Genomic DNA, 72,089 nt, shown 5'->3' with positions numbered 1-72,089 from the left:
TCACACATCCACGTGGGGTCTGGAGTACTCCTCTAGCTACATTGTGTGTCTAGCCTTTTGATGTCCCCACACATCTTCAGACAATCCAGTGCCACATAGTGACTTACTTGACTGACACGGTAGTGCAGTATCACCGCTGAACAGTGGTGGGCAGTTGTGTCAGCTATCTGTGCATGTGAAATGTCATACAGGCCACTGAGGGTCAGACGTCTGTCAGTGGTCACACCTTGCAGACCTATGAGAACTTGTGAGTGATGCAAGGATCTCAATATCTGTCTTGACTCCAAGGCACATGATGATCTGTCTCAATTGTAACACAACGCTACAGGTGCAATGCTAATCACAACATCCAATCCCCCATGGGCTGCCATGTGCAGACTGGACCGTCTCTGTACCATCGCTCATCCAATGCACACATCCGTTATGATGGACTTGGTACAATTGTAGTGGTGCTGGCAGAGCAGAATTCAATATGGATGCATGAGTGTGGCTCATTTACCCAGTTGTCATGAGAACATTACAACTCCCAAAGTGCACTCTGGCCTGTATAGTCCATATGCCACAGTGTGCCTATCAAAACTTGGTGACTGCTGCTTGGACATGGAATTGGCTAATGGAGGCATGGGACACACAATGGTACAGCACTGTTTCACTCACATCATACTCCCAGACTCATATTGCATATGATGAACTTACTAGGTCTATGCTGCTCGTGCTCCTCCAGCTGAGCATGGAGGGTTGGCCACGCTGCTCGCAGGACCCTCCTGTACAGTGGTGAGAGGCGAGGACGATGTACATGGTGCTGGGTGGACAGGCCAGCCAGCTCCGTAGCCTTGTGACGGGCCCACCGCTTCAGGTCCTCCCAGCGCTTGCGGCACGTCCTAGCCCTCCTGGTGAACACTCCCACTGCACTGCAGCGCTCGGCGATGTTGGCCCATACCCTGCCCCGGGCTGCAGTGCTCAGCTGTTGCTCAGGGTCCCCATATAGCTGAGGGAATTTCTCCAGCACCCCCTCCACCAAGATGTCCAATTCCCTGTCTGAGAAAGGGGGGGCTCTCTCCTCATATTCCTCAGCCATTATGGGGAAATTGGTAAGATGAGAGCAGCAGGATGCCTGTGGATCTGATCAGTGAAAGGGGATGACTCTGAATGACCACAAAATGGCTGCCAAGTACTTCCTGTAAAGTATTTCCTGTCTCCCACTTGATGTATCACCTTGCCTGTATGCAATGATGTGGTCTAGTTTATTTTCGTAATTTACGGCCCGATTTCGTAGTTTCCGGTTCCGGAGCGTCGTTTACGCGCACGCGCACTACGCTACGCAACCGGAAACTACAGTTTTGCGCCGTAACTTGCGAAAATGACCCGGAACACATTATTTCATACAGGAAATGTTATACAGGTAGTGGGAGACAGGAAACACATCACAGGAAGTATTTTGCTGCCATTTTTATTCATCCTGGGCCATCCACAATCAGTAAACAAATCCACTGCCATCCTGTTGTTCTGATGTAGGAAAAAGTGAAAGGACAATGCAGGTGTTATGCATGATTATGTGGCCTTCCAGCACACATACGCCACCAAACGGTGGGAGCATGAAAAGTACAAAATTACACTGTCATTTTCGTAGCCATGCTGCGTCCCAACCCTGCACCTGCTTGTAGGAGACGTGAGAATTGATGCTGCATGTTGGGCATCGGCTCGCCGCTTGCCTTGCTGGAGCTGCGTTGCGCTTGCGACCCAACTCCAGTGGTGCTTCACCTTTATGACAGCATAGGCTTCACACTTCTGTCTATACTTGGTCCACAGCGCACAGCTTTGTACATGCGGCACAGCCATGATGGCGCAAGGGATGTCTGCTGTGAGGCACAATTACTTGGCCATCCCTGCTGATATGCAGAGATGCAACTCTTATTGTAAATCTGACCCATGGTGCATGATTCTAACATGACATCATCACTCACATTCTGGGCCCATCATTTGTGGGGGAGTCAATTCTCTAGTGGTCTTAGGCCTGAGTATGCAACCTTTTGTGATTTGGTGACCCATCCTTATGAGGTCCAGGTATGTCTCTCAGGACATGTATTATTTGTCATCAGCGTGAATAGTTTGTTTAAGGGATGTCCACTACGCTGATCGCTGACAATGGGCATGTGACCTGAGGCACAATCCACCTTTTGACTTCTGTCAGCAGCTGTGATTTGCATGCAGTTAGTGTGGTTTGGAAAGTCGTCTCAGGGTGGGATTTATGGACACTGTTGTGTCTGTCCACATTTCATCATTGACAACAGACAGCAAACCACATGTTGTCCGTGGTACTACAGGTTGCTCATGCAAAATGTGTGGCAACTAGCAGATCACGGACTTGCATGCCCTGACGTCGGTCATGTGCAATAGCCCGGGCTCCCACATTCAGAGCTAGTCGAGGGTGGAGAGGCATGTGTAAGCCATGCATTAGAGCAATGTTGTGCAAAACACAACAGGCTAGTATAATCTTGCACACAACTACTGGGGAGTACAGAAGCACACCCCCTGTACGGTCGAGACATCTGAATCGCGACTTCAACAGACCAAAAGTGCGCTCGATGATGGCTCGAGTACGTATGTGTGCCCTATTGTACCTACGCTGAGGTACAGTGTTAGCACGCCTGTAAGGGGTGAGGAGATGTGGAGAGAGTGCATACCCAGCGTCACCTGAGGAGGGAAGAATGGGAAGTTGTTAACATTTCACTCTTTGACTTTGACAGGACATGATCTATACATTCATACATGCAGTGTCTGTTGGGCCATGTTTCTTATTGTACAATCGTTACTATTGTGGGGCATTCATATATTTACTTGACGCATATCACCCATTTTCAGTGCTTGGTACTTACCCAGTAGCCACATGTTACCAAATTCTCCAGCATCCATACGCCGAGCAAGAGGTGACATGCGGAATATGAAGCTGTCATGTGTACTGCCTGGGAACGCTGCATGCACATTGATGAACCTTCCACTGGCATCACAGACTGCTTGAACATTGATGGAATACCATCTGTGTCTGTTGCAGAAGATGTGTGCAATGTGGCGGGGTGGCTGAAGGGCCACATGGGTGCAATCTATTGCACCCAGCACACGTGGAAATTGTGCAAGGAGATAAAAATCTCTTGCTGCCTTTTGTCTCATGTCCAGTGTATATGGCATTTTGATGTAGTTGGGGGCTCTCTCAGTGATGCATCTCAGTACCTGATGCAGGCACCGCGACTGGCTCGCCTGGGAAATGCCCACATGGTCACTAGTGACCCTTTGGAAGGAGCCAGTAGCAAAGAAGTGGAGGGCAGAAAGGATCTTGAGGTATGCTGGTATAGCATGTGAGCAGCAGGTCACAGAGTCAAGTTCATGCTCCCACTCACATACCATTTCCAGGATTACTTCAGGTGGGAAACGGTACCTGGCCCTTACATCCTGGCTGGACATTCCAAATAGGTTGATCCTCTGCCTGTAGATCCTCTGTGCTCTCCTCCTCCTCCTCCTCAAGTAGTTTTGCCGCATGGCAAGGGGTAGTGCTACAAACACGTTCAGTGACATCCTGAAAAGGGTTTTTTGTGTCTGCTCAGCATTCATACATGCTGCAGGGCTGGGATTGGCTGCTGTGTGTCAGCTGATCCATGTTGGGGGATGGGCGGACCTTAGCCAGGTGTTTCCTCTTGACTAACATGGCAAACGGTCCGAAATCGCAATTTACGGCCCGTAATCGCAATTTACGGCCCGTAATCGTACTTTGCGGCCCGTAATCGCATTTTACGGCCCGTAATCGCATTTTACGCAAGTGTGCGGTAAAGTCCGCCTATATGCCGTAATATCCGGCCCGGTGGCGGAAATTACGGCCCGGCGGCGGACGTAAAGTTAGTAGTCGTAAGTCTCTTCTGTGAATCCCGAAAAGTAGTAAGTTCATTCTGTGAATCCCGTAAGTAGTAAGTGCATTCTGTGAATCCCGAAAGTAGTAAGTGCATTCTGTGAATACCAGATAGTAGTAAGTGCATTCTGTGAATACCAAATGTCTTAAGTTCATTCTGTGAATCGGGCCCATAAGCATCAACATCCTCACTTTCAGATTGCTTCCTCATAAAGAATTTGTGTCTAAGGACAATCAAATTGGGTTGCTTATCAAACCTAAGTTTTAGTTTTGTAATTGTAGTTTGATATTCATCAATAACTTTGTTATCTCCAGGAGGATCCGGTAAGTGTTTGTACATGTACATGTATTTATATAGCGCAAATCACCCACATCGCAGGCATCTAAGCGCTTGCTTAGGGAACCCGTCCTGGTATTCCCCTGTGAGATAACCCCAGCAGGGTATTCACAAGGTGAAAGCCAGGCATCCCGCCGCGAGGGGCCGTTGTGGAGATTAAGCAAGCTATTGCCCAGAGTCGCAGAGTGTGAACCCGTGAGTCGAGTAGGCACCGGAGCAAGAATTATCGAGTCCGTGGAATTATTGAGCCCAAGCCCTATCGAGGCGGGGAATTGAACCCTGGTCCAGGGCCGATCTCAGCTTCCGGGTCTGCCGCCTCTAACCCCTGAGCCACACTTCGAAGATAGATCTACCTTCGAAACCAAGAGATCGCAATAAAATACATTTCTTTCTTTCAGGACGATACCTCGAAGCTCCAATGGCACCTAAATATGTCTCGAAGGCGTCAAACCAAATATCCCTCTTCACTGGAGGATCTCCTGGAGTGTCCAGAAAAGAAGGAGGAGCATTGATAGACTGTAAAGAAGACATCATAAAATAAAAAAAAAGAAAACCCCCAGAGTCACTGGATTCAAGCTAGCCTGGCAGATGAGGGGGTGATGCCCCGATACCGGTCCCAGGATGCTTGTTCCTGGTCCAGGAAGGTCCTTGCTTCGCAGTTCGAGCTGGACTGTTCCCATGAGGAGCACGGTCAAGACTGATTTACATATGACTGGGTCTGATATGGGGAGGCACAGTGAGCAAAAGAACAATGGATTCCATCCATATTTCTTGACTGGGGGTAAATGTTTGATTTGTTCCGAATTGTGTCCATCATTTGTGTGTCTTTTGCTTTCTAATCCAAGAGCCTGACTCCTCCTGCCATTCAGTCTTTAGCTTCTAGCACCACTCTTCCGCCTATTGTCTATTCCATTCTATGCCTTGCTGGATTAATGGGTATTTCCCTACAACCAACACTTTGGGATGATATATTTCCTTTCTTCAGCAAAACCCTGCTCCCTTTTTGCCTTTACTGAACTTCAGTTTATTTTGTATTAATTCTTTATTTATTTTCTGCAGTTTTATATAGTATGAACTTCGCCAAGTGCATTACAGTACTTAACATGAGCACCAGATTACATTACAATAAGGTCAGATTTACTTTTTTGTGTGTTTTTAGGCACAGATGATTAAGTAATTTTCACAGAATCATAAGATGCTGAGCTTATTCCAGGACATGATCATGGTTTTCCAGTTCCAAGTCGGCACCTATTGGCTGGTAAGCCACATCTCCTCCCCTGCTTTATCTTGGATTTGCTTGGGAGGGGGCAAGGAGACACATCTACTGTCATTTGGTATTACTGAATGTAGTTAGCCAGGGTGGTGTGTATGAAACCAAAAAGCCATTCAGCCACCCATCCACTGGTATATGCCCAATGGTTATAGTTTTGCTTAGAGAGTTCAATAAAGCAAAAAAACAGAAACACCATGTAATATTATTTTGTGTTGAAGATTTGAGTTTATCACTGTTACATAGCCCAAATGTTTGGAATAGAAGGTGGAAGAGGATGTTCTCCACTTACCTGCACCACCCTGCTAGCAGAGAGTGAGGCTAGTATACATTTAATCTTCTTACTTCCTCGATCTTCTTACTTGCTTGATGATGAGGACATAGCTGTGCTTGTTTGCAATGGCCTGAAGTATTCTGTTAATGAGGAGAAGCGATATTCATGACAGGGTTTACTTTAGTTAGAAATAAACAATAAGTAATATATAGCAAAAGAACTAGACCTAGACTAAAAAGAATGCACAGTAAATGGTGTTCTAAACATATATTGCATGATATTACCATGAAGTGGTGTGGATCCTGAAATTCAACTGCAGAATATTGTGGGATGCAAATATCATAGACAAAATATCCAGGGACAAAATATCGAAAGGTAAGTATGTATAGATTTTCTATACTTAAGTCCCCATCTATGTACCTTGACAATAGGTACATAGATGTGGAGTTAAGAATTGTACTCTCTACTTCCTCATATCCGCTTAACTTTCAAAATGTTGCCTCTTCATGTTTTGTCCATGATATTAGTGTGCGCAATATTTCTGTAGTCGATATTCCAGGGTACAATCCCACATAATCTGTGTTTGCTTGAGCATTGTCATTTGTTAGTGACCACTGATTTTGTATATATTCCTCCCATTGCCTGTGTATTTACTTTTCATGTGCACAGGTTTCCCTGCATCAGTGCATCTTTTTCCCTGCCTCGATGTGTATTTCTGCTGTTCCATTGTCAGGGTCTCTCTGTGCCAACCAAGAAAGTAGGTGTTACTCAACCCCAGTGTTGGACTTGGCCCTTTTTGGCTAAAGTTCCCTAAACTTTTTGCTTCCCCCTAGACCTTTTTTCTGAGATGGTGTTGCTAACTTAGATGCTTTGCTCACTTTGCCACTGCTGATCAGTGTCAAAGTGCAAGAGCTCCCTGTATAAAGTATAATGGTAAATTGATATTCATGATTGGTATATTTGCCTTACTAGTAAAGTCCCTAGAAAAGTCCACTATGTGTGCAAGGGCTGGTAATGCAAATGCTACTAGTGGGCCTGGAGCACTAATTGTGCCACCCACACAAGTAGCCTTAAAGAGAGAAACTCAGGTCTGCCGCTGCAGGGCCTGCGTGCAGTGTGTTAAACGCCATGTTGTTCTGACAAGTGCACCCACTTGCCAGACCTTACCCTTCTCTTTCCATGCACATCAGATGCCCCTATAGTAGGTCCAAGGTACCCCCTGAGCAGGGTGCAGTGCATGTGAAAGGTAGGACATATACTAAGGTGTGTACCATGTCCTGACAGTGAAATAATCTCCATTTCGTTTTTCACTGTTGAAAGGTCATCTTGCCCATAGGATAGAATGGGAGGGCTGTGTAATATGTTTTCCAGCCTATCTTCCCAAAGGCTTAAGATGGAGAGGTGAAGTTTAGTATGCCTCAACTCACAATGTAATAACACATTTTTTTATAAGGGGGGTTTTGCATTGTGTGTTTAGAAGCCACTCTTTTAGAAGTGGCTGGGTTGCATCAGGAGTGTAGGGGGAAGGAGTAGCCCCTAGAGGTGAAACGGCCTCGGCTGCAGCAATAAAACAATGGCTCCATCCCCTGTTGAGTGATTAAGGATCCCGACCCCCACTAGCAAAGAAAGAAGGTGTCACTGGCAGGGAGACACCCAGAACTGGTTTGGACAGGGGTCAGTGCCCCCCTGAACACAAAGACTTCAAAGACAATTAGGGGTATAACTATGAGAGCTGAAACCCCTGGACTTGGGAATTGGATTGATCAAGACTGAAAAGGATTGAAAAATACTTTGTGGTCAAGAGGAACCTCTGCCAAGGAAGAAACAGCTGAAGAGACTGAAGGAAGGGACTGACTCTTGCTGTGTGTTCTGGGCTGGCCTGCAGTTTGTTGTTTTAACCAAGGAAGAGGCTACAGGGACTTTGATGTGTGCTGTGTCTCCCTGCTTGAAACGACTTTGCTGTGTCCTGAAGTAACCGAGGCTCAAGGGAGTCTGAGCGGCGCTGTGTGCGCGTGCTTCGTGCAGCATGAGACCTTCGTGAGGATTGCCCTGTGACCGTGCACACCCGAGGCTCAAGGGAGTCTCAGCGATACTGTGTGCGTGTGCCAGGTGGCAGCCTGAGATCCTTGTTATCGTCATCGGCCCAGAATCAACCCAATCGCATCGGAGGCCTAAGTCACGAGAGGAGGAGAGGAGAGCAAGGTCGCACCCACCAGGTAACGTGTGTCGGCTGCTAGGGCGCGGTGCAGGCTTGGAGAGAGACACTCTTGGGTCTCTCCCCTTCTGGTAGTTCGTGCCTCTGTCCCAGCTTGTGTCGCGGCCCGTACATGCCAAGGAGTGGCAGTACCAGGGCCGGAGCATGGAACTGCACTGTGGTTTACACCAGATCTGTGTTGGGGCATATTGTGCCAGAAACTGACCGCGAGTCAGTAAGAGGGGTCGAGAGACTGTCTAAAGCACTGTGATCGGTGCAGGAGTGTATTACACATTGTATTATTTCTGCAGAACTAGCTGATTGTGGCATTACACATTGCATTATTTCTGCAGAACGAACTACCTGATTGTTGCATTACGCATTGCATTATTTCTGCATATCAAACTGACTGATTGTTGTATTACGCATTGCATTATTTTTCAGACTGAACTACCTGATTGTTGCATTACGCATTGCATTATTTCTGCATAATGAACTGCCTGATGGTAGTATTATGCATTGCATTAGTTGCATCACAAACTGCATTATTTTTACATTGCTAAGTGCCTGATTCTAGCATTACGAACTGCATAGCCTTGCATTAGGACTGTCTAGGATCACCTAGACTTGCTCATGAATACCACCAGAACTTACAAGAGCTGGCTGACATAATAACTGTCCAGGAGGTATATTACAAATACGCTTATGTTGGATTTTTATTGTGTGGTCTCATCGTATATCTTTTTATATACGTTTCTACTTGTTTTTATATGAAACTCATGTGGAGTCATTTTGTGGTGTCACCATTAGGTCACTTGGAGCGTGGTTGCAAATACTTTACACATTTGCCTTGAAGATAAGCATGGCTGCTCGTGCCAAGCTACCAAGGAGGTGAGCAGGGGTTATCTGAGAAGGTGTCCTTCCTTTCCCTGACGTGGAAGCGAGGGAACCTACTTGGCCTAAGGTACCTACCTCAGCCAGCCAGGAAATCCTGATTCTAACACCCAGTATGAGTGGATTGCCTGCTTCATTGGTTAAGTCAACTGATTTAAGAAATGGTGTTACTTGTTGGGGGTGGGAGGGTAACCCTTCTCAAGCAGCAACCACAATTCTTCTCAGGGTGAATTCACTAGCAAATCTTAAATTAACCTGTGCTCAACCCTTGGGTAGTTTGGCACAAAACAGTTAGGATTAACTCAGTGGCAATGTGTAAAGCATTTGTGCAACACTTCAAAAAGTAACACAGTAAAACACACCACAAAAGGATCCCAATCCAATTTAGAAAAATAAAGTAATTTTTAATAAATAAAATAAGTCAAAAATGACATAAATCTCTGTTAGTAGAACCGGAGAAATGCAGGTTTAAATATTTCCCTGAAAATAGCACCAAAAAAGAACAAAGCATCAACTGTGGATATCAGGTCATGGCGGACCGAGACAAAGTCACAAGATCAAGCTGACCGTGGTGGAGTATGGCTTTCTCCAGGGACCCAGTTAGGTCCGCTGAGCAAGAGCACCTTAAATCCTGGTTTATGGAAAGTTGCGAGAGTCCATGCAGAGATTACTTTGTGCAGCCTTGGAGATGCACCAGTTCTGAGGTGATGCTGAGCTGTGATGTGAGTTCCTGCATTGTCATCAATGATCCCATCAATGAGGGCTTGCAATGCAAAGTCTGGCCTCAAGGATGCATCGCGTAGCCACCGCAATGAGTCACTTCTGGGGAGCTGTGAGGCAGCGGTGCAAGAACCTGCTTTGTTATTAAGGCTGCCGTCCACGAAAAATGCAAGGGTCTGTATCAGAAAAGCTTTACAGGCTGCAGTTCCATTACAGACGGGGGGGGGTCTTTGCATCAGAAGAACCCTCCAAACAGAGGAGATGTGTTGGTTCCGAAGGTGCTGCGTTGAACAGCAAAGGCATTGTGCCAGTTCTGCTGGAGATGTGCAGAGCCACAAAGTAGATGCCTTGGTTCTGCTGGACCCACAGATGGGCTGGCAAACCATCTTCATGCCCACTTCCAAGGGTCCTGGAATTGAGTGGCACCACGTAGCAGGGTACGACTCACAGATGACCAAGTGCGGGTGCTGGGTTCAGGGTTATTGAAGCCTTCTGTCCCTGACATTCTAGTCAAGAGCCAGTCAACTAGTTATTGGAGTCACTTTGAGGTCCTGGATTCAACAGATGTAGGTCCAGTCCCTCTCACCCAAACAAGAGGTCAGCCAGCAGCAGGTCATTACACCTGGGCAACAGTTCCTTTAGAGCAGTTGAGTATCCTCCGGTTCAGAAGTGTACTGAAGATATGGTGTCTGTGGTGCTCTCCCTCTAGAAGGTGAGAGACAATTCTAGAGGTTTCCCTTTTAAGTCCCCAGGCATCCTGCCTTCCCTGTCCTGGCTCCAGAGTAAATACAGGGGGTATGCAGCCCATTGTGTAGAGGCAGGACACAGCCTATTCAAGTGTAAGAAGGTCTATGCTCAGCTCCGCCCTCCCATCCTCCCAGTGAGGGCCCATCCAGGCCCACCTAAGCTCTCTATTGTGTGTGGCTGTCTAGGAGGAATACAAAAATCCCAACTGTCAGCTGCACCCAGTCATGTGAGCCAGGGACAGGCTACAGGCACTAAATGGCTAAGGCAGGAAAATGCCAACATTGTAAAAGTGGCATTTTCAAAATTGGAATTTAAAATCCGACTTTACCATGAGAGAGGATTTACCATTACGATTCCAAAGACAGCAAACATCAACTGGTTCCCTGTTCCCCTTTGGAAATTACAGCTTATCAAATGTATAAGGTAATTCCAATGTTATCCTATGGGAGAAGTTTTCCTTCCTATAGTGAAAAATGAATTTAAGAGTTTTTCACTACCAGGACATCCCGTACTTTTAATGCTCTGCACCCTGACCTCTGGTATCTCCAGGGCCTACCCTAGGGGTGTCATATGTATTAAAAAGGAACGTTAGGGCCTGAAAAAAGGTTGATTTATTTCAGGCTGGCACATCAGTTTAAATCTACATGAACAGGCTGCAATGTCAGTCCTGATACGTGTATAATGCAGCTACTTAAGTGGTGGCACAATCAGAGCTGTAGACACACCAGTAGCATTCAATTTACAAGCCCTGTATACATGTAGTACCACTATAGTAGTGGCTTATAAGTAAATTAAATATGCCATATGGGGATAATTCAATGTTACCATGTTGTAAGTTATGAGCCCAAGCACTTTAACACTCATCAGCAGTGATGAAGTATGCAGAGTCTTAAGTCCAGCAAAAATGAGATTAAAAAAATGGAAGAGGAAGGCAAAACGTTTGGGGGAAGACCACCCTAAGTCTGACACGTCTAACACTTTAGCCAGGTGTGCATCTCTCTGTCCGAGTGCTAGAATCTTCCAAACGCAAAGAGATTGTCTGCTGTTATAGTGTTGGTTCATTTCTGGTCCTAATCTTATTGTGTTTCATGTCCCAAGCTAAAAGTATTGTCTTCCCAGTAGCTGTGCATCCTATGACCCAAATGAAGTATATCCTTTTCCTGCTGGCTTGATATGCATTTACTACCCACGCGGATATAGTCTCCGCTCTATCAGTTTGTCTCCATGTACCAGTGTCCTTCTTTTTCCTTGTCCCAGTGTAATGTTTTTCATTTCTCAGTCTAATTACTTCCTTTTCACTATGTGAGTGTACCTCCTGCCCAGTATAGTGTATTCTGTGATCCATTATAAGTGTAAAGTATCCCGCTATGCGCCTTTTATTATTATTATTATTATTTAAAATGTTATATAGCGAGCAGTTACCCTGGGACATCCCAGCTCTTATCAGGACATCAACAGATAGAACGGTCAATCAAGTGCAATCAAGCAGGGAACAGATGTGTTTTCAGACATTTGCGAAAGCGCAAAGTGCAGGTCTCAGCGCAGAGTTTTAAAGGTAGGGAGTTCCACACCCTCGCTGTGTTCACCGAGAATCTTCTCCCACCCGCGCGGGCCCTCTTTATTCTGGGGACTAGGAGGAGGTGTTTCTGGTCAGAACTCAGCGTTCTGTTCGCTTTGTATGGCACTGCTAGATTTCTCAGAATAGGGGGTCCTGTCCCCTGGAGAATTTTGTGGGCTGTACAGAGTGCCCTAAATTTTACTCTTTCCCGCACTGGAAGCCAGTGCAATGCATTTAGGGCAGGTCTAGCTGACTGGGTTCCAGGGGTACCCATGAGCAGTCAGGCTGCCGCATTTTGAACCTGCTGAAGTTTGTTAAAAGTGGATTCAGGGGCACCCAAAAAGATGGCATTGCTGTAGTCGAGTCGTGATGTTATCAGCCCCTGAATCAACAGCTTCCTAGATGGAAAAGGAAGAAGAGGGAAGATTTTGCGGGCTGAGCGTAACAGGGCGAAACAAACTCCTGCAGTTTTTTTAGCTTGGGTCCTGAACGAGAGATCTTGTTCCAACCAGACCCCCAAGCTCTTAATCTCCTCTTTCGTACTGGGGAGGTCGCCCATAAAACTAGGCCAGCTGGTCAATGGGAGTGAGGGAACTTTATTCCCTAGCAACATTATCTCTGTCTTAGAGCCATTCAGCTTAATAGCTGATTCATCCATCCAGGTATGGACTGCCGACAGGCATGAGTGCAGCAAATCGGGGTTCTCTACCAGTTGTGATAAGGCAACCACTAGCTGCGTATCATCAGCATAGCTGATGATCTTGATGTTATAAGGGGCCACCACATCCTCCAGTGGGGCCATGTATACATTGAACAATGTAGGGCTAAGAGAGGAGCCCTGTGGCACCCCCCGTTGGAGGGGGATAGATGGAGTCCGATTGCTGCCTTCCCAAACCTGATATGAGCGGCCGTCGAGAAATGACCTAAGCCACTTCAGAGCGGCCCCTGCCACACCCACCTCTGACAGTCGCTGAATCAGCACCTGATGGTTAACGGTGTCAAACGCCGCACAAAGGTCCAGGAGGATCACTGCCACTGATCCTCCTGAGTCCATAATGCGTCTGGATTCTTCTACGACTGCCAGGAGGGCAGTGTCAGTGCTCTGGCCTGGACGGAATCCGGTCTGCGAGTCTCGGAGCAGTCCATTCGACTCCAAAAGCCTGACAGTTGATAATTCGCTAGCCTTTCAGCAATTTTGCCGAGACCTGGCAGGAGGGATATAGGCCTAAAATTTGCCAATTCCGCTGTGTCCAAGTTTGGCTTTTTTAAAAGGGCCTTAACCACTGCTGTTTTCCAGCTTGGTGGCACCAAGCCCTGGGAGAAAGAAGCATTCATAAGATCAGTGATAGGAGTCACAATGGAGGCTGCTACCTGCTTTAAAAATTTCATAGGGACCGGATCCATAGGGGAGCCACTTTTCATAGATCCAAGGGCTTTCAGTACTTCGGCCTCTGAAACTGGGCCGAAAGTATCTAGACAAGTAGATAACTCTTTAGGCTGAGTTATGGAGTTCTTTTCCTGAGTCTGCTGAGGTCGTATAGTCTGAGGCAGGGAACTAAGTATCTTTACTATTTTCGTGTGGAAGAAGTCTGCCAGCTCCTTACACTTCTGTTTATCATGTGTGGCCACAGGTTCGGGAACTTTGAGGAGTTCTTGCACCACTTTGAAAGTTTCCCTGGATGAGCTTGAAGCAGATCTTATACGCTCCTCAATAAATTGGGCTTTTGCCAGCCGGAGGGCAGCTTTATAACCCCTCATAGCTACACGATATTCCTCTCGTCTATTTGTCTCCAATTTCTTTCTCCATACCCTCTCCAACTTTTTACATCCTTTCTTGAGCACGCGAAGCTCGGCAGTGTACCAGGGAGCGGATCCGACTCTTTTCTCCCTCTTTTGTACTCTCTTTTTAGGAATGAGGGCATCAAGGGAGGCGGTCAACCATTGGTTAAGATTCGCATCTACTTTAATCGGGTCTAACTCGGGAGAAGGACGCGAGTCTACCAATTTGAAGATCCAGTCATTGATCGATAATCTGGACCAGGCTCTGTCCACCAGGAAAACCTGATGGGCAGATGTAGGGGGTAACTCGACTTGCCATTCAGCCGAAACCAAAAAATGGTCGGACCACGGGAAAGGATGTGCTGGTCTGGCCAAGAGACGGGAGATATTAGCGAATATTGGGTCAAGTAAGTGGCCCTTATCATGCGTGGCTCCTGCATTAATTAAAGGCAGCTCACATACTTTCAGGTCACCCTGAAGGTCTCGGGCTGTTAAATCTGCGATATCGTTAAAATGGAGATTCAGGTCTCCCAACACTATAAAATTTGTTGTAGACGATGCCAACGTCGTCACAGTTTCCATTACGGCCCGGAGGCCGATAAATCAGTAAACCTGACAGTGCCACTGTGGGAGATATCTGCAGGGAGAAATGGCAGCTCTCACAGTCAGCGACTAAGCCTTTCTGGGCCCTACATACGTAAGTCTCTCTATATAGAATGGCAATGCCACCCCCTCGCCCCTCAGGTCTGTCCAGATGAAACAGAAGGAAGCCTGGCGGGAGGGCTTGCACGATGTCAGCATCGGAACTGGCAGTTATCCAAGTTTCCGATAAGAACAGGATATCTAAGACCTGATCTTGTATGAGGAGATTAATTTCAACTGAGTGCTTTGGGAGAGATCTGCAATTTAGCAGACCCAACAGCAAGGTATTCTTACCTTTCTGTGGAAGAGCCGACTGGCACATCTTGCTGAATGGTGGTAAAAGCAATCCATTGTCTACCGAGTTGCGGTCCGCAAGATGTAGGTAGCGCAATGCAATGAGCTCGTCCCGGGAATACGTCAGTCTGGGTGCCAAATTATTGAGCATAGTACCAGGCCCCAGGCCCGTCTGAGCCCGGACGAGCACAGATGGGCAGGACTCTGGCTGGACTCCGGCGTGAGTCCGGCGGTCCCGCTGCACGTCTCCGCTGCGAGTCGTCATTGGGAAGTTTAAATAGGGGCGTGTTATCCCGCGTAAAGACTAGGGCGCTGACCGAAATGGCGCCGCGGTAAATCCCTGCCTCCCCCAAGATGGTAGCGAGGATGTGTTGCACTACTAAGTGACCCGCCCAAAATAGTGGTGAATTCCCAAAATTAGAGTGCGGGTGAGCGCCATATGTAGGAAAAATAACAATGCAATTTTAAAAGATTCAACAGCAATATTTTAAAAAAGCGCGTCTAACGCTGTCTAATTGCACCGAAAGCGAGTCTATCAAAGCTCCGTGCTGCGTTGCAAATAATACCTTTGTCCAGGCGTGTTATCCCGCGTAAAGACTAGGGCACTGACCGAAATGGCGCTGCGGTAAATCCCTGCCTCCCCCAAGATGGTAGCGAAGGTGTGTTGCACTACTAAGTGACCCGCCCAAAATAGCGGTGAGTTTATTAGCATCTTGTTGATTTCTTTACCAGCATTTGTGTATTCATCATCTCCATATACTTGCTTGTTCCATGTACATGTCTTCACATGCCAGATGTTAAAGCCTCCCCCTTGAACAGGGTACTTTCCTAGTTTTAGACTTGCCAAGGCCTTTGGCCCCGATGTATTTGTCTTTTAGTCTTTGTATTCCGTATGCAAGTGTCAGTATGCTCTCTGTCTCAGTGTCAGTGTATCCAAGTGAACATTTTATTTCTTGACCAGATGTTTCCACCTGCCTAGTCTAGCTTAGCATGTTTTCTGCCCCAACATTCAAGCCTCTTTGAATTTCCCATCTGCAATATCTTTGTCTCCATCTTCCAGATGCTGATATGCCTATATATGTTAAGGAGTAGTGGTACAGAAATAGACATGTTCGGTTGAGCATCTTCATGTTCCAGTATGCATATTCCATTTTGTAGTTTGCCGGTTGATATGGAAGCTTGGGTTTGGGCATATCACTGCACTGAAGTAGAACTTGCGCACATAAAAATCACTACTGGGAATGGGTGAACTGGGGATCAACATTGATTATGTTTAAATTTTAATGTAACTTTGTGTGTTATAATATACTAGGTTGAGCTCAAAAGGAATGTCTCATGGTCCACAACGTCATACCTGACTGACATGGGGCAGGATTTTACTTAACTTACAATTTCTAGACGCTGCAGCAGTTTAAGACATTTATGGATTTAAGACAATTTGTTTTAATCTGTTAAACTCCCAGGCAACCTTCTTGTACAATTCTAAAAATTAATTTAGTTTTTTATCAAATTTGCAAAATAATGTTAACTTTTTAAAGGCTCCTAAACTGTAACATTATGGTGGTTACCCCCAGCTAAACAGCATTCATTCAAATTCACACTCAATCGTTGCCTCTAATGATAATATTTCAGCACCACCTCAGCTCTTATTCAGTGGTGGGACTGAATTGTATTCCAAAGATGCATCCTGCTTTCCCAGACTCTTCTTTGATGAAAGTAAACTTGACTGAGCTTGATTGGTTGGACCTTTAAATTTGTCAGTGTGTAGTGGACTTGCTTGGTAGTGAGCAATGGCAAACCGCCCATCCTTAGTGATAGAAACTGGTGCTGCCCTACAGCTCATGTTTTTTAATTTTATTTTGAAATGTCATATTACTGTGAATCAATTTCCAGTGGGCATCAGAGAGATGCACATGAGGAAGCATTACCACATGCTGTTAAACAAAAATGAGTGTGTGGCATACAGAGTCAGCTTGCAGTGTCATTTTATCAACATCAACAGAAAAGAAGGGCATAGGATACAAACAATCTTTCTAAATCTAATCTTTGAGTTCAAGGTATTTGCTTGGAGAAGGTTATAAGAGAGAAAAACAAAGACAAAACACATTGGATACCAAAACTAAATCAATTGCTAAGGTAGGTCTCTAGTAAGTACGACTTAAGGGTGATTTAAAGGTGTTGGTTGAGTGATCTCATGGACACTGGTAAGGAGTTCTATATCTTACTAGAATGCCCAGAGCAAAAATAGGCAGTGAACACATTTTATTAAAAGCAGATATTTGGTAAATACACCTTGCTTCAATGTGGAACCATCTTAGGAAGGAAATGAGTGGTTTGATATGGTCGTATATGCAAAATTAACAACAGCATGAAGTTCACCTTGAGAGGTGCTGATCTTTTGTTTTAAAGTCCAATGAGGATAGCACTCATAAGAAGGGAGTAAAGGACAATGGATTGCATGCCACCTTTAGTACTAGGAAAGGTTTGCAATTATGGAGAGGTATGAGTAAAAAAAAGTTCCCCTTTGGCTGGATTATTGATGTGGGCTCCAAGTCTGGGTTTCATGTCTATTATGATACCTAAAAATTTGGTGAATTCATCGATATGAGACTCTAAGCCCGTCGACTGGATCAAATATATCTAATGGTTGTTCTGCAAAGTCAGGTTTTGACAAGAGCAGTGAAGTATGATAACTCCTGAGTTATTTTGTTTCTGGCTACAGTGACCCAGGTAATTGCCAAATAGTTGAAGAATTCATAACCCTTTCAGTTTAAAGTTTAGTTTAGTCAAATGAACCATGTAATCTCTATGAAAAAGTGCAATTTTCGGGAAGAGAAATTCCAATTGAAAAGTTTATGGTGGTCTAATTTTCAGTTGTTATTGAATGGTGAGGAAGAAAAGCGAACTCAAATCTATCTGTACATTTCTCTGATTTATTGTCTTTCCTGTCAGGTTAACATCTGGTCAGGATAACATCTGATTGTAATATGTGTGGCTCAGTCTAATTAATATCTACATTGGTAAAGTTCCCACTAACCACCTGCTAGTTTATTGAGTTTATAACAATATTAATAATATTAATAAAGTGAAAATAAAACATCAGGTGTTTGAGAACATTTGCTGAGCCTTACACACTATGCCCCAGTGAAGGATATGGACTTCTCCACTGCAGTTAGTGAAAGTGAGATGTGGAGACTCTTTCATATTTCTGTTATGGCGAGGAACACCGCCCCACTGCTGGAACCAGCAGATGCATGTAAAATAAAATGATAATAAAGCAATTGATAAAAATGCTTTATTATCATTTTAATTTACTCTGAAGCCACAGCCGAGCCTCGAGGGTGGTGCCATCAGCAACAGGAGGAGTGGTGGGTGTAGGGCACTGTAAGTGCGCATGTTGGTTTGGTCGGCCATCTTAGGATGGCCAAAGCGACATGCGCACTTGGATATCTCCAAGCAGTTGCTTGGAGACATTGGCTGGGCCCAGAAGCACAGGTTCCCAGTCCCTGCTGGAGCTTGGAATGAGCCCACTCTGACCAATCCAGACGCTTCTCTAATGCTGAGTAATACCTGCATGTGAATAGTGTCTGGATTGGTGCAGAGGAGTATGGGATCCTGTGTGAGCATCGTCAGAGCTGAAGAGGTGGTGAGGCGGCGGGCGTTATGCTGCAGGTGAGTTTTGTTTTCATTTTTTGTGTGGCCTGCGCTGTCCCACCATTTTCTTCTCCTAGCGCCCACCACTTCTTCATTTCTTTCCTTTTCTATTTATGTTCCATTGACCTTGCTGAGTGCAGCAATCCCGCAAATAGATGTCTATCTATTTTGCCAGAGGCAGTGACCTACATAGTGACTCTTGACCTCTATGTACTCCCATGATGTTGCCCTTTTGTATACCCTTAATGAAGTCAGCATACTTTGCTGGTGCTTGCAAAGACAATTCAAAATTGCAGACACACTGTCCTCTTTCCTTGTAGGAACACAGCACTGTATTTGCCCAGTGCTGTGTATATTGTTGTGTTAATTAGATGTCCACTAGTCTCTAAGGTAACAAAACCAAATTTATATCAAACATACAATGAACCCCTTTTTGTCTGGAAGCTTATAATTGTCCATTTCCCCTACACTGTCTGTTTCAACGCTTTGTTCACAGTTCACAGTGAACCCCAACGCAGGAAACAACGACATCACCCCATCGCAAGACCTCTGCAACTCCCTCGCCTCATACTTCCACAACAAGATCACAGACATACACAGCAGTTTCAACAACCAACCAACGCACACCACGACCGACCAGCCACCCCCCCCACCACCACCCTCCACGCCTGGACCCCGATCAGCACAGAAGACACCATCCGCACGATGAACTCCATCCACTCCGGATCACCAACCGACCCCTGCCCTCACCACATCTTCAACAAGGCCGACGCTGTCATCGCACCCCACCTGCGAGACATCATCAACACATCCTTCGACACCGCCATCTTCCCCGAGAGCTGGAAACACGCCGAAATCAGCGCTCTACTCAAGAAACCAACAGCGGACCCCACCGACCTCAAGAATTACCGCCCCATCTCGCTTCTCCCGTTTCCAGCCAAAGTCATCGAGAAGACCGTCAACAAGCAGATGGCCGCCTTCCTCGAGACGAACGGATCCCTCGACCCCTCACAGTCCGGCTTCCGAGCCAAACACAGCACCGAGACCGCCCTCATCGCCGCCACCGATGACATCCGAGCCCTGATGGACAATGGAGAAACAGCGGCCCTCATCCTCCTAGACCTCTCCACGGCATTCGACACGGTCTGCCACCGCACCCTAATACGGCGCCTCAGCAACATCGAAATCCAGGACAAGGCGCTGGAATGGATCATCTCCTTCCTCGACGGATGAACACAGCGAGTCCGCCTACCACCGTACAAGTCAGAGGCCTCCGAAGTCATCTGCGGCGTCCCCCAAGGATCATCCCTGAGCCCCACCCTCTTCAACGTCTACATGAGCCCCCTCGCGGCCATCGTACGCAAACACCACCTCAGCATCATCTCCTACGCCGACGACACCCAGCTGATCCTCTCCCTGACCAACAAACCCGCCGCCGCCAGAGCCAACCTACACGAAGGGATGAAAGAGGTAGCCGAGTGGATGACGACCAGCCGCCTGAAACTAAACTCGGACAAGACGGAGGTCCTCATCCTGGGCTCCTCTCCCTCCGCCTGGGACGACTCCTGGTGGCCTCCCGCCCTGGGCACCGCACCCAAACCGACAGACCATGCACGAAACCTGGGCTTCATCCTGGACTCCTCCCTCTCCATGACCAGGCAAGTCAGCAGCGTCTCCTCGGCGTGCTTCAACATCCTACGCATGCTACGGAAGATCTTCTGGTGGATCCCCACAGAGACCAGGAAGACCGTCACCCAGGCCCTCGTCACCAGCCGACTGGACTACGGCAACGCCCTCTACGCCGGGACCACCGCCAAGCTCCAGAAGAGACTCCAGCGGATCCAAAACGCCTCAGCCAGACTCATCCTCGACATCCCACGATCCAGCCACATCTCCGGACATCTCAGAGACCTTCACTGGCTCCCCATCAACAAGAGAATCACCTTCCGCCTCCTCACCCACGCACACAAAGCCCTACACGACCAAGGCCCGAGCTACCTCAACAGCCGAGTCAACTTCTACGCTCCCAAACGCCACCTCCGATCAGCCAACCACGCCCTCGCCGCCGTCCCCCGCATCCGAAGAGCGACTACAGGAGGAAGGTCCTTCTCCTACCTGGCCGCCAAGACCTGGAACTCCCTCCCGTCCGACCTGCGCCTGACCCAAGACCACCTCTCCTTCAGGAAGAAGCTGAAGACCTGGCTGTTCGAGCAGTGCGGCACCCCCCCCCCCCCAGCGCCTTGAGACCCTACGGGTATGTAGCGCGCTCTATAAGTGTCACTGATTGATTGATTGATTGACCTTTGGTATCTGTAAGCTTGCTTACCTGTAGTGTCAGGGTTTCCAGTTGCGCCTACCTGAAGATTAGACTATTGAACTACTTTTCCCATGAGCCTATGACTACAGCTCCCATGATCCTACTGGTTGGCCGGATATAGTTCGGCTTGACCGTAGGGAAGGCGTACCTGATTTTGAATGCTGGAGCGAGAGCGGCTGCTCTCGCCTTTCGTCCTGTTCCCGTGTCTTGCCGTGCTGCAGGAAGACTCACGCCGGAGAGAGGTGTCTATTTCTGATATTGTACGCTGCGCCGTTTGTTGCTCGGAGCGGGTAGCTCTGGTAACGGCAGCGGTTCCTGTTTACTTTACTTTATTCCCTTCGTGTGCTTTGGAACAGCACCTTATTCGGAGCGCATTCGGGATTCGAGTGACTCTGTGTTTTCCTTTGTGTAATTGTTTTAACAACGTTCGGTTGTGGAATCAGTGGCGGAATGCAGGGAGAATAATCTCCGCATTGCCGTCACGAAGAATGGGCATATATCCTTATCTTTGGAATACAAATACCAAAGCGGAGAGCGGTGGTAAGGATCCACGCTCTACCGTGTTTGGGATGCATAAAGTGATGCACTGGTGAATTACTCTTTCCTCTTACTGTTACAGATGAGGTAATCTGTTATTGGTTAGTGGGAAGGAAAGAACTATTCTTAGAGACCTTCGAACATTTTGCTTGTTTCTTTTCATTGATCCTGGAAGTCAAACTGTTACATAAGTTTCACGAGGAACCAAGGTGTATATTGGTTACTGCCATTACTCTAAGTTAGGGGGTATGTATCTAGAATACGTAATGCATACGATTATACAGCCTTTCTGTTGAATGTGGTTGGTAATGTATGTTATTGTACTCTTTAGGAATAGAAGGTGTCTTGTGAGAGACCACTGCAGGGAAGAAGAGAAAACAAAAGCGGCACAGGTGATCTCACGTTCCCTTAGCGAGAATATAAAGACAGTAGGATTTATATGTTGTATTAATCTGCTGTGTATTCTGTTTTTCAGCTTCCCTTTCCCTGCAGCCCCCTTCCTTTCCCTTCCCGGGTTTTTCCCCTTTGGGGTTTTTTCCCTCGCCGTATCACTTGAACACCCTGTGATTTTACATTCGGGGTGTTCGGGAGGTCCGGAGGTGGAGCATTGTTACTGTGGGCGAATCCTGCAGAGTGGAGTCCTGACATGTAGTACATTGAGTTGGTGCCTTCTAATACAGTATGGACAACTGTGGAAGTTTTGAGCTTAGCGATTATTCAAGCTTTGCAAACATTAGGGGAGAGGAGTTGGCCTAACGGCTAGGGCGATCAACCTCGAATCTGGGGTACTGGGTTGGAGTCTCGGCAATGATGCTGAACATTCTCTGATTCTGGGCAAATCACTTAATCTCCCTGTACCTAACAAAAAATTAATGTGTCCTCATGTAATGCAAATGGTGCTATGTAAAGCGCTCTGATACCCGATTCGGGTCAAGTTTGCTTTATATAAAACTCTAAAATTAAAAAAATAATAATAATAATAATTAGCTGATCTCAATTGTTTTATAATGTATTTGCCCATGACTCTTGGTTTCATACCTTTATTGTGCTAACATCTGATTTAACTTCTAGTTAGTACTCACATGAGAGTACTATTCTCATTTCAAGATTAACCGTCCATTGTATATTATTTGTTTTAAATGAATGAATTGGGTTTTGTATTATATTTTACGCATTCCGTTCATTTGATTGCTGATAGTACAGTAAATATATTTAAGATATATGAGATAATATTAAAGTGTTATCAAATGACTTTGTCTGGACATTCATACTTCATAACAAAATGTTATAAATTTGTTGTGCTGTACCTAAACCTGCCACAGGCATGTTCCTCCTGAAATATAAGCAGGCTAATGTGGGACCCATACTTTATTGCAGAATGAGTTTTTGGAGTTGCAATAGCTTTAGGGAGACTGGGCCTTTTCTCTGGAGTTGAACTCCGTATCCCCAGGAATTATGGACTCGGAGAAATTCAATCTCTAGTTATAAGAAAATGGAAGGAGGACTTTTTACCCCAAAGTGCAACTTAACCATAGCTGCAGTTAAAAGATGATATCCAGAGGGATCTCCAGCGAAGTGGAGTGGCAATGTGCAATAGGCTCTGGAGAAATTTGGGGTAGGAGATCATGGCTGAAGGCTGTGACTTCCACCCCAGACCACTACTCATGCACGTGATGATAGGCCGTGCACAGAGGGTTCTTTTGAAAAGTGAGATGGGCCTAGGAAGTGGCAACAGGACACTCCCACTAAAGGCTTTGGGCGGATATTGCCTGGGCCCACCGCAAGGCCAAAAGCTACTGTATGTGTACAACATGGCTGTATGTGCAAGCTCTGCAGCTTGGTTGCATTCATGGCCTCAAGCCAGATCCTGCTGCAAAAGCTGAAAGCCATACCATAGTCTGTGTCCAAGGCTACTGCCCAGTGGCCAAGGTTGATTGGTGCTGCGGATACAAAACATTGGGAGTGGGCTCTAGGGGTACATGGACTGGATGCAGCTTGTATCCATTTGTTGAACGCCACGTCTAGCATTGAACGTTTCTGCTCAAGATCAAAAGTTGATGCTGTGAGCTCTGCGATCCGTGCCTTCTTTTCCTGAGTAAGGACCATACAGGCTGTGGTAGTGTGACAGGTTAAACCCGCACAACTCAAACTTTTTTTAAAAAAAATGTACCCCTAAATTAAGTTTTGAGCTTGACTACTTACACTGTACCAATTTATCTCTGTATAAATCTTATGCTGAGTCTCTGGAGTACAAGCATGAACAGCCTTACTTAGACTTTTCCCTTACTCACGGTGCAAGGAGGTCAATCACGATGTTGCGTCTGGGCATACTACCCGTGTTAACTTTTACCTCAACTTGGAGACCAGACAGTTCTCCGCTATGCTCTCTCTGTCAGGGGGGTAACCAGAACCTCGAGCATCTCTTATTTACATGCCCTAATGCCAAAGTTGTAAATGCACGGTTAACATGCCTTGACCCTATCTATAGGACATGTAGGATTGTTACTGCAAAAGATCTGCTACTAGTATGCAAACGGCCACCGAATGAATTTGTTTGCTATAAAATATATACATTTTTAAAAGTTTCATTGAAAATGTATTGAATTGTAAAATAAATTGTGTGTATTTTTATAAAATTTGTGGTCCTCAATTGAGTACCAAAACAAATAAAAACTCTTTTGACTTTGACTCGTTAAAACTGCATCCAAAGGTATTGTGCATTGGGTCGGACAAGAAGAACGAGTACCAGAAGTAAACATTGGCCATGCTACCTAAAGTATGTTAGTTGTGCACTCTGAGCAAGTGATATGGACACATGGTGTTGCCTACGTCCACAGTCTGCGTACAAGACTGCTGAAAACAGCAGATTCCGCAACCTAGAGAAGTATGAACATGGGGTACATTAAATGTGTGTCGTTTATAGCCAGGGACCATGGCTAGTGTCCAAGGCCTGGATCCAAGGCTTCTGCACATAACTAAAGGTGAAATAAAATGTGCATGTGCAGTTCTACACAATTCGCAAAATTTACAATTATGCATGGCGTATTCCATTCGAAAAGACATGAAAGGGAACGCTTCTCTTCATTCTAGAACTTTTCTAGAGACACTCTCCGATGAAAATTTTTAGCAGCATGAAAGTGTAAAGGGGAGAATTCATTAAGTAAAATGTACTATCGCACCAATTCCTGATACTTAACAACCAACAGATAGTTAAAGAAGTTTAGTTAAGGTTTATTACAAAGCCAAAAATAATTGAACATAAACACATCTCAGCGCAAGAGTATAGAAATACAAAGGGCCCGATTCACAGAACTAACTTAAGACAAAATCCTAAACTTACTACTTTTGGTATTCACAGATGTTAGGATTTTGCCTTAAGTTTGTCTTAAGACAGACTTAAGACAGACTTAAGACAAAATCCTAACTTAAGTCTGTCTTAAGTCTGTCTTAAGACAAACTTAAGACAAACCCCTAACTTCTGTGAATACCAAAAGTAGTAAGTTTAGGATTTTGTCTTAAGATAGTTCTGTGAATCGGGCCCAATGGAATTAGCATAAAACCAAATCTACGTATCCAATTCAAATGATGCAGCATGAGTAAAACAATTAATTCACAGAGGAAGATACAGATGAGTAGGAAGCAAGAGTCCAAATTTTCCTGCATTGAGGGTTGATGAATGAAAAACATCAAATCTATCCTAATACTAGCGCTAAAATGACATCTCTACGCTATTGGGTAAGTAATTTAAGTCAAGATTAATAATAAGGTGTCAGATGTGGAGTCTTCCTAAGAAGTCTCTCCACTGTCACAATGCGCCAGGTCGCATGAAACCACCAACACAAAAGAAAGAGCTTGCTCTGAGATGTCTCTCCAAAGGCAAGAAAGATGTGAGGCCCTTTCCCTACTTCCAACAATCAGTTATCCATAGGTCGAATTCTCATAGTGTACCTTGCACACGCCATCCACTCTGGGTACAGTCCTGAGCGTACTTTTCCAGTGTTCTCCATGTACCTCCTTGGCTCCCATGTCTTCTCCGGTGTGAACCCGATGTCTTTCTTTTATCGACCCAAGTCACACGATTGTAACTTCTCTCCTTGCCTAGCTGCTAAAACAAAGACATTATCCTGCCCAAAAGTATGCTTTTCCACCTGTAATACAACCGTGAGAGTGAACAGCTTACACAGTGCACATGAAATTCAGAACATAATTCTAAAGCTTGAGTTGTTAGGGGCTTGCATTTCAGGCCTACGACTTTAGCTAACATAAGAATGCATCATTTAAGCATCACTGATTCCCATAATCATTATTACATTAAATGTATGGAAATATCACCATTAATAAAAATTTAGATCATGAATAGTGTCAGATTTCACAACACATGTTCTTCGTGTTAATATTTTCTGCTAGTTACATTTCCTACATTCATTCTCCATGGCACTTTTCAATAACCTAAAATATGTCACATAATTATGTTAATACAATTCTAGCACGTCACTTTTACACAAACAGGAGTATGGGCCCAATTCACACAATGAACTTAAGACTCAATCCTAAACTTACTACTATTTTGGTATTCACAGAAGGCACTTACTCATTTCGGTATTCACAGAAGTTAGTAGTCCTAACTTTAGGACTCCTAAATGCCTTCTGTGAATACCGAAAGTCTTAAAATTAGGATTTTTCTCAATTTAGTAGTAGTAAAGTTAGGACTCCTAACTTTAGGACTCCTAAACTGAGAAAAATCCTAATTTTAAGGCTTTCGGGATTCACAGAAGGCATTTAGTAGTCCTAAAGTTAGGAGTCCTAACTTTTCTACTACTAAATTGAGAAAAATCCTAATTTTAAGACTTTCGGTATTCACAGAAGGCATTTAGGAGTCCTAAAGTTAGGACTACTAACTTCTGTGAATACCGAAATGAGTAAGTGCATTCTGTGAATACCAAAATGAGAAAGTGCATTCTGTGAATACCAAAATAGTAGTAAGTTTAGGATTGAGTCTTAAGTTCATTCTGTGAATCGGGTCCTATATGCGGGTGCGCTCTACACTGCTTATGATGCACCCCTACAACAAAGAGCATACAAATACGAAATCTCTGCTTCATCAGATGTAATGTAGAATTTACAGTAACCTTTCAGAAGTACACCTAGAATGATATGGAGTGGTGAAGTTTCTAGAAGTACGCATGTAAGCATTTATGAATTCTAAATATTCTACATCCAAAAGAGGGAGAAAACCTATGGGGTCAAATTTATGAATGTGTTTAAGAATCAGTCTCAAATTATTGAATGAGTTAGGTGGTGTGAAGGAACACAAAAGAGAAGCACTCTAAGAGAGTCTGTTTGATCTGGATGGGTTAACTTATAAGCCTAAAATGGGTTTCAAGAGACCAATGAGTGAGTAAGTAATGCACAGGAAAGTGAGGAACAGAGGAAAAGGACATTTAACGCTGAGCCAATCAGGGAATATATCAGTACTCTGCCTCAACAATAGAACTAATCCAGGATCAGTAAGCTTTTTTCTTCAATCAATGGTAAGGCTTCCAGAAACACCCCTTCCCATTTCTGTCTCCTTGTTTAATCTTTAACCAAACATCATATTTCACAGTCTCCTTAACTAATAGAACTTTTCCATTTGGGCTTTCACACAACATAGACAAGAATAAGGTAACAGGTAACCTGGGTTCTTATTCTTGGGTGACTCTACTTTTTTTGTTGCATATTTGTATTGAGATGTACACGTCAGTATATAAATAATACAGTAAAAAGAGAATTAAAACACGTTATTGCGCTTCATTGGAAGAAGGCTTCACCCCGCCCTACAAGGTATGGCTTACTCGTCATGGCGATGGAGCTTCTCGCTCACAGACTTGCCCACACCGATGCAAAATTTGAGCACACTTGGCAGCCCCTGGTCGTACACCTCTCGAAACTGGAACATGCCCGATCAGTTCCTCCCCGCTTGAGGGCCCTCCAACTATTTGCCAACCCTATACTTTCAAGGAACATGTGATGATGAAGCGAGATAGAGGGAGGGGGGAGCCCACACTTTCCCATGCAGCATCTGAATATGGTCCCATGCCAGGGGGATCTATTTAGTCTCAACTAGGGCACCCCTACACCACAGAGACAAGGCATAATCCTCCCTTCCCTTCTTTCCCTTCTATTCTGTCCTTTTCTTATCTCTATCTCTCCTAGTCAGTGGATGTTGGGACTTTACCCATCCTTATTGTTGTTTCTCTATAGGCCAACAGAATTGAGGAGACTTACCTCTGACCTTTACATGCTGGCAGTACTTGGCACTCCTATAAGCTGTTTGCCCTTGGTAAACTGCCAAAGGCAGCAAGGGGGCCTAATTGGACAGCATTTAATGAGGTGCTATGTTTAACTCAACTGATGTTGTGTGTTGTAACTCAAAGCTTTGAAATGTGCACCAGTTCTTATAGCCTCAATGCTGTGAACTAATGATATATACTCTATATCTTGCTTGCCAAGCTCTGCCTTTATTGATTATGGCCTTGTGTTTGTTAATGTTCCTTCTTTTGTTGGTGCAAAAATTCAATAAAAGAGATTTGAACAAAAAGAGAATTAAACAATGAATCAAATTATGGCCACACAGTAAATTACCATGAAACGTTAACTTCTCAGATTTCTTTATTTGCATTTTGTGAAAAACAAAAAACAAAAGACAACAGAGTTCCTTCGTTTACAGTCATACAGAGGCATATGTAAGCTATCTTCATCTCAGTATATCCCACATCGTCATCACCACGGGTTTTAGGAGTTCGTGTAGCCCATCCATGTACCGTTCCCCACTGTAGTGTGCCATGATTCTTTCCCCTCTGGGATGTTCGGGGACATTCGGGTCGACTGGCACCTCTAACGGGAGTGGAAGGACCCCTAGAAGGCCTGCTATTCATCACCCAGCCCTCCATCCAGCCCATAGTAAACCCTCCATTTCCCCCATACCTTACGGAACTTTCTCAGGCAGCCCCTCACCTATATGTGACCCTCTCTGCCGCCATGTACATATCTATTCTCGTGTTCCAGTCTCTAAGCTGGGATGGGGCTGTCGCTCCCCATGTTCGAGCTACATCTCGTTTTGCCACCACTAGAGCCAACTGGGTGAAAATGAGTTGCGGGAATACCCAGTAGTATGAACCTAGGGTCCACCCAGCACCATTTCCCAATAGTTCTGGAGAATTGGGCAGTCCCAGATGGTATCGTAGAAATCTCCCTGCATTTGTCCGCACCTCAGGCAATTCAGGTCACTGCTGCGGACCATGCAGTGGAGTCAGACCCTGTCGTAGTAGACCCTATGTAGGACCTTGTATTGAATGAGACGAAGACTGGATTTAATGGCCACCTCCCTGTGATGCATTAACACCCCCTCTCAGTCTATATTTTCAAGTGTACCCAGGTTATGTTCCCATGCCTCTCTCAGGCTCCCCAGCCTGTCTGGTGCATTATTATTCAAGGTTCGGTATGTCAGCGAGACCGCCTTAACAAGTACTTGCTCTTGTAGGAGGCGTCCCTCCATTGGTGCATATTCTGGCAGTGCGAGAGATAAGTAACCCTCTACCTGCCAGGCATGTCAAAGTTGTGCATATTTGAGAAATTGGGAGGCATGCAGCCCAAATCCCGCTTGCAGCGTCCAGAAACTCTTGAGTTTACCCTTGGCTAGAACATCCCCTATAGCCAAAATTCCAATGACATCCCACCCCTCGAAGCCCTTTAGCTTGTGTAGTTCCTTTAACCAGGGGCAGTGCCAAAGAGGTATTTGTTTTGTAGGTTTGCGTACCCACCCTAGCGCTTTCGTTGCCCTATCCCAGACCTCTAGCATAACCTGTGTGGCCAGAAGAAGTCTGCCTTTGCTCCTTCCCCCGTAGAGATAGTACAGGTATGTGCGGTTCCCCGTAGTGTCCCTTTCAAGTCTGTAGGTGGGATGGTCTGCCTCTATATTAGGCAATGAGATCCCCCATTGTACTGGTTGCATTGTAGTGTGGTCAGTGCAATCCTTGGCTGCTTTCCGAGCCACAGGAGAGAACACAGTTCAGCCTCTATCACCCGAAAGGTTTGCCGGGAGAGGGGGAAGTACTCGTTCTGGAGGACGTAAAGAAAACTGGTCAGGGTAATAATTTTAAACATGGCCGCCCTACCTAGGATTGTGAGGGGGAGGGATTTCCATCTCTGTGCATCTGTTGTGAAATTAGTTATGACCTGGTGAATGTTATTTTGGTAGGAAAGCCTCTTGTCTGTGGTGAGGTAGATCCCCAAGTACGTAAACCCAGTATGCGCTATCTGCAGGGATACGGCCAAACGGCCATGGCTCTTGGGCTGTACATGACCGATTTGTGCCAGTTTATTGCGCACTTAGAGCATGTCCCATAGTGGTCCATGACTGCAAACAAAGCTGGGATCGTAACAGTCGGTTGAGTAATATAGAACAGGATGTCATCCGCATAGAGTGAAATCTTTTCTTCCGCAGCATCCGTTGGGGTGATGCGGAATCCTCGAATCTCCGAGCTATGCCTGACCACACAGGCCATAACCTCTATTGTTAGGGCGAAGAGTAGTGGGGAGAGTGGGCATCCCTGTCGGGTGCCCCTTCTGATGTAGAAATCATCGGAGATCCGACCATTCACTTTCACCCTCGCCCGGGGATCCCGGTATAAGAGCCCTATCCATTGCCGGAACTTAGGGCCGAAACTAAATTTAACCAAGGTGCCCTAGAGGAAGGGCCTGTGTACAGCGTCAAATGCCTTTTCCGCGTCTAGGGATAATAGCAAGTGGGGATTGTCTCAATCTTGCACCGCCATGATCCAGTTGTGGGTTCTTCATAGGTTCAGCCGGGTTGCCCGTCTGGGCAGGAATCCCGTTTGATCTTGGTGTACTAGATTAGTAATTACCTGACGGAGTCTCAATGCCAGGATAGTCGCTAGTATTTTCACCTCCATATTAAGGAGGGATATAGGGCAATAGGAGGCCAGTCCAGAGGGGGCTTCCCCTACTTGTGGATAGGCACAATCGTGGCCATTCGCAGGTCCAGGGGTCGGATCCCCTCTTGGGAGGCATCTAGGAAGAGCTGTAGGAGGTGTATACCTATGAGATCGACACTTTTCTTGTAGAATTCTGCAGGGAGGCCGTTGGCGTTCTTCCCTGGGCGCAGTGCAGGTATAGCCGATTTCATTTTGTCTACTGTTATATCCACAGGCGTCCTTAAGTCTCGGGCTTCATAGAAGCACTGATAGTAAGACGTGAACACCTGCACAATCTGCGCATCTTATGTCTGTGTGATGCCTTGGGAATCTATCACTTTCTCTACCCAACGAGCTTCCATCTCCTTATGGCTAAGCCAGGCCAGGAGCTTTCCCGACATGTCGCCCACGTCGTAAAGACTATGCAAGGTCACTTGGGCCTGCGCCTTAGCCTCCTGCATAACAAGTGCCCTGTATTGGTGCTGCACGTCTATTAGCTGCCTCAACACCTGCGGATCCTTATGTGCTAGATGCAGTCGCTCTAGGGTAGGAATTTGGGCTTCCAGTGTGGCGAGTTCTTCCTGGCCCTTCCTGTTTTCCCAGGCTATCCGGTTTTGGGCCCTCTCACGTAGCACTGTTTTATAGGCTTCCCAGATCATAACCCCTGAATGTACCGAGCCCACATTTTCAGCAAAGTAGACCTTGGTATCTGCACGGAGTCCCTGGAGCACCTCCTTATTCTGTAGGTCCCAGGCCAATAGTCTCCATCCCCCCGACCGGCGCGGGTCCTCTCTCTCACCTGAACATATAGAGGAGAGTGGTCACACAGACCCCGGGCCATGTATTCTGCCTTATAAATGTCCTGGATGGTTCCCTGGGTGAGTAGCACGTAATCCAATCATGAATGGACCCTATGTGCCCCCAAATATTGTGAGTACTGTCTATCGTCTGCGTGCAAGTGTCACCACACATCCACCAGGCCCAGAGTGGTTGCCAGGTGGGCTAGTTGCGTAACTGGGGGGGGGCGTTGTGAGCTTGAGTTCCCGAGCGGTCCAGTGGGGCATGCATTACGACCCCAATGATGTGTGTTGATCCCAGCGTCTCTAGGAGTATATCTGTCACCCGTGTAGGGTCCTGGTCTGCAACCTCGGTGGTGCATATACTGAAAGGATAGTGACATTCCTCCTCCCCATGTCCCCATCACCCCTGCATAGGTTCCCTGGGGATCTAACCATATCAGTGTGACCCGGAAAGGGGATGATCTTTTTCTCAGAATGGCGACTGCTCTAGAGCCTCAGGTGTATCCTGCATGCGCTAGGACCATATTGGCCCCCCTTGCAAGGAACCCACATTTTGTGCCCTATAGTTGGTTCTCCTGCAGGAGCACCACGTCTGGGTGAGAGCGTTTTATAAATGCCGACACCAGTCCTCTCTCAATTTTGTCCCCCAAGATGTTGATGTACCACGTAAGCAAAGTAAAGGGGTTAGCCTCCAGACCCATCATGATCGATTATTGTGTAAGGGTGGGCCACCTGTAGGTGGGTAATGAAATAATACTCGGTCCAGGCGATGTGGACAAATGTGTATGCCTTCGAACCTCTGTGACTGTACCTCAGCAAAAACATTATGAACTGTTGGAACCAAAGAAACTACGTGTAACCACTGACACCCAACCCCCCAACCCACCTCCCTCCTCCCCACTGTCAAGGGCTTTCAAGAGGCCAAGTCAGTGGTCAATCCCGGCCTCTCATCTGCGATGGAAGAGAGTCAGTTGAGTTCTCTGCAGGACTCACTGTCTATAAAACCTGGGGGGGGGAGTATCCAATCAGCAAACTCTGTCATGTTATACAAAAAACCATGGCCAGTCTCAAAGGCTCATGTTCAGGAATGCAAGTCAGGGGGATCCCCCTGCGATGCCAAAGTTCCTGTCCCTGCATCTTGCTCCAGAGCCACAATAGCAGCGGCCAAGGGATGCAGAGAGGGTTCATCCTCCCAGTCGTCTTCGGACGTACTGTCTCTAGTGTCCGACTCTGTGCCAGGTTCAGGCTGGTCAGGGAGGCAGAGAGTGTGTGAGCCTACTGACAGGCGAGAGTCCAGTGAACGACCACTCCAACAACGGAGCCTGCTGCCAGTCCTTGGTGCATAGGTTGGCACCTCCTTCAGTCGGCTTCTCCGGTTACCCCTTGGACGTAACATTCCTTGGTGGCCTGAGGGTCGCAGTGCGCTACCGGCGGGTGGTTGGCTGTGGCGTGGTGGGAGTTTCAGGTGCTGCAAGATAGGCCTTTCCTCAACCCACTGCCAGGCTTCCTCTGGTGTTTGGAAGAAGTGGGTCTTCCCCAGGTAGAACACTTTAAATTTTGCTGGATATAGAAGCATATATTGAATTGTACCTTCTCGATGTTTTGCTTTCACCGAATCAAAGGGCCGCCGTTGCTTCTGGACCTCTCTGCTATAATCCAGGAAGATCATTATACGTGTGTTCTCGTGTCTTATGTCTCCCAGCCTCCTAGCTTTTTGAAGGATCCTATCCCTGTCCCGGAAATTCAGAAAATGTGCTATGACTGGGTGCGACTGCGCCCCCGGGGGCGGCTGCACCATCAAGGCCCTATGCGCCCTTTCTATGACGAAGCATGTAGAGAACAGATCTGTAAAGGAAGGTGCTGTGGAGCCAAGCATGAAGAAATTCCATTGTGATTGTCCCTTCAATGCCTTCTTTAAAGCCCACAAAGTAGAGGTTGTTGCGTCGTGCCCTGTTTTCCGCATCGTCGACACGCCACTGTAGATATTTGGTCGAGGACCGGAGGTCAGTCATGTCCTTGCGGAGGTCCTGTAGAGCATCTTTGGCCTCCCCCAACCTGGTCTCTGATTGTCTGACTCTGGCCGCCAGATTTCGTAGGTCCTGTTGCAAGAGAGCCACCTCCCTGCCCACCTCTCCTATCTCCCCCTCCAACGCCATCCGAGAGGACTGGATCACCTCAAGGAGGGCGTCCGTGTCAGTAGGGGCAGTCGGCCGTTCCTCCGGGGGGGGGGTGATAACCTTCGTATATCGGTCCATTTTCCCCTGTTGTGGTGGGTTAGGGTCTTTGTCTTTGGCCATATTCGCAGCTCTTCGGGGGGGACTCGAGAAGCAGCACGTCGATTCCAGGGTCTAGCGCCTTGACGGCGGCGAGGAGGGGGGAGGAAGTGGGGGAGGCCCGGTTCCCCACCACCCTCCTGCAGGACAGTCCGCCCAGGCAACCCCAGGCCACAGGGTTCCTCGCCTACTCAACTGGAGATGTTCAGCCCCACCGGGATCCTTGTGCCCCTTCTCCAAATCAGCCGACTGGGAGGCCATCTAGCTGGTACAGGTAAAAGGCGTTCCACAGGACTCTCCCCGCGTGCCCCCAGGGGACCAAGTCCTTCAGATCCATCAAGGGCCTTAGTGGTAGGGCGGTTGAAAAGGTTGTTCGTCCCCACTTCAGGTCTCCTGGGCTCCTTGACAACACTGCGGGGTGTGAGATGATTGTCCCTGTCCTCCCGGAGGCACCGGGGGCCTAGGTCTTAGCAAGCATATATGGTGGAGAAAGGAGGGAAGACAACCCTCAGAGCCAGTCAGCTTCTATTCCCCCTTGGCCTCTGTCCCAATTCACAGAGGGAGAGGGGGAGGCAAAGGCGATGGCACAGTTCTAGGGATTCAGAGGGGTTAACCCCGGTAGGTCACAGTCCCGCAGGGGGCCGCCACCAGCCAGCGCTCTGTGTCCTCCCTGTAAACACCATGTCCCCCAGGCCTCGCCACCGGGCCGTGCAGAGTCTCACAGCCGCCCGGCTCACCTAGGGTCACTGTATGGTGTAGCGCTGCCCCGGTCTCCGCCGCAGGTCACAGGCCCCCAGCAACAGGACGTGCCTTCCTCGCTGCGCCGGGCAACAGCATGCCTTCCGTACATGCGCAGCTCGGGTCCGGGATGCACAGCAGGCATCAGGGAACAGCCCCTACAGTGCTACCCTGCCGGGGCTCCGGGGGGGGTACACACACCTGCGGAGGATGAAAGTCCTCCTGAGCGGGTCTCCAGGACTTCGCACAGTTGAAGAGAAGCTCTGGAACGGTTCAAAGCAGCGCAGCGACATTTTGTCAGCACGGGTGGGGCGTGTCTCCCGGACCTAAGTCCGCTGCTCCCGGGCAAGAAACTGCTCCGTGGACTTCCTCAAGGGCGGTTAAGGTGGCAACTGAATCTGAGGTAGCAAAAAAGGTTTTCTTCGAGCCAGTGGACTGCCGGAATTATCGTCGGATGGTGCTTTCCACCATAGCTCGGCGAAATCGCATCTTACTCAGCCATGCTGCTAGCCACGCCCCCAACTTCTCAGATTTCTAAACAGAAAAATCATAATACAGATATTCAAAGGTACAATATCGGAGATACTTATAAAACCTGGAAAGTAAGAAATAGGAATGGTAGACAGGGAGGAGATGATGTAGATAGTATACAATATGTAGTAAACCATATATTATAGACAGTTTGAAAATAGTAGAGATAATATAATACAAATCCACAAATATAACGTTTAAAGTGGAGATGGGTGTCTCTACTTTTAAGGAATAATCTCGAGGCTGTATCCACAGTAGTTCTCAATGAACAAATGTGCATGTGACATATGGAATTTAATACCTTGAATACAACACAACACAACCACTAATTCTATAAAATGATAAGGACCAGATCTTACATTTTGCTCACTGTCTGACTACAGTTGACTGTAGTATTCGCTTTGTTCTCCCCAAAGAAGGAATCTTGAAGGCTCCTACAAAGGATTTGTAATTGCTACAAGCTTTATCTGTACCAGAAGATGTGTCTATCTGTTATAATATTGGCTGTCTATTGTGCAGTAGATTAAAACAGAGAATTGTTAAAGCCCAAGAAAACAGTAATTGCTCTACTCTTCCATCACTTCTAACCTTTGACTTAATGGGACCTTCTTCCTTGACCTATATTGCTGGACAATTCAAGTACAGTAAATCAATTGCAGTAAACCTGCTTTTTAGTAAACAGAAGACTGCACCTGTAGAGGTGACTCTAATTTCAAGCACTGTAAAAGATGCATGAAGTATATACTTTGCAAAATGTGAAAATGATTTTGGTTTGTTTTCTGCAATTACAAACAAAAAACACAATCTGTACCTCGTGCAAGCCAATTGTTAGTCGAGTCCGTGCTAAGATGCTTAGGGGCATATTACCAAGCAATAGCGATAATTATCGCTATTGCTTGGTTAGAGACAAACATTTACCGCAGCGCTGCGGCGATTTTTACCGCAAATAAACCTTGGTATTATCAAGGTTTAACGCAAATGCGGTAAAAATCGCCGCAAAGCATGAATATCGCTGAAAAGTCAGCGATATTCATGCATTAGCGAGCTAATGCTCTTAGCCATGTTATCCACCTCCCATTGGATAACATGGCTAAGAACTGCTCAGGGGTAGGTGTTAGCTTTTGGAGATATTCGTGCTTAGCGCGAATATCTCCAAAAGTTGGTAATAGGAGATAGCGATGTTAGCGACTGTTTTCAGTCGCTAACATCTTGGCACGCCCACTTTGCATCTCATTAGTGATAAATATCACTGACATGCAAAGTGGGGCCCAAGATGGTCGCTATCTCCTACTAGCTGTTGCTAACTGGTGTTAGCGGCAGCTAGGTAATAGGGAGATAATTTTATCTCCGCTTTCTTGGCTTTTAAAGCCAAAAAAGCGGAGATAAACCCCCTTGATAATATGCCCCTTAGTTACTTTGGTTGGTGAAATTGTGTGCCTGCGAGGTTGTGATTTAGTTTTCTTTTTCGTTTTTAAACTCAGAAGACTTAGGCCCTGGGTATAAGTCAGGTGGAGCTGAATCACTGTATGGAATTCTTCCCTACCTGATTCTGAGTGAGTTTACCCGCACCTGTTTTACCCAGGTATTGGAACACTAAACCCGGTTTTACCAGGTGGTAATTCTTTCACAAAAATCACATCCAAGCCTCTTTCCCCATCTTGTTTTTTGTGGCTGGAGGAATAATCAATTCTCCTGTGGTTAATTTGTCAAATAAAAAATAAGTGTGGGGCCGGGGATCTCGTCAGAAGGGTGTTTGCACCAGCCCTTTTTTTCTGTTAGAGAGGCCTTCAACAGAATCAACTACTAACCATGAAAGTGGGGAGAGGATGTAGCATAATGGCCACACCTTCGGACTTCAGGGCTGGGGAACCAGGTTTGAGTCTCGGTGTCGCCTCACCATCCTGCGATTCTGGGCAACATGAAAAGCGCTGGAATTGATGATTAAGTGCCAGTGCTGAGCACTGGAAACCACCGTCTCAAATTAAGCACTGTAATTCTCTACTCAGACAGAACTTCCCTTCCTTCTACTTCTGCCCACACCCACCTTCCCCCTCTACATATAGGCTGCCGCATACATTTACCACAGAGGAGACCAGTGGCGAATGTATGCACTAAACCACAATCAATTGGAAATTCCATGGGTATTACGATCGGCAAATCTAGTTTCACTTGGTTATTCCCCATTCCATGGAGTTTTACTTAAAATTGCATTGATGCTGTGCTACGCCACAATAGTGCATATTTCTCTATTTCTTATGTGATCTAAACCCACCCAAACTAATAACAGAAATGAACCATCAACGTTATGGTTACTGTGGAGTGCAAAGGTGCAAGGCCTTTGACCTTCTCACTTCGCAATTCTCTTTAAACTGTGTCAGCTTTGTGAACTGTAAATCCAGCTAAATTTAACAACAATTTGAAAAATGTGTCCTGCTGATTTGTTGATTTACTGAATCCCAAATGGAAATGATGGCCTTTTTTAAAGAAAGTTAAACTTGCATGTGACTCCTACCCCTCCCAATTCAAAATGCATGTATGAAGCAAGGGTGCTAGACGACAGACAAACCTGTTAGAGAATCTGTTACATCGACAGGTGATGTAGCAGAGCCCCTCCCTGACACCCACCATAGTATTTGAGGATGTATTGAAATTGATTATGTACCATAATTGTGTATATCAGGTGAACATGAATTATCATCATGATATTAAACATTACAGCAACAACAAATTAAAACGGAAAGTTAGATGCACCCAAAAACATAGTTTATCTCTGACCCCTAACTTATTATTGTAGTTCAGTTCACTAACTGTATAATAGCTCAGAGCTTGAAGTATTCATTTATCATAATATTTTCTTACTTTTTTTAATGCCTGTCTGCACATGTTTGCCAGAAGGCCTCAAACTGCAGTCTCGATTGTCAGTGTTTGACTAACAACTGGTCATTCTAATGTTTTTCACCCAAATTGCTAGGGTCTTTTACACCGTTTCAATTTACAAAGGTCTATGGAGAAAGTGTGGGCCTTGATACAGCGTTTTCTGGGCCCACTTGCTTACAATTGGTCATCCAACCTTTCTATCTGTCTGAGAGGTGATGGGAGTCAGCAGTAATCATCAATTAAAATCGAACAACAGTGCAACTCATTTGGCTACACAATGAGGACCAGGAATCGGTGGCTTTAGCCTAAAAGGTTTAATACAAATTCAAAATAAGGTTCAAATACACAACTCTTAAATCCATGCTATAGAAATACAGAATAGCCACATGCAAACCAAGCATGTGAAAGTAATTAGGCAGACTATTATAAAACAGACAAGCAATTTAGTCACATCAATACAAAAGATGAATAACACTTGATGCCCAGAGAAAAGTCACAAGTTCTGTTGTCTATGGACGAATGGATCTAAATTTCCTGAATCAAGTCAAATCTAAGAGGATGGTTGTATAACCTAAAGAATCTCAAGAATCAAAGAATTTCCATTAAGGAAATCAGTACAAGGAATGATTAGGTAGGGAAGTGTTAGCATCTCAGAAACTCGGTCAAGAGGCTTCAATAGGTCAGGGAGTAACTTGGGGCCAAACTTAGGAAGAAATCACAGTAGGCATAAAGGGCTAAACCTTTCAAGGTTCTGGGGAAATGCTCTAAACAGTCAGGGGAAAGCATCAGGATGTGCAAAGAGGGGTTTGGAAGACTCCAAGAGAGAATCTTAAGTGGTCGAGAAAGTATTGTTAAAGCATCAAAAAGGGCATCTGAGCATCTCTAATGGAGTGAACTCCAAATTATAACAATCAAAAGTCCACTTGGTAACACTACCTTGGTACTCATCATCAGGGGTGCATTGTTCTTGTCCATTTCTCATGTTACAGACTGCAACATTGCAGGCTATCCCTCACTGGACATGGATATGACATCTCCTTCTCACACATACATCAGTTTGCTACAATTGCTCAATAGGCCTTTCAGTTGACACTCTGGTTCTCCGTGCTCCTTCATCTTCTCAGGCTCTTTCTCTATCTCTAGTACAATAATGTATCTATTCTACTACTAAAAATGCATGTGAATACCTGCAAGAAATGTCACGTTTGAAGAAAATGAAAAACAGCTTTTATGCAGGCTTACTTAAGACAAGTTAAAGTATTAACTCAATGGTGCACATTTAATATGTGTGTGCACTTTTAAACACCAACGAATGTCCGTTTCTAGTGCATTAGGCATGTAACATTCAGTAAGTCATCAAAATAAGCACGTCAGTATGGCTAAGAGCTACATATTAATAAAATATATGAAACTTTATATAATTCTTTTATTGTTTTAAGTGAAATCAAATTCTACATAGGTGAGGACGATTCATATCCAGTTATCTAAGCAGTAAGTGTTATTTAAAATATCAAAGGCATTCACTATGAATTCATTTTCATAGTGAGTACATCATCTACTAAATAAGGATGGTTTCATTATCACAATCCGCTATGGTAAAACACATTATATGAGTAAATTCTCAATCTTAAAATGAATGCACTCCTTAATAATGATGTCAAGTGCAACACTTACAATAGTTTGTTAAACCATACAAGAAACATGCTAAGTGCGCTTTCATACTGTGTATCTGTTAAGTATTTGTGACGTATAAAGGGTGGGCAACCTTTGCAATGCACCAGCCCTTTTCCATTCAGTTCTTCATTTGTTGCATCAGAAATAAGAAAATTCTTCAATTAGGTTACAGGGAAACTGTTAGAAATGGGAGTCTCTAGTTGGCACAGGTAGGTACCTTTGTCCAAGTAGGGACCCTTACTTCTAGTCGGGGTAAGGGGGATACACACTCTAGAAAACTCCTGCTCACTCCATGGGGAGATTGGCACGAGCAGACAGACTTATCCCAAAGGCAATGTGTAAAGTATTTGTAGTCAAAACACACAGTTATACAGTGATAACACCACAAATGGACACCACACCAGTTTAGAAAACTAAAGTATCTATATCTAAACTCAACAAGACCAAAATGACAATACTCCAACCCACAGGTAATAAGAATATGACTTTAGAACAGTTATTGCAAAAACAAAGGCTGTAGAAAACAAATAGCTCCACCTGGGACTATTGCGATGTCATGACAGCAATAAATACAAAGTACAGCGCCGACCGTGAGGTGCGCTGCTTCGGGCACGGAGTCACATGGACCCCCCAAACAATCAGTACCTTGGAAGCAAAGTCTATGATGATGCAGGTGTTGTGGAGGTGAGGCGTCGGTGCCGAGGTCAAGGCTGGTTCCATGGCTGCCACAGGAGGCCAGGTGTTGTTTCAGCGAGGAGGCAACGTGTCGTATCCAGGACAGGGGAAGTCGGTTGCGTCGGCAGTGAGGCATCGGTTTCAGTAATTACACAAAGTTTGCAAGTTCATGGAGTCACCCTCAGTAGTTATTGGCGCCACGATAACCGGATGCAGACACTGGCGATGATGGAGTCGGTGCGAGCGCTGATGTTGGGAAATGGTGATAACTGCAGGAGTTGGCAGGCGTCGAAGCTGCGGTGCAGGCCAGGCGGTGCGTCGTTCACTTCACGAGCGGTGCACCGGGCCTCGGTGCAGGTTGCGGCATCGCTGACGGCATTGGAGGCAGGTTTTCTTACTTTTCTTAGGTTTCTTCCAGCTCCCAACAGCAGGAACAACCTCCAGAAGCCCAAAACTGGAATAGGCACCTCCTAGCGGGTCAGAACTCTCGGCAATAGAGTTCAGAGGAGCTGTGGTGAAGTTTTTGTGTTGTTGAGACTTCAGAACAGGAGGCCAGCACACTCAGGCCCTTGTAGATTCTTCTTCAAGCAGGTTCATAGCAAAGTTACAGTCTTTGTCTTTTCCTTGGCAGAAACAGCAACTGCAGGCCAACCTCACACAGCAAAGGGACAGTACTCCTCCTCACAGCTCTCCAGCTATTCTCCGTGGCCTAGGTTCCTCTTGAGTCCAGAAGTGATCTAAAATGATGGGGTTAAGGTCTACCACGTATATCTCATTTTGTATTTGTTCTCTTTGTGCAAGGAAGTCTGTGCCCAGTCCAAACCAGTTCTGTCCACACTTCTGCAGTATGACCACAGGGGGTGGGGACAGCATTGCGCAAGGGAGTCAGGCCCTATTCAGGTGCAAGGAAATCTCCCACTACTCTAAATCCAGCCAAGCCCCATTCAGCTCAGCTCTGAATCATCCAGGAAGGGCCAGGCACACCTCAACCCCCCCCCCCAGTGGCTGTCTATAGTGAATGCACATCCCCAGCCCCTGTCACTACAAAACCAGACAGTCAATACACAAACAGGCAAAGGCACACAGAATGGTTAAACAAGAAAATGCCTAGTTTCTAAAGGTGGCATTTCCAAACACACAATTTAAAAAACACCTTCACTAAAAGATGTATTATTAAATTCCGAGTTCAGAGAGCCTAAACTTTATTTCTCTATCTTGTCCGAATGAGAAGTTATTATTGTAAGATGTTACAAAGCATTTCCCATTCTATCCTTTGGGGCAGATAGCCTTTCAATAGTGAAAAACGAAATTGGCAGTATTTCACTATCAGGACATGCCACACACACCAGTACATGTCCTACCTTTCATACACTGCACCCTGCCCAGGGGGTGTCTTGGACCTATCATACGGGTGCCTTACAGGTAAGAAAAGGGAAAGTTAGGGCCTTTCAAGAGGGTGCACATGCCAAGTCGGCATGGAACTTAACAAACTGCGTGCAGACACTGCAGTGGCAGGGCTGAGATACCTTTTCAGGGCTATTCATGTGGGTGGCACAATCAGTGCTGCAGGCCCACTAGTAGCATTTGATTTACAGGTCCTGGCACACTTTAGTGCACTTTACTAAGGACTTACCAGTGCATCAAATATGCTAATCAGAGAGAACCAATTATAATGACAATTTACACAGGGAGCCCTTGCACGTTGACACTGATCAGCAGTGGCAAAGTACCCAAAACATCTAAGCCAGCAAAAACGAAATCCAGCACACCATCGAAAATACAGGAGGTAGAGGCAAGAAGGGGAAACCACGCCAAAGATGCCAAGTCTAACACTTCCAATGTAGCTTCAAACCCCCAACCCTCCCATTGTCTGTGTTAATTCTTCCCCTCCCATCTCCTGTTGTCTGTGTTGTTTCTTACCCTTCCCAACCCATATTTTGTGTTGCTTCTTCTGCTGTTAACCTCTGCATTGTCTGTTTCTTCTTCCCCTCCCACTCCAGTTGTCTGTGTTGCTTCATCCCCTCACACCCCCTAGTCCATGCTGCCTCTTTGCAACACAAATCGACCACCTTTCAGTTGCTAGTGTTGCTTCTTCCCTCCCACCCCCTCCTTTCAGGTGTCTGTGTTGCCCCCCAACTTGCCAAAAGAAAAATGTGCTATGACACGCCCAGAGCTGTGTTCTTCATAGGGTTTTTTTTACCCGTCCTGTTGCCAGTTCCCATCCCACGCTCCCTGCTGGTTTTTTGCAATTCCCATTCCCTAGCCACGCGTTTTTCTAACTTTTACCCATGCTGCACAGCAGCCGCGCTGCACTACAACATGGCTAAAAGACGTTGGCACAGCCTTTAGGTCTCACATAGGTGATACCTATTGGCTTTGCCAGTGCTTGTTTTATTTCTTTAGTGAGTTAAACGTGCCATACTGTGACTTGTACATAAAGATTCTGAACAACTGTAAGTCCAACTCGGCCTTCCATGCTTAGGTGGTTAATAAATGTAGTACCAATGTTTTAGGTATTTGTAAAACCTGCTATTCACAGTGCTTAGAAGAGGCGAGCAAAGGTGCGAAACACTATGCATGTATAAAACAGGCTATTTATTTATTATGGAGTAGGAGATCTGCAACAAAGCCAAAGCTGGTACACGTACAGCATATTTTTGAAATATTCTTGCTAAGCAGATACTTAAGAGGTAAGAGAATTGCAAAACCAAGCTGTGATATTTAGTAATTTGATCGGAGTATTACAAGTTTATCCAGAGGCATTCAGTGAATTGTAGCTATCTCTAAAAATAGAAGAATGAGCATCTGTGCCTTAGAGGGTGGGAGATCTTGAAAGCAGCATCACCCTTCTTACCCCATTTAATTCGCCTGGCGACTAATTTCTCCGCTTAACTGACCATGAGAAAACTTCCATGGAGGTCTTCTATTTTTCATGGCTTATTTTAAATATGTATTCGGTAACTATAGAGTGCTGGATACACAGGCAGTCTTTTAATGCTATGATCTATACAGAATGAACTTAAGCAAGGTCATGCATGTAAAACAAAATGGCGGGACCACCCTGATTTTGAGCCGCTTTAAGGTACACAGGGGTTCCTTTACACTCAAATTCAGAAAACAGGTTCAAAAAAATCCAAAGTAACACGGAGAAACATGGGGGCACATGCATCAAAGGAAATTGCATTCGCAAATGGTGCGAATCGCAAAATTCGGTCGTTTGCAAATGCAATTCCCATTTTTGGGAAGCATTAACATTTTTGTAATTTTCGCAATTTAAGAAATCACAAAATTGCGATTTCTTAAATTGCAATTGCATTTAAGGACTCTCAAATTGAGATTCCTTAAATGCAATGCATCAAACTCTAAAAATTTGCAAATTCGCAAATAAGGGGAGAAAATTACCATGAAGTTGACCTTCATGGTAATTTGCGAAAACTTTGAAAAATGCACTAAAGTGCATTTTTCAAAGTTCCATTTTACACACTCGCATGCCCTTGGGGCATGTGAGTGTGCAAAATGTACTTCTAAGCAGATTTCAGGGGTCAACCGGGTGTCCTTTGGACACCCCTGCACCCTTAAAATTGCTTTCTTAATTTGCGAATTTCTAATGGTGAATTGCAAATTAAGAATGTCTTTCCATTCATTCCTATGGGCCTCTAGGCCCATAGGAATGGATGGGGAGGTATTCCTTAATTGCGATTCCCAATTAGAGAACCGCAATTAAGGAATTTTAAGAAATCGCTATTTTTATAGCGATTTCTTGATGCATTACAGTTTGCAATTCCTTAATTGTGATTCCTTATTTTTTGCAATTAAGGAATCGCAAAATGCAATATTGATGCATGTGCCCGCAAATGCTCATAGTTTCAATTCGTGCAAGTCGCCTCCCTCGCTTGTATTTTGGCATTACAGGCTCCAAGTAAATCGTCAATTATTGCAGGTCTGCGCCGGGAATTAAAATGTACTGAATCCGTGTCTAACATCTCACACAGCCCGCGGGGATAAAACATTTATCGGCCGTTCCTCGGAGAACCAGCGGTTCGAGCCTTCCCTTGCCCATGCTGACATTTAGAGAAATCCTGGTTTAAACTTCATTCAGACCCCGGCGCTGAAAAGGCCGGTCCCAGGATGCCTCGGCTGGCAGCCTGCCTTCCCCCACCCACACTCACTCCACGCTCCTTTCTCTCCCACTACTTCCAGTGAAAGAGGCCTTTTATTGAGCCGCGGTAGCTGGCACGGTGCCCCCTTCATGGGCCGGGGCTTACCGTCATCCTGGATGTAACAAATTAGTACATTCTCAGAATAATAATCAGCAGAGACAAGAAAACACCATTGTGTTTTTTTATTTAGAAATGAGGTAACTACATCTTGGCGTGTGACTTTTTTTTTCCAGCAGGCAAAGCAAGGTCTTTGTTAAGGGAAGGTTGGTAATCCAACATTTGTGACATATCTTTTGAAAAGGCAGGAAAACGGTTTTGAGCAATGGTAAGAAGACGTTTTAAAGGAATAGATTTGTGAACTAGAAATAAGCAATAGCTGTTTAATGATAAATGAAAGATTTAGCCCCCTTCTAAAGACGAGTGTTGCCCTCTCATATCGAGAAACGTGTCACCAGTTTCCTAATTTGTGGCACCTTCCCTTCAATTGCAATTAACATCCTTAAACAGAACTTTCACATAAATTGTCAAAATCGTGCCAAGGCCAAATGTTGCCACAGAACTAAAATGATGTTAAAGTGTTTTCATATTTATGAAAATGCATGTTCAAGTGTGTGGATTGTTTTATAAATGCTGATACTTTACCTCACTCTCTTTCTCACACCCACATGCACACAACACTCACACATACATGTTTATTTGTGCGCACACATACACACATTCAGATTTACGGGGCGGGTTAAGTTTATCCCTATTTGGAATTGAATACATTTTTTTTAACATTTTGACATTACAGAATTATGGAGTGTTGTGCCAAATGATGCCTCTTGCAAAACAATTCTGCAAACTAATGCTTGGGAGGACTTATGCAAAGGTGGGGCAGTCACTGAATGCAACCCCTCTCCTGAAAGGTTGGGGGTAGAGTGCAAAAGTACCATGCTAATAATACATTTACAGTAAATCTGTTCATACCTGGAGAAGGGTGCTGCCTCCAAACACGTGGGAGTAGACCAATGCTTGCACTGCTGTTCTAAGGTTGGTTTCCATTTGGAAGGGTGTTTTATTTTCAGGGGGAAGAGTTGATATCATGCTGTCATGGTTTTCTTGCTAGTGTGTTGTTTGAAAGAGATGCTGATGTTGAAGGCAAGCCTGAGTGATTTTGAATTGGCTTTTGGCTTACCTAAGTTCATTTTGAATAGCCCCTTTCCAGTCTGTGATTGTTTGTTGCTACTACTGAATAGGAGAAATGAAGGCTGTCAAGTTGAGCTTTAAATGGGTACTTGTCATTCTGTTCTGGCTTAGTTTGTCAGGATTAATTTGGTGCCCTGATGGACTATGCGCCAACGTTTTGCGTTCCTTAGATAGTGTTGTAAGGGGTATGGATCCGATGAGTTTACAAAAGATTTGAATCTGATGGAGGAGGAGATAGAAACTAGGGGTTTAGGTGACAAGGAGTTTCTCAGGTCTTTATATTACCAACTGGGCATGCTTGTTGTAAGAGTTGAACCAATAGAAGACTGTTTCTGAGAAAACTATGTTTGTTTCCATAGTGTGGATCAGTATTTGGTAGCCAGCAATGTAACAAATACAGGAAGTCTGAGCAGGCTCAGGAGGCAGGGATCATATGTAGTTTTTAATTTTTTTAAATAGTGTTTGTTCATTTTTCACTTTAACACTCGCGGCCTGTTAGGCAGTGGAATGTGTACTTTGCATGCCATGACAGCGTAATCCAATATTACGATTTCTACATTTGTCACATATATATATAGCTGTTGGCTATCCCTTAACAGTCTACTGCAACACTATAAAACATTGCAAACATTGTGAACTTAAGTTGTAACTCTTACAATCATCGTGTGCCATTTGACATTGTTGCACAGACCTATGGGCCAAATTACGTTGATGTATTCAGTGTGTTGTAGTTTACCGGGTTGTGGGCATTGGGTTCGGAATGGATCAATGATGTTTGTGTGCAGGGGAAATTAGTCGACAGTGTGAGTGTTTAGATGTCTGAGTATAGCAAGGCTGCACTTTTTGTACTGGTTACGGGGAAGGAAGTTGAAGGGCAGTGTGAGGAAAGGTGTAAGGTGTCGGGTTGGATCCACTATGTCTGGGACCGTATGGAAGGGGATGGCGGCTGTCGTTGAGAGTTGGATTGGCCTTGTGAGGGTCCAGTGCTGTCTTTGGCGTGGTGTAGTTTTGATTCTATGTATGTTAGATATTTTTGTCAGTCTGGAGAATTAGTATTTATGGAGCTCTTTTGTGTGTTGTATTGTGTCAACTCATGTTCAGCTATCAGTGCCCTACTGAGATATGCAATCCATACGTGCGTATGTGGGGGCCAGTTCGATTTCCATGACATGGCTGACCTGCGTTTGGCTAGACCGAGGTCCTAACACTTATTGATAGTTTTCCGTTGTGCATTGCGCTTAGTTAAGTCCAATAGAAAATGGGGCCCGTGTGCTGTGACTAAGGTGTCTGTAGCCTGTTAGAGGGTAGCTGCCACCTTGTTCCAGTATACAGTTATCTGAGGGCATTCCCAAACCATATGAATAAAAGTGGCTTCAGGGTTGAGGCAACGGTGGAGGATGTCTGGAGAGTTCTCGTACATTCGTGCTAGCTTGTGTGGGGTTAGACATGGATGGTGAAGACAATTTAATTGTGTATATTTGATTCTAGCATTTGTAGATATTTATTTTAGGATAGCCAATGCTTTGTGCCCATTGTCTTATCAATTAGTGTGATTGACAGTGCTGTGTCCCAGTGTTCTCTGAGTGGCGCCATTAGGGTTGTATTGTTTGGTCTCAGGGAGTTGTATAGCATGGTGATTGCCATCTTGCCTGTTAATAGAGTTTGAAATGGACTGGAACATTTGGGTTCATCTTGCTTATTGCCACATGTCTTAAATAACTGATGCGTGAGCGACGCATATAGTAATAATGAACCTGGGGGAATTCCATAATCATCTACAAGTTTTGCAAACATCTACAAGTGTTGCCAGCTGAGGACCAGTCCGCCACTTCCGGGCATCCTGTCCTTGTTTTGGAACTGGAGAGTACCCCAAGAGGAACATCTGGATTATAAAGGGGGGTTGAATGCCTGGTCCGTGGGTACTGGGTCCAGAAGTTGTGCGCCGTGGACATTAATATATTTCCTGGGTTCCTCTGTATCACTGTGTCCGAACCATTCAGCAACTCCAGGATTGTCGTTTGACATTGGTGGGATGAATAGTATCCCAGTTCAGTGATATAACGGCTTGCTAGCCATCTCATTGGCCATTGTAGCTGTGCGACTGTGTAGTAATGCTCGTAGTTAGGGGGGCCAAATCGCCTTCTGTAATTGGGACATAGAGTTTTGTGAGGGTTACATGAGCTCTAGACATGCTCCATATTAGGGATGTTAGGAGTGAGTTCAGGTCCCGAAACAGTTTACTTGGTAGTAGAAATGGGAGAGCTGCAAATAAATGCAGCAGCCTCAGGAGCATTAGCATTTTGGATATGGCTATACGCCCCATTGGGGAAAGTGGAAGTTCATTCAAGAATGCCATGGAGGAGCGAGCATTAGTGATCGCTCTGCGCAGATTGGTATCTGTTATGTCCGCTTGTGAGTGATATATTTGAACTCCTAGGTATTTGAATGAATCATTTGTCCAGGTAAGGGGGCCTGTGGTAGAGCCGCTCTTTGTTCTGAGGACTGGGGGGGTCATTGGAAATAGGAGAGATGTTTCCCAATTCACTTTGAGGCCAGAGATGTGCCCGTAGAGGTCCAGCAGTTCCATGAAGTCTCTTAACACTGTCCATTGGCCTCTGAAGTATATCAGGCATCGCCAGCGTAGAGTGAGATGATATGCCCTTGATTGTGTACCTTAATTCCCCAGTCCACTACGTGGCTAAGCAGTGATTGATTGATTGATAAAAATTTATATTGCGCAAAACAATAACCCGAAGGCTAGGTGCTCCATCACCAGGGCAAAAATAATCGGTGGTAGGGGGCACCCCTGCCTGGTGCCACATTCGATATTGAATTAATTTGAGATAAGGCAGCCTATATTGACCCGCACCTGTGGTGCGCTGTATAATAATTTGATCCATTAAAAAAATCTAAAGGCCTATGCCATATCTTGTCAATGCTGCATTGAATGCCTCTTCTATATCTACAGAGGTGATCCATATTGATTCCCCCGTTATGCGTGTCCACTCTAGTAGCTGAAAAAGTCATCTCAAGTTGAGGCTAGGGCTCCTGCTGGGATAAAACCATTTTGGTTCAAATGCACCAGTGTCTGTGTGACCTCCATTAGCCTTTTGGCTAATATCCTGCCCAGTATTTTGTAATCTGTGTTCAAAAGAGGAAGGGGACGGTATGATCCCATTCGCGGTGGGTTTCTGTCTGGATTAGGAGCACTACTAGTATGGCCTCCCTTAGTGAGGACGGCAGGTGCCCCAGTCATAAGTGTCTGTGTAAACTCAATGAAGGCCTGGGACCAGTTGTGTGCTAAATGAGACATAGAATTGAAGGGGCCAGCCGTCAGTCCCTGGAATTTCCCCCCCCACTGTCAATTGCTGTATAGCCTCTGTTATCTCTGTGTCCAAGATGGGAGATTCTAAAGTTGTATAGTGGTTGTGTGGGATCTGAGGTAGTCTTATTTGTTCTAGGAAGGACTGTAGCTCTGTTGTGTCCTAAGTCGGGCGCACTGTATAGGGAGGTGTAATATTGACAAAAGGTTAGATTGATCTCAGCCTGTGTGTTGACCAGGTGTCCCTCTGAATTATGGATGGTGGTGATAGATGTTTCGGACGAGTCTGTCCTCAGTAGTCAGGCTAGTGTCCTGCCCGTCTTATCCCTCTCTGCATGTTTTCTGGCTAGATATTTCTTCTAGTCTAGGGCACACAGTTTATCTAGTGTCTCTTTGTGCGACAGTCTGACTTGGGATAGTTGTGGCTTTATCTTTGTTGGACAGTCTGGCTTAGGCTAATTTTGGCATTATCTGTGGGTTGGTGGGTAACTGGTGTTCGTACCTCTGCGTCTCCTACTCAAGGCCCTCTAGTTCCTTGTTGAGGGTCATACGTGCCCCATACACCACTTTTATCATATGTCCATGTATGACCACTTTGAAAGCGTCCAGTTCTAGACCAATATTGGATGCAGTATCCTCATTATCCTGGAAGTATGCTGTGATGAATTGTGTTAAGGAGGCATGGAGTGGGGCATCTTTAAGTGCCTCTGAGTGAAGGCGCCAAGTTGGGATGATGGGTCCAATTGTTCCCAAAAGACAGCCTTAGTTTTAAGAGGTTTTGGTCTGATAGTGTACGGGCAAGGTTCCAGTGCACCAGGTCTAGTCTTGTGTGTAGATTGAATAGCCCTGAATAGTGGGAGTACTCCCTATGAGTAGGGTGGAGCTGCGCCATGTATCCTGTAGGTGCTTTGTGGTGACCCATGCCTGTAAGTGTTGTGATAAAGAAATAGACTGAGCGCCCAAAATTGGAGGGTGTGAGCGATCCAATTCTAAGTCTGAAGTGCAATTGAAGTCCCCTCCCAAGTATGTGGGCGCTGAAGGATCATATATTAATGCTGGTGTCATTGATTGTAGGAACTGAGTTTGGCTGAAGTTAGGAGCATATAGTGAGACCAGCGCTATTGGACGGCCATCCAGTGCCCCCTCTCGCATCGCAAAGCATTCGTTTGTGTCAGTACTGGTATGAAGGACCTCTCTTGGAGTCTTGGGCGGCACACATATTAAAGCCCCACTTGCATATCCGAATATGTGGTCTCCACTATTGTGCCCCTATAGCTCTTGCACATCGAAGTGAGCGTTTACGTTCACCTTTGTGTAGACTCGAGGTGCTGAAGTTAATTCAAATCATAGTACTGCAAATTGGTAGTGTGTAGAACCCACCACAAACAGAAAGTACTTCCAATGGGCCACAGAATAGGAATAAGGAAATTCACATCCTGCAGGTCCAGTGACACCATTCAGTCTCCAAGCTCCAATGCCAGTAGGACTTGACCTATGGTCAGCATCTTGAGCTTCTCCTTTCTGAGCAAGAAGTTCAGGTTCCTGGGGTCTAGAATGGGACACAGGTCACCGTCCTTCTTGGGCACTAGGAAATAACACGAATAGCAACCTTTGCCTTTTTCTTTTTCTTGCACCAGCCCCTTTGCCCCTTTCAGAAGGAGAGCTGCCATCTCCTGCTGCAAGAACCTAAAGTAAGGGAAGGGTGTACCATTTCCTATCATCTGAAGGACCCACTGGTCTGAAGAGATGACCTTCCTGGCCAGAAGAAAATGGGGCTTCCGACTTCCTACAGGCTCTGTATGCCATTGGAGAAACAAACTAGTCTTTCTTTTCCTGGAGGTTTGGGAGAGGATGAAGATGAGTAAATTGAGTGTTGCAATATGGGTTCACAGCACAGTCCTCTGAAGTGACCGCTGTACTGCCTGATGAGGAGGTTAGGTTGGTGCTAAGATACTATACAGGGCATTGAGGAACGCCACTGGATCTGAGCCAAGACTGGGAATACGGGAAATTGCACTCCCGGAGCTTGCCATAAGTCTGTCTACTGCTGGAGTAGATGAGGGATTCTCCCAAGCCATCAGAGCAGGTGCCAGTAAAGCCTCACTGAATGTCTGTAAGGCTTCTGCTGTGGCTGATGATGGCAAGATAATGTTGGTCTTCTTTCTGTCGAATGGAGCTTCAAATCCAAGGCCTCTTCCTCCTTTATCATTATTTAATGGGGGGGACACCACTCAGGAGCTGGGGGCCCAGTTGGGAATTCCATGGCTAGCCCTGGTGAGGTATCCAGGCCGCTTACAGATGATAGACCTTGAAATTCTTGGAAGCATCCTGGTCTGGGTCATTATATGGCAGATACGTCGCAGGGTGGAGTCTCTGCCAGACATTTCATGAAGGCCTATAGGCCTCCTCTTGAAACAAGTGTTGAGCTTCCCTATGAAAATAGAGTCTGAGAAAGGCATCGGTCTGCAACGCCGGTGGCACCGTGCTTGGAGGTGGTAATGCAGGCAGTGGTGGAGGTGGCAGCAGAGGTGGCCCCATCATGAAGTTGGTTGCAACTCCAAGAAGTGGTTGCCGGATAAAAGCAGGGAAGCATCAGCGCTGAATCCAAAGGCACATTGCTGACTAGCAATGGCTGAAAGGTCAAAAACCTACAAAGCCATGTTGGAGCTGATGGGCTCCAAGTTGCTCATAGTGTGTCGATGCTTTGGCAAAGATACTATACATGACATTGAGGAATGCCATTGAATCCAAACCAAGACCGGGAATTCAGGGAATTGTACTTCCAGAAGGTGAGTTATGGCTGGAGTCGATGGCCCAGGCCCTTCTAGAGGTCTTTCAGGAGTTGGGCTCGAAGGAGCAGCAGGGTTACGTGGAGAAGCTCCAGGCAGAAATTCGACTAACTTTGGAGCAGAGTATGAAAAAACAGTGGGAATCAGAGAGTGTCTAAGTGTCTTACCTTGAGAGTAGTTTTTCATTTCCTTATGGTGCTTCCTTCCACTTGGTGGTTAAGGAAGATGGGGAAAGGGAACAATGCAGGGAAAGTCTGTGACACTGTCAGTCCCCTCCTCCATTGCCATAAAGAGTTTGGCCTCCCACTCCTTGATGGCCTTGGGTCTCATACTGAGACATGAGGAGCAGGCCTTGGAGTCTTGGTTAGACTCAAGACACCACAGACTGAGTAGGGGCCTGTGAGGGACCTCTGTCAATCACAATCCTTCCAAGGTTTCAAACCCGATTTTTTGGGAGGAGATATGGTAATTTTTATTTTTTTGTGTGAAGAATTTCCTCAAAGATAGAAGCTCCAATTCCACTTGGAAGGTGCGGAAAGGAACCAGCGTTTATACAAAAAGGCAGGTGCTGTATGGCTTCTGAGGATTCGCCTGATGTCATTTCCAGCACGGACTTCGTACTGCGCCCTCTACCAGCTTCATCGTGTCTTTGAAGTTTTCCTGGTCCAGTCTGGCACATGGGGATTGCTCTACTTGTGAGGATTCTGCAGGTAGAAGTATCCATCAGAAAGCCTTACTGCAGTGAAAATCCACTTTAGGAGGTTTTCACTGTCAGGACATGTAAAACTTAAAAGTGTATGTCCAACTTTTTAAATACACCGCGACCTGCCCTCTGGCCTGTTCAGGGACTACCCTAGGGCTTACTTAAAAGTATTAAAATAGAAGGTTTGGGCCTGGTCAAAGGTTTTCTTTTCCAAGTACTACAGGCTGAAGTGTCAGGCCTGGAAAATGTTTTACAGTGCTACTGCAGTGGAAGGCCCAATGAGTGCTGCTGCTGAAAGTAAGGAAAAGACACACAGATGATTGACAGAATGCAGAGCAAATCAAACATTCACCCCCAGTCAAGATATCTGGGTTAAATCTATTGTTCTTTTGCTTGCCATGCCACCCCAGTTTAAACCCAGCCATATGCAAATAAGTCTTGACCCTGTGCCTCGCAAGAACAGTCCAGCTCAAACTGCTAAGCCAGGTCCTCCCTAGATCAGAAACAAGCATCCTGGGACCGGTTTCGGGGCATCACCCCTCATCAGCAAGGCTAGCTTGAATCCATTGGCACATTGAGTCCGGGACCCACGTCTGGGCATACCCAGCACATATAGGATGAGAAACCAAAAGACACACAGATGATGGATGGAATGCAGAGCAAATCAAACATTCACACCCAGTCAAGAGATCTGGGTTAAATTCATAGTTTTTCACTCACCATGTCACTCCAGTTTAGACCCAGCCATATGCCAATCAGTCTTGACCCTGTGCCTCATGGGAACAGTCCAGCCCGAACTGCCAAGCCAGGTCCTTCCTGGAACAGAAACAAACATCCTGGGACACGGTTCCGGGGCATCACACAGGCTAGCTTGACTCCAGTGGCACAGTGAGCCCAGGACCCACATCTGGGCATACCCAGTGCACTTAGGACAAGAAAGCAAAAGACACACAGATGATGGATGGAATGCAGAGCAAATCAAACATTCATCTCAGTTAAGAGGTCTGAGTTAAATCAATAGTTTTTTACTCACCATGTCACTCCAGTTTAGACCCAGCCATATGCCAATCCATGGGGACCCCTAGCAGCCTTCCCAAAGGTATCCCTCAGAGAGTGCACTGACAGTGCTCCACCTCTGTGTGGTGTACAGGTAGTGTGCTTCCTGACTAACTGCACGTGTTATATGGCACGGGTGCAAAGGAAAAGTGCTTCCTCATTTGCGCTGGACCACATTGCCATGCAGACGAGGGCGTGCCCCAGGGGCGGCCTTAGGCATGTGCAAGCTGTGCACCTGCACAGGGCCACCAAACCCCAGGGGCCACCACGCCAATATATATCCATAATATAATAATCCTCTGAGGATGGATACATACTTGGGTGGCGGCCCCTGGCAGGGATTTGGCGGCCTCCGGCTATGTTTCATTTCCAAACACCCTGCCCCCCCTCTTCACTGGCCTCCGCCCCTGCGTTCCTCCGGGGGGCCCCCTACCTACGCTCCCTGCCTTGGGCCGCCATGAGCCTAGAGCCGCCCCTGCGTGCCCCCTCGCGACCATGCCGGTGCAGAACATGTGATGGCACAATCTGTATTATAGAAGGGGACGCACAAGCAAAGCATCTCAAGTCCCTTTTGTGATACCAAAGTGTCTTGAGGGGGGGGGGGGTGCAAGAAACTGGCCTACGAAGCCATGATGCCCCAAAGGTAATTTGTTATAAGGCTTCAGAAGTCTGAAATCGTTAGAGAAATATTCATCTGATCTTTGCATCAACTAGAGACACCTTCGATTGGACTTTTTCTCCTTTACCTTCTCTTCAGTGAATTAGTTCCCTTCCATTCAGCACTCCACGGCAGCCACGAGTTTACAAGCCTGGTGCTTCACAGAAAAATACATAAATAAATGAATAAATAAGTTCATAAATAACTAAAACTAGTGGAACATGTGTTTAGAAGTGTTTTGCGTCTTCAGGCAAAGTAATCACAATTCTAGAAACAATTTAAGAAGATATGAAGCTAACAAAAAGCTTCCAACAGCCTTAAATGCAGTGGCGGTGCGTCCATTGGGGGCGTTGGGGCGTTGCCCCACTAGCCATGGACGCACCTGCCAACAAGACATGGCATGCTGCTTAATTTATTTTAAAAAACGTCAGAACGGTACGGCCGGGCGGGATTATAATTGCAGCGCGCTATCGTCCCAGGCCGGGAGAAGCCCGACAGAATCTGGCAGCGCATAAGGCAGTGGGCCGTGCGGGGGCGGTGCAAGCAGAATAGCGTTGGCCAGTAACTGCGCGCGGCGCGGGCCTGTCAAAATATTGAGGACTCGTGGGTTTCACATGCGCAGTGTGTACTACAGTAACTGTACACCTGCGCATGGGAAATCCAGGAGGCCTCGATATTTTGACTGGCCTGCGCATGCGTACTGTGGTCCGTCCACCCCCCCCCACCCTTAGCACTAAGAAACTAGACAGGCATGCAGTCCCGGCCCCGGTCTCATTAGGGGCAAATAGCAGTCTGCTCGTAAGCCAATCCTGGCGCAGTGGCGCTGTTAACGCTGCGCCAGGATTGGCTGCTACAGCAGCAGGATGGTGCCACGCGTGGGTGTTGGCTGCTCTGCTGTGGCCCGCACTGCTTGGCCAATCACCTGTGCAGCTGGATTCAGTCTTATTCCTGCTTCCCACGCTGCAGTTATGCAGGACGCCATTTCTGCACCAGTCAGACTCGTGGTTTTATGAGAAGCTGCGTGTGAAGATTGAAGGACTAGTCACCAACTTGAAGGCTTGAAGCTTTTCCCCATTTCCGACGATGCCCCGCAATCTCACAACGAGCAGAAATGTAAAAAAAAACCCACATAGCAGCCCGCCTCCGTGGGGAAACAAGTAAGCAACTCGCTCAGGCCTGGTCTGTTAGAAGTTTTTGCATAAGTTCTGTTTACTGTTGCTTCAACTCTACTGAGGCACTTTAAATTTAATGACACCTGTTCTGTTTTCCATGGCGCAGCAGAGCAATTGATATATTTATTCTTTATGTGCAGGCTTTTGCATTTCGCTTCCGTTTCTGGTCTATGTCATTGGAAATGCTTATAAATTAAATGAGCTGGTGCGGGCAAAATCGGAAACGCGTCTCCTTTTATCACTGGGGAAATAATTCGATTTTTTTAAAATCAAAGCACAGAGTTCTCCCCTCTTTCCCTGTTGACAAAACACACTGCTTTGGCGCGCACATGAAACAGGAGGATCGGATGGTGTCTGAACCCTTCAGTGCATCTCCCATACTCCTAGTTTTCCTCACAGCCGCTCATGAAGATGGAGATAGATTAAGATTTAAAAAATGAGAATCGAGAGAACATATTTCTCCTTTTGGCTTGTACTGACTTGGGAGCAAATTCAGACCGCGGGAGAAAGATGAATGAAAGCCATGTTTGGCTTTCGATATTCAAGCGTCTCCCACCTGGATCCGGTCTGTAGCTGCGTTGTATGCAACCCACAACCCTGCTCTGCTCTCACCCTGAGAGCATCATGTTTCTCTTGTAGCCGTTAGTGATCTTCTTTATAAAAGCTCTTTTCTTATTTGCAGAATTGCAGGTTTAAATTGTAGCGCAAACTTGACCAGAACGTATTGGAGTACTTTACCAGTTACATTACACAAGAACGCATTTGTGTTTTTTAGGCACGAGGAGATTGTGATCTTCCCAGAATTAATCCTATGATGCTGTTGAACTGATGCTGAGACTTACACCTCGTTTTCTAGTTTTCACAGCTGCAACTCTCTCTATTATCTCATATTTGCCCTGCTCTCATCGGTCTGAGCTATACCCTTCTGGAGGAAGGTGAGGGGTCAGAGGCCTGGACAATACGCTTTCCCACGGTTAACTTCGGAGCAGGATTTCCCACTTATATCCTTCCCTAGTTTAGTTTTTATACATCGGCCTAAACTTTCACAAGCAAAACTGTCTAAAACCATGTGGAAGTCAGCTGAATTTTTTTTAACACATCTTGGCAATGCAGACTGGCATATGTGCATGGTACTGAGAAGACGCCTTCAGTTTGGGCCTGCCCTTGAGGTAAGGGTGCTTACGTTTTAAAAAGTCTATGGTAGCTGCCCCAGCTCTGCGGTGCAAAAAACAAGCAAGGAAAATAGACCCCCATCATCTGTCTTCTTAGTTCAAAAACACCTTTGGGGTGGAGAAGGCCCTTGTGCCACAGTATCTGCTGCACTAATGCTATTTATGTTGCTGCAACCACGTGGAGTATTCGCAATTCCAATTTCACAATTGCTTTTTTTGACCTTCTTGCTTATGTCAAGTTTGTTTGAAAATGCACCAATTGCCCACTCTTTGTTCATACTTTTCTCGGGGGAGACTCTGTGGAACACCTTTTGGGCAGTTGGCCTCACTCGCTACTCTCACTCACATGGGACACTCAACCCAAACTTTTACGCCCCACCACTTTCAAATGTCACCAGCCGCCACTGCTTAAATGCTAATTTTTCTCAAGTAAACTACATATCTCTCACAAAGCAGTTTGTTCAAGCAGATTATATTGCTGTGATTCTCAACAGTGCACTGAACTGCTTTCATTTCTGTTCATTGAGGGGGGAACAAACATTTCTTTAATAAGACTAGCGCACATTCCCATTCTGTTGCGAAGCTTAGATAAAAATCAAGCCCCCCTCTGAATCCCTGCGCTGACCTCTGACCCCGAAAGTGCTGAAGCGCTTTGGCAAAGGAAGAATTGGAAATTCATTATTCCGCACAGGACTTTGCAGTTCTAAAGGGCCTCTGTCCTTTCCCTCTGATGCATTTTGTTTGCTGGAAATGAGAACGGTATTTTGGCTGCAAAGCAAGAACCGAACTCACACGGCTGGCCAGCTCATTATGACATAATCCGCCATTAATCCTTATTCTCTGTTTGGAGATCAGGGCAGAAGTTTCACATTAGTTGTTTATCTTAAGGGACAACCCCTAAAACAATTCTCTAGCAGGGATCCATACTATCTAGTTACAAATTCGAAAAAAAAGGATTTTAAGGAGAGGAAAGAAGGCCTTTTATAAAAATGTCCAAACTTTTTGAAATCCAAAATTAGGAAATGAAACAGAGTGTGAACACTTTGAAAATTGGCAGAAAAATACCATGGTTTGCCTGCACCCGGTATTACCAATACCAAAAATATCTTTACTGAAATTACATGGAAATCCGAAACGGAAATTACATTCGGAAATTGGTATTATTGCACCACACCAATTTCTGCATCTGCTCCCTTAATGAGGGACTATTTTCCTTCCATATATTCATTTCCTTTAGCAAGTTGACAAGTTTCTGGAAATTAATGCAGTATTGCCACACAAGGGGGAAAAACACTTCACTTCTAAATCTGTGTCACCCAAAATCTTTACTTTTTAGAAGAAACGAGAAATCTGGGCTACTGGAAATAAGGGCTTATGTGTTTTTTATGAAGCACACATAGGCTACAAGTATTTTCTTAGATTGTAAAAGTAAGCAGATGAACTGAATATAAATTTAGAGGGGGTTTGCCGTCAACGATCACATACATGTTGAATTATGGTCAATCATATCATTTTATAATTTTGAAAGTGTGGTTACATATATATTTTATAGTTACACTTAAAGCTGCCCAGAGGCATCATTCTACACCTGAGTAATGTTTTTCTTTGCATTAAATATTGTGAAACGATATTTTGGCGACTGAAGAAAAAGAGTCACCTACGGCAAGTGACACTTGTTTTCAAATAGCTTTTTCTGTCAAATACCCATTTATTCCTCTTTTTTGTTATCTGGAAAACGAGCCACATTCATGTCTTGAAAGATGTGTAAAGTCTGAAAGCTTTAACAATTAGAAGAGTCGTGGAAAGTACAGGGAAACGGACGAACTACCCAAAAGAAAGGCAATAAATGTACATATTTTCAGAACTTGTACTCTCTTTTTGATACACTTCAGCCTCACCATTTTAGATTGCTGAATAAACAGTAGGTTTTGTTTTTGCAAATATCTTTAGAATTAAAAAACTGCATATTTCAATTGTCACTATCTAATCAAAAACTAGTAGTGTTAACCATTCGACTTTATGGTTAGTCTCTGTGTCAACTCTTTTGTGCAAAGCACTATCATCTTGTTCACCAGACATAACAGGTATCCACTGAGCAAAGTTAACCAGAAAGAAACAACCACATTATGTGGTTTTTGTCTCCATGGAAGCCACAGATACTGAGTTATCAATGGCACAGCAGGACATCACAGATTAACATTAGTTCTCTCTCTAAAACTCATAGCATGTGCTGAGTGCTCTATTTTAACCCACTAGAGACATCAATGGTTTTATCTCTTTTTGTTACTTTTCCAGCTCTGTTACCCTTTCAACCAGGGCTGAGGTCACACTTCAAGTACAGCTTTTCAGCCACAAAAAGTTGGGTTTGGCACTCAGTTACATTGCTGCATTCACTTGTGTCTGACCTCACGGCCACAGATTTGAACCCTGGCTGGTCAACTCATCCTTTTAACTTTTTGCGGTAATTATAAAGAGTATGAGGCAGTTGAAAAACAGTAATCATCAATTATCTGTTAACAACACCAATAGATCACCTTTGGGGTGAATGTTTGCTGAACAAATGTTCCTGATATGTTACCACTCACCAGTATCTTCAGAATAGAATCACTCCTCTGTGCTAGGGAGCCCAAAGGGGTGATATCGATGGTAAATAACTTTAGATTTTGGCACAGGGGTTCAAGAGAGAAGCCACCAAACTTTTAACCCCTTTTTTGCTTCCTGACATTCCCAAGACAATGATCTCTTGTGTGGGGCTGTACCGTTATACGCTCTCTCTATGGATATGGTTCAGCCTCAGACCCCACACTCTCTTGTAGAGACACTAGTCATGGCCTCTCTTGGACACTGTTGAGCTCATTTACAAGCCCTGTGTGCCAACGGAAGGTCCCTTTTAATGATGCTTCGATGGCACACACTGCAGAGTCATATCAACAACGTTACCTAAAGCCACCATGCATGGCTTTTCATGGCCTCGCAGATATGATGTGAGGCAACGCAGCACTAGTCCCGATGTTGCGTCACATTGCAATAGGGAGGCATGCCATGGGCCTTATGATTGGTGTTCCCACATAACACCCATGGCATTTCACACATTCCCAGATTTACAGCATGCTGTAAACCTGGGAATGCGTTGAAAGCCTATGCCTCCCCAGGGGTGGCGCAACAGTTGCATTTGTGAAGAAAGCTATCTTTTCCTGCACAAAACAACCTGATTTCCAGGCAGGCACCTTTGCACAATGGTGCAAGGATGCCTGCATTGGTGCTAGTCAGCTATTTTTGCACCAGTGCAGTTAAAGAGGACAGGAATGTGCTGTATCTCATAGATACAGCACATTCCTGCCCTTTTCTTTAGGGGTAGGGCAGCGTAGCAGGAAGGCTTCCTGCACCGCCCTACACCAAAAATAAGAAAATGAGACTCTCAGAATCATGGATGCCTCAATAATCTGTCACTGGGTTCTGTTTGGAAAAAATTCTGTCTTTAAACAGTTTGACAAGTCCAATTGTCTCACTTTCATAATTCCATATCAATACATTATTGCAACCCACATGGGGCTGAGTTCCTCCGTATATTGTTTTGCCACATATTGAGGTTACAGAAACAAGTTATAAAAAGGCTGCTTCAGAAAGTGACAAATGTGAAGTGCTTGTGCAGTGTGATCAAGGGACTTAAACAGAAAAACAACAGAGACAAAGCATTTTCATCAGTATAGTGATTGTTTCTCTGAAAGAAATCTCTGAACGTCTGGCTTTTTCAGTTAATTTTTGGTGCTTTTTGCAGGGCTTCTGACCTAATACGGGCCACAACATATAGATCGCTGACGTTTCCACTCTTCTTAGTTGTGTTTCTTAAAAACATCTAAATTGGTCTTCATCAGGATTAGACATCTGCAGCCTATATAGTGGAGAAGGTATAATGTAAGACCGTGTGGGTTATTTCATATAATTGCTTGATTTAGTAAATCAGGACTCACATGGATTCACACAAAGTATTTGGGTAGGTCCTGCATGTATCTTGGATCCGAAATCACAACCAATTTACTAGGATACTTTTGAGTAGACGACTCCTGTTTAGAAATACATACCCTAGTCAATGCTAGTCAAATGTGATGGTAAAACATATTTTACTGTTAAAGTCATGAATACCCTCACCTCCCGATCGGGATGGGGTCGTATGTAGGTGGCTCAGCTTGTGGACCCCTTGGGGACAGTAATGCAACTTGTCCTTGGTATAGGTAAGAACAGAATATGTCCTACAAAGTGTGTATTATCCAACCATTAGTAAAAGATCTTTGCAGTGCCTCAATAGCATTAATCAAAAGGCCAAAAGAAGTATCCCTTAAATCCTTACCTATGCTTCAAAAAGGAAGACTCAATTGTCTCCCCTCCTCGCCGTGCTCAGAGATACTGGCACGCAGCAGAAGAGTCCAGCTAGGTAAACGAGATGAGGCCTCAAAGGTAAGAGCGCACATTCAGCAGTGCACGGCGGCCTCTCGCCAAGATGGTGTTTAAGGGTAGTGGTCCAAGCTTGACTACGGGCATAAGCCTGCTTTGACAATGCAGTATATCTGAATGGTTTCTAGATGCCAAGCATCACGACAGGTATTAGCGGGTAGAATGTATCTCATTAGTTTCTGTAGAATAAAGAAAAGCGGTCACGCTTGGCTCTAAGTTTATCAAGGAATACTTGGAGTCTTATTCCAACCTAAAAAGTGAACAGCAAGTTTTTGTTTAGTTTAAAAATGTGGAATACTCATTCATGTTTCAATTCTAGACAAAAACATGCTGTTCACTTTTTAGGTTGTAATAAGACTAAATTGTATCGTCCACGCAGGCCAATGCCCGTACCAATCTTTATTCTACTCAAACCAATGAGATACATTGTACCCACTAATGCCCGTAGCGATGCTCAGCATCTAAGACACCAATGAGCGATTGCATGACTTTAACAGTAAAATATGTTTTTACTCCTCCCATTTGACTAGCATTGATTATGGTATATATTTCCTCAAAGGAGTCGCCTACTCAAAAGAATCCCAGCACATTGTGCTTACGAATCCAGTATATCAATATGATCTATCCACATATTTCTTGTGACACTAGGTGAGTCCTGATTCAGTCATGCTACTAAATAAAGTAATTGTATGCAATAACACACACAGTTTCACACTATACTTCCTCCACCATGCAGGCTGCACATGTCTAGTCCTGATGAAGACCCATTTAGATCCTTTTAAGAAAGACAACTAAGAAGGGTTGAAATATCAACAATCTATATGTTGTGCTCTGTATTAGATCAGAAGCTTGACAAAAAGCACCAAAAAGTAACTGGAACTGCCGGTTGTTTCGAGATTTCTTTAGGAGAAGTGGGCACCATACCGGTGAAATTACTTTGTCTCTGTTGTTTTTCTGTTTAAGTCACTTGATCACACCGCATGAGTACTTCACTTCTGTCATTTGCTGAATCAGCCTTTTTATATCTTGTTTCTGTAACCTCGATATGTAGAAAAACAATACACAAGGGAACTCAGACCCAGGCGGGCAACTAGAGCCAAATTTCGAGGGGGGGGGGGCTGAAAAATATTTCGGAGGGGGAGGGCTAATTTTTCCAGCCATAGGCAGAGTGGCTCTAAGAAAAGCCTCATTAACAAGTAAATGGTCTTTTAAAGGCCTGTGAAGTACTCAGGTGCGGCCGCAATTAGACAGTCGCCAGCCCGCGAAGCTGTCTCAGCCCGAGCTGACACATGCGACGGGGGGGGGTGCGGGGGCGGTGGCTGAAGTCTGGTGAACCCAATGGGTGTTGCGCGCCTGCTCAGACCCATGTGTGTTGTAATCATTTATTGATATGAAATTATGAAAAAGAAAGTAGAAATTGTTAAAATCTTTAAAGAAATTATCCTTTCCCAATAGAGACCATTGTTGCTATATACGGTTACATACCCAGGTTCTAAGGGACACAGGGTAACCCCACTGTAATTAATGCCCACTCTTCAGTCAGGCACAGTTCCTCCACCAAGGTGTGACACTGCCCAAAAGCTGATCAAAATGAACACCTTTCTAATAATTTTAATATATTTGAAAACATTTTCCATTGAACTTTTCCACAATATAAAATAATAAATGACAACCTTTTTGGGCGACTAATTCAAAATAAGAAATGCATACTCACTTGTTCCCCATTCTCGCATTTAGAGCTACTTATATCAACAACTCCATTTTTTAAGACCGTTTTCACTTGACCATCAATTTCACACAATATTGTACTTACACTGAACCACCTGAGAAATATTTTGAGAAAACAAAAACTACATCATGTTTTTTTGTATGAAGGAAACATGAGCCTATTTAGTTATGAATAACTAGGCTTTAATATTAATGCATTTGCAATACAATACATTAAAATAAACTCATAAAGTAAGAAATGTCATGCCTAACCTTGCAGTTTCCTCATACGTTTCACAGCATTCTGGAAGCCCTTCAGGAAACGTTGGTGACATTTTATCCCTTTTGACTGCTTTTCGTGGCCAGTGTGTCACAGGTCTCCATTTCCTGGACTTTTGCATTTCTTTCTGAGTGTTCATTTTTGTGTTTTATGCTACTTTTGCAGCTAGCAGACAAGTGTTGGTGTGTAAAATATAGCACACTTTCCATCCATCTCTGATGTAAGTCATCCACTGTGTGACATGCTGAGACCCTCATGATCAGAGAAGCATGATTATGACTATCCATGGGGTATTAGGTCCTCAAAGATGAACTTTCCCAACTTACATATGATGGACTAAACTGGTCACTGGATAAGCAGACACAATAATTCTGGTGAAAGTTTGACTTTTTTCACAAACTCTTTGATTTCACATAAATGATATATCAGTAGGAATAGTGCGCATGTCAGGAACGCTTAATCAATATTCATCACTCAATGTTACAGGTGCTTTTGGGAAGTAAAAATATTTCAATAAGAACATATTTTTTAATTAATTCTATTTTATGCAGACCACACTGAACATGGGTCATGTTCACAAAGGGCTGAATTTGCCAGTGTTTAGTTTGTTCATGGTGGCTGCCCTCCGTGGCATATTTTCCCTTCCAGGTATATGTGATTTTTTCTTCCTGCTCTATTCGAATAGGCAATCATAGTGACAGTCTGACATGAGTCTTCATATTCTTATCCTGATATCTACAACACGTCACCTGTAAATGCAGTAGGAACAATAAACCCCTCGTCAACCATCCTTCTAGACACCATATATCCACATTCTTCATCTCAAGCATCTTAGCAGCTTCTTCTCCATTTCTAAAGGTGAACTGGTCAGCGGATAGCAGGGTCATTTTTCTGTGGTGTTAACCTCACGTTTATCTTCCCTGCCCCCTGCAACACCGTTGTCATGTCCCTCGGATGCCTGATTTCATCTATCTCAGTGAGGCGTGCTTCTGAACCCCATACAGTTTGAATTGTGCTTGGTCTTAGTCTACAGTGTGTGTGGGTGATCACAAGATGGATCATTCTATAAGTCTATTCACAGTGAGTCCACCAACTATAATGCAATAATAATAATAATAATCTTTATTTGGATATAAAATATCCTTAAAAGAGCACCTCAAAAGATTCCACAACCATACACATTATTCATAAAGAAAATCAATTAAACAACAGTGATTAAATGAAAATCATCCAAAACGCATTATGCGATGAAATGGATGATATATTTGTTTGCCTTCCACTGCAGATACAACCTAACTTTTTTTTCAAAAAGTGTTTTGTCACTTTAATCACTTGAGACATCTTTGGTTTCATGTATTATTTTTGCTTCTTCAGTTGTGTTGCCCATGCTAGCAGGATTACCCTCACCCTCTGAAGCACAATGTAGCTATCAATCAATAGGTCAAATACACAGTTTAATTGGAAGATAGATCACTGTTGTATGACACTTTTTATTCATTTCTGTCTATTAGCTTTAGATTGGGGTATACTATATACTAATTTTCAGTAGATGTGCTGAGAATAACAGGCTAATCAATATCTCTGCTGAGTCTGAGGAGGGATCATAGCCCATGATGGTCACAGTAACAAGTAGGTTGTGATGTCCCCTTCTCACAACAATGTAATGAATAACAAATTCATCAAAGTGAATCTGAATACATAGTTTGTACCAGGCTGCTATTTCATGTGTAAAAGTTTTAAACAAAGTTATTTAGCCAAAACCGATAATAAGAGGTTACATCTTTGTAGTGAGACATAATTGTATTGACTAGGACTTCTGAGTATAGTCTTGGTTGTTCTCCTCTATCAAGAGATTAGGGAATGAAACCGGTAAGGCTGTAAGCAGTGATTGTCCATTTAGGCTGTTGTAGATTCCCAGTGTGGAAACTGTAATCATAAATATCACATATGTATGAGGTCCAATCGCGTAGACACTACCTAGAATGAAGCCTAAACCAACCAGTTATAAAAATGCTTCCTAATTGATTATTTGCAACATTTAGGTCTATGTTATCTATTAAGTGCTCTACGGATGACCAGCAGAAGAGCGACAGAGAGGTTTCCTGGTAAAAATCCCTTAGAGCTAAAATTAAAATACATGAATAAAAAGTGATAAAACGAGATACAGCCTTAGAAATCTGTTCCAAAATGCAAATGAACTGAAATTATTACTTATGTCTATCTACATGCCGAGTTGCGTGGGCGTTGCAGTTGCTTTGCCACAAATAACATGATTCGAAACTGACAAATTGGTTCAGTTTATTGAGATGTTAAGCTTGACATTTAGTGCTCTATAGGATATGTGGTCAAATCAAGGAAAGTTCTGAACACTTCTATAGGTCCATCGGCTTATAGGTTTTCATATTTTTTATATAACATTTCTCACAGGACTCTGTGGTATTATGTATCTTTCAAGGACATGTGTCTCGCTCACTTTCTCCTTGTACCCAAGCTGCTCTTCACTGATGAAGCCCAACAAGGCTGATCCAGGTCTGGCACTGCTTGTGTTCTTATCTGTAGTCGTCTTTGAGTGCCAGTTTGGGTTTGGCTGTTGTTATAGGAGCAGGGCCAAGTCCGATTCGTACATGGCATATGTGCTGTGGCTAGTAGGTGGGCAAATAATCAGCAACTGGAATGTGTGCTAGGGAAATCATCAGTGTCTGAGATCAATTGAAGCATTTAACCCCTTCCGCACTGATGACGAGCTGGGCTCGTCATGGCGTAGCCTCCTCGCACGCTGATGACGAGCCCAGCTCGTCACGTAAAGTGCGTTTAAAAAAATCTCAGCGTACGAGCGGAATTCCGCTCGCACGCATGAGGTTAACCAATTAATTCACTATCTGGCACATGCATCAAGGTAGGATTTTGCGAGTCCCTAATTGCGATAAATTAAGGAGCCGCAATTAAGGACTCGCAAAAGCTTATGCATGTAGAAATCGCTGTAAAAATAGCGATTCCTACACATTCTTTATTTGCGAGTCGCAAATTGTGAGTCGCAAATAAGATAGGGCTTCCCATTCATTCCTATGGGCCTAAAGCCCCATAGGAATGAATGGGAAATAGCATGCACAATTTGCGAGTACCAATAGGTCTTCGCATGCAATTTCAGGGTGCAAGGGTGTCAGAAGGACACCCTGTTGCACATCTGAAATTGATCTGTGCACATATGTTGCGCACAATGTGTGCGCAACATGAAACTTTGAAAAATGCACAAAAGTGCATTTTTCAAGGTTTTTGCAAATTACCATGAAGTTCAACTACATGGTAATTTGCGCCTCCTATTAGCGAAATCACATTTTTTTTTACATGAATGCATTGCATTTAAGGAATTTCAATTTGAGATTCCTTAAATGTAATCGCAATTTAAGTAATCGCAATTTAGAGATTACTTAAATTGCGATTTTTGCTTTTGGGATGATGCATCCTAAAGCAAAAATGCCGGTGGCAAAGAGGCATATTCTCAGAATCTGCCCGTTTGCGACCACTTTGTCTTTTAATGCATGTGTCTGTATGAATATAGCTGCCTGTTACTTATTTCATTTCAATGTTTCATCTTCTTGTGGCCCTATTTTGCATGCTTGTTTCTCATTTCTTTTGTTTTTGTTCCCTATTCATGATTTTCCCTGGGTGCGGGGGATTCTGGAGATCTTACCTTATTTACATGGTGTTGCCGTGCATCATTCTTACACTTTATGTTATTTGCTGTGGTTCTGTGTTTTCAGGTCAACTCCTCCTCTGGAAGGACAATGTTAATATTATTGCTCGCCTGTCTCCTTGCACAAAAACATCTGTCTGGTCTCTTTGTAATAAGCCAATATGGCTATTGATCCAGTTCATATGAACTACAAAAAAGTAACTATGGGTCTACTGAAAACAATATATCTAAGTAACCTATGTGTGTCTCGATTGTTGGTGTCCAGCATATATACTAACAAGGCATGTTCAAGTTCAAGTTCAAGAATTTGCATAGCCCACTACTCACCCAGAGGGTCTCAAGGCGCTTGAGGGAGGGGGTGCATTATTTATCGAATAGCCAGGTTTTAAGTTCCTTTCTGAAGGAGATGTGGTTCTGTGTAAGGCGGAGGTAAGTGGGGAGAGAATTCCAGGTCTTGGCCGCCAGGTAGGAGAAGGATCTTCCTCCCATGGTGGATCTGTGGATGCGCGGAACTGCGGCGAGGGCTTGATTGGAGGATCTTAGTTGGCGGGTGGGTGTATAGAAGGACAGTCGTGTGTTGAGGCATTCGGGTCCTAGTTTGTAAAAGGCCTTGTGTGCATGGGTGAGGAGACGGAATGTTATTCTCTTGTTGACGGGAAGCCAGTGGAGGTCTTTCAGGTGACCGGTAATGTGAGCTTGGCGAGGGATGTCCAATATGAGTCTGGCTGATGCGTTTTGGATGCGTTGGAGTTTTTTCTGTAATTTGGCTGTGGTACCAGCGTAGAGGGTGTTTCCATAGTCCAGTCGGCTAGTGACCAGTGCGTGGGTGACAGTCTTTCTTGTTTCGGTGGGGATCCAATGAAAGTTTTTCTTGAGCATACGAAGTACGTTGAAGCAAGAGGATGAGACGGCGTTGACTTGTCTGGTCATCGAGAGGGAGGAGTCTAGGATGAAGCCTAGGTTACGAGCGTGATCTGTGGGTATGGGTGCCGTGCCCAGGGCCGATGGCCACCATGAGTCGTCCCAGGCAGAGGGGGATGATCCTACAATGAGGACTTCCGTTTTGTCTGAGTTGAGTTTTAGGCGGCTGACTTTCATCGATTCGGCTACTTCTTTCATGCATTTGTGAAGATTGGTTTTGGCGGCGGTAGGGTCTTTGGTGAGGGAAAGGATCAGCTGGGTGTCGTCAGCGTAAGAGATGATGTTAAGGTTGTGTTGTCGCGCGATGGATGCGAGGGGACTCATGTAAACGTTGAAGAGGGAGGGACTGAGTGATGATCCTTGTGGTACTCCGCAGATGACTTCGGTGGCTTCTGATTTGAATGGGGGGAGTCGGACTCTCTGGGTTCTCCCAGCGAGGAACGAGATGATCCAGTCTAAGGCTTTTCCTTGTATGCCGATGTTGCTGAGGCGTTGTATGAGGGTGCTATGGCAGACTGTGTCGAAGGCGGCGGAGAGGTCGAGTAGGATGAAGGCAACTGTTTCTCCGTTATCCAGAAGCGTTCGGATGTCGTCTGTCGCTGCAATGAGGGCGGTTTTGGTGCTGTGTTTGGCTCGGAAGCCGGACTGTGAGGTGTCGAGGGAGTTGTAGGAAGGAAGGCAGCAAGCTGGCTATTGACGGCTTTCTCAATGACTTTGGCAATGACTTCACAATGTGGAAGAATATCCATCAGTTACTCAAACTGTACCGCCCTTTCCATCATTTGAACCACTTCACAGAGTGGGGAGTCCATGTTGTTTCCACTTCACCAAAGATGGGTAGTGAAATGGTTTGTCTAAGTGTGTATTTGGACTCAGGAGATTAACAACTAGTGTGTAATGGTAACTGAAAGCAGTGCATGAAAAAAGTGAGTAAATAAAAAGATTGGAAGTGGACGGCTATTGAATAAAGTGTGGTTTACGTTCACTCTCCAATTTTAAAGAGCACTTTTTCTTTTTATTCACTCAGTTTTTTCATGCACTGCTTTCAGTTACCATTACATGTACTTTGCAGGGGGTCTCAGGCAAGTTTCATTACATATCTGCCTGCTGCAATTAACCTAAGGTAGTTGCAGAAAGTGACAGAGACTCCAGGAGCAGCCCTGTGCTCTCAAAGCCGGCGTCCAAGGACTCCAGCCCACTGGGGAAATGCCCAGTGATATAAAAGGCTGGTCTGGCACTACATATAAAACTGAAGACTAAAAGTGGCAAAATCCTGGGGTACACCATTTTTAAGGGGCTTAATACGTGACTTGGCTTATAACTTGTTGTCTGTAGTCCGTGCAGAGGTATATAATGCAATGGAGTGTGGAATCAATAAGAATAGATAGAGGTGTGGTGCAGCGGCCAGAGAGGCTGACTCCAGAGCACAGGGCTCACGGTTTGATCGCCGGCGGCATGTAGGCATCATATGACTGTGGGCAATAGCGCACCTAATCTCCCCGATGGCCCCCAGCGCCTTGAAACCCTTAAGGGGGTGATATGTTTGCGCGTTACAAACAGGAATTATTTAATCAGTAATCCTTGCCCATATTTACATAGTGGTGGGCGAAATTGGGTAATATTTGCAAAATGTTATCACATTTTGTGAAGATGACTCCAAATTAAATACATTGGGGAAAAAATGTGTCCTTTACAGTATCCAGAGTGAAACATTCACACAAGGGAATACATTGTGAGAAATACTTATTATTGCTCTTCAATATTATTATAATTATCATTAGTAGTATTATATTCACTTGGTATTTAGAAGCACTTCTGTCAATGCCATCTTTCTAGACTTTTTATCAATGAAATTCGTATCTCTTAATCAAAATAGACGTCCCTAAGCAATGGTGCTGCACAGTATTAGCTGGGCGACAGCCGGGTTTAGTAGTTAAGTGTACCATTGATTATAATCTAAGGGCTCACTCAGCCTTTCGTCCTTCTGAGGTCGATAAAATGACTCGTTCAGCCGATTTATAATAAATGTTATCCAGCGCCAAGATGCCCTGCAGGGTGGGGGGAGAGTTGACAAATTCACGCGTGCTAGAGATTCTGAGAGCGCACAATGGCACGTCATTTCTTAAAGTGCAACTATATAGATAGGTGTAGGTTTGTTCAACTACTTCGAGGAGCCTATTTTTCACAGCACCAGACAAAGCGTTAGTGCCACTTTTTAGCCCCGGTCCTTTGTTGCTCCAGGGCACCGAGACTCCAATTACAGCTTAGCTTGTTTTGCACCTGGAGCGGTGCCAACATCAGACCTGAAGGTGTTTTAAAAATGAAGACATCTGGTAGCTGGCGTGCTAATAATTCATTTGCCAACGGCACGCTGCACGCGCTGCACGCTGCACGCGCCTGGGATCCTCAGGCTGGCGTCACGCGCCAGGTAACACGCAGTCAGGTGAAGCCCGTGCGAGGTGAACCCACGCACTGAAGAACGGACGGTGGTGTGTGGGTGGGCTAAACCCAAAGAAGTGCGTCTGTGTGTGTTTTTTCCTTTTCTTAAAAAAAAAGTAAAACCCGGAGCTAAAACGAGGTCAACCGAGCTGACAAGAAATCACGAGGCTATGACAAGTCACTCGAAGCACCAGCAATTAGCCTGAGTAAAGGGTGCCAGGAAAAAAATGAATAATAGAATGTGACATACTGTTTGACAAACGTGCTGCTGTCAACTGCATGGTCACACAGCTTTTCCTCTCATGTGTTTTTAGTGCGCAATTGCCTCAAGGATTATTTGTGTCTTGCTCTGTTCTGGCAGCGAATTAGTAACAGTATGTCATTGTGTGCTCAGTGACAGCTCTTAGAATAGTCTGTTTGCCTTCATTTAAGTTTAATTGCATTAGTACAGTATGTTTACCTGTTGTTCACTCTTTCTACTGTCGCTTCCTAAATGAAGGGATCAGTCATCTCACACATTGCACAAATATGTTTGCTGTTTTAGAATGTGCGCAACGTTTACAACGCGCGCGTTACCACGACCTACTATTACCACGCGGTTGTAACAACGAAAGTTGTTACAACGCATTGCGCTGGGGGGCGCTCGAGGATAGTAAATCATTTAATTTACTATCCCAATACCTTCCCTGCTATCCACGGGGACTGGTGTTGGAATAGTAATTTAAATGTTTTAAATTTGCGCCCCCCCCAACGCAAGTCGTTGTAACTACTTGCGTTGTTACAACCCCGTTGTAATGGTAGGTCGTTGTAACGCGCGCGTTGTAACGACATATATCCGTTTTAGAATTACCTTTTGCCTCAAGAATTAAGGGGCAGATTTACAAGAAAGTGAGGCATCTGTATAGATGCGTCACTTTCCCTGCTCCACCCTGAGAAACCCTTGCGCCACCATGGATGCATTCCATGCAGTGATGATTGACTTCCTGTGTTACTACTAAATCTTTAAACTAAAAACTTTTATTGTGATCCTTTCCAATAGTTATTAAATTTGTACATAAGTGCCTTAAACATCCTGAGTGGAGTGATAATTGTGTAGAGTATGAATGTGGTTGCATATGCCAAGTGAATCATTTCCATGTAGGATTTCTCCAAAGGGAACATTTATTTTGAACTTTTAAGTTACTGGGTGCTCGTCCCTTTGGACTCTAAGAGCCCCCCTCCTTGGTTTCAAGGTTTTGAGTACAACCTATTTGATGGAGAGTTTAGCTGATATAGACTGGTATTAAACACCTTCTGTCTATAAACATTTCTAACATGGATCCATTCAAAACATTTGGCTTCACAGAGGATCAATTTAACAAGATAATTGGAACCTCCTCGAAAGCAGGAAGTAAGATCATTGTAGTCACAGGTAACAATGACAAATAGGGGGAAGCACTCATTTTAATAAAAAAAACAATTTGCACAGAATTACATGCAGAGTTCCTAATTGAGTATGTAAAATCTGGTGTAATCCCTATCGGACTGCAAGTCCGGAATGAATGTGGTTTATTTGTTGAAAACAAAAAAAATTTAGAATTGTGGACCCACACCGCAAATAGGTACAGTCGGGACTGGATCCTGTTAATTATAGAGACTGCCCAAGAAATGATCATTGCAGAAAAACAGGAAATTTAGGAATTAGAACGGGCCCTGAAAGAAATGTCAGCACTTGAAGATGCTAAGAAATGATTAGACGAGTTAAACCAGAAGGTGAACGGATATAGGGAGTACCTTATAAACAAAAAAACGATTAAACTGAAGAAGGACATGAATAAATTCAATTTAGAACTAGTTTACCCCTATACCACTGTTGGACTTGGCCCTTTTTGGCAAGTTCAACCCTAAACTTTTTGCCGTTTCTGTGACCTGGTTTTGGTGGTTTTAGGCCTCTGGGCACTTTAGCACTGTGGTCCAGTGTAAAGTGCGGGCGCTCTCTGTGTTACATTTTTAAGGTTGGTCTGCCCTCCCCTAGGTATGCATTGGGGATTCCCTGATCAGTGTGTGTCAGTGGTAATTTTTGTTATGAGAGGAGCAGTGTGGTCAAGTCTGGTATGTATGAAATTGTGAGAATAAATGCTGCGCAATGGTGTGCTCAGATTTATTGTGGTTATTTCAGAAATGCCACTTTTAGAAGTTGGCATTTCTGTGTGCTATGTGTCTGCCTGCCTGATGTGAATTGCATGTCTGGCTTGTGAGTGACAGGGGCTGGGTGGTGTGTGTGGCTCCAGGAGGGGCAGGGTGAGTCAGCGCTGGGCTGAATAGGACATTTGGGCTGGGAGTAGTGGGAGGGGTAATCCCCTAACTCTGAATAGGATGGTGCCTGCCCTAGTGAATGCTGGCTCCACCCCCTGTGGTGTGTCTGATCACCTAGCCCCCACCTGACAAAGGGGAAGAGGAGCTTGCAAAACAAAGTGTTCCAACCCCCCCTGAACCAGTTGCATCTGGTTCCCCCATGACCTGCACTACAGGCAAAGGAAATGTTGGTATAAGTACCGGGGCTGTGACCCAATGAAAACGTTCAGTTCTGTACTCTGGTGGTGTTCCTGACCCTGCTGGGACTTGCTGCTGCTGGGGCCCAGGAGGAACTGCCAAGAGGGCTGCCTACCTGGGCCCAGCTATGCCCCAGGGACCCTTTGCTTCGTTTTTTTATTCTTCAGGACTTCGGGCAGCATCCTG

Source organism: Lissotriton vulgaris, chromosome 11, assembly GCF_964263255.1.
Source record: "Lissotriton vulgaris chromosome 11, aLisVul1.2, whole genome shotgun sequence".
NCBI classification, from domain to species: domain Eukaryota; kingdom Metazoa; phylum Chordata; class Amphibia; order Caudata; family Salamandridae; genus Lissotriton; species Lissotriton vulgaris.
This window is presented reverse-complemented; position numbering follows the sequence as displayed.